Source organism: Nannobrachium achirus (assembly GCF_963921795.1).
Source record: "Nannobrachium achirus genome assembly, chromosome: 7".
NCBI lineage: Eukaryota > Metazoa > Chordata > Actinopteri > Myctophiformes > Myctophidae > Nannobrachium > Nannobrachium achirus.
The window spans coordinates 61,975,212-62,036,159 of NC_137816.1; the positions used below are offsets into that span (position 1 = coordinate 61,975,212).

The 60,948-nt window shown below is 43.2% G+C and overlaps 1 protein-coding gene across 1 annotated transcript; it reads left to right on the forward strand.

Moving 5' to 3' along the window:
* Nucleotides 1-23,941: 23,941 nt before the first annotated feature.
* Nucleotides 23,942-59,872, forward strand: LOC308288888 (uncharacterized protein; the record flags this gene model as incomplete). The annotated part of the gene is made up of 37 exons (XM_080730362.1): nucleotides 23,942-24,103; nucleotides 25,739-25,864; nucleotides 27,051-27,121; nucleotides 27,700-27,818; nucleotides 28,797-28,888; nucleotides 29,408-29,708; nucleotides 30,940-31,142; nucleotides 31,876-32,001; nucleotides 32,767-32,895; nucleotides 33,761-33,883; nucleotides 34,746-34,881; nucleotides 35,098-35,311; nucleotides 35,894-36,887; nucleotides 37,496-37,702; nucleotides 38,199-38,407; nucleotides 39,016-39,145; nucleotides 39,250-39,633; nucleotides 40,558-40,784; nucleotides 41,274-41,460; nucleotides 41,872-41,985; nucleotides 42,326-42,478; nucleotides 42,819-44,864; nucleotides 45,521-45,629; nucleotides 46,206-46,411; nucleotides 47,931-48,149; nucleotides 48,799-48,942; nucleotides 49,621-49,810; nucleotides 50,302-50,399; nucleotides 52,122-52,172; nucleotides 52,443-52,645; nucleotides 53,015-53,267; nucleotides 53,994-54,102; nucleotides 54,239-54,361; nucleotides 55,158-55,445; nucleotides 55,868-56,209; nucleotides 58,896-58,987; nucleotides 59,747-59,872. The coding sequence occupies 37 exons, from the start codon at nucleotides 23,942-23,944 to the stop codon at nucleotides 59,870-59,872; spliced, it is 9,006 nt and encodes a 3,001-aa protein (XP_080586488.1).
* Nucleotides 59,873-60,948: the final 1,076 nt, after the last annotated feature.

Consider the following 60,948-nt stretch of genomic DNA (forward strand, 5'->3'; position numbering starts at 1 on the left):
TGTTTTTGGAGCTGTGTGGAACACAAGCTCCCTATACGTGGCCGTGTGTGTGTCCGTCCGTGTCTGTCTGTCTGTCTGTCTGTCTGTCTGTCTGTCTGTCTGTCTGTAGCCTCAAAGTTTGGCACGCTACTCCTCCCACAGTTTTTGCACCACACACTCGCGCCATATGTCAAATCGACCGGCTTACTCGGGAATCGTCTGCTAGTAACTTGCTAAGAGAAAGGTTCTATAGTTTAATTGATATTAATTTATTGGTGAATTAATTTTCCCCATTGACTTATAATGGGAATTGCAAAAACTCACATTCAAGTATTTTTCTCTCGTAAACCATAGGAGCTACAGTTTCAAACCTCGGAGAGGAGATTCATAAGGATTTTAAGAATGAATCCAAAAAAAATTACATCACTCGGCCTCATGGTGGCGCTATAACGGCCCACTTTGCGTTTTGCCCCGTAACTCTTGAACCGTAGATCGGAAAATTAAAATTCTTTTTTCCCTGGATTCCTTGGGTCAAGACGCATCTCCCCATATAGGCCACGCCCATTTGCGCCAGGATAGATTTTCCGCCATCTTGAATTTTCTCCAAAACACACTTTTTGCACCTTTTCCTACATATTTTCTTCAAATGTCACAAAAATCGGTACACATGATCCTGGGTGACCAGAGAGGTGCTACACACACACACACACACACACACACACACACACACATACAGCTCCACTTCGAACAGAGGTTCGATTTTTATATTAACCACCACCATATTCTGAGAACTTTAGCCAAACATAGCAGAACAAGCTCACAACGAGGCGTTGTGAGCTTGTAGATCGGCTATTTTCGGCAAAGAGCTTTGGTGTAGAGGGGAAAAAGTGCAGACTAAGTACAGAGTGAAAGGTCAAGTTTATTAAGTATTGACGGTTCAAGTGGTTAAATATCTGAAAACACAAGTTGACATGAATCCAAAATACACTGATGATTGTGCCGTCAAACAATGAAACTATATGGTATCTATGGGTTGTGGGGGTCCCTGGCTCATCTCTCTCTCAATTAAGGGGTCCTTGGCCTGAAAACGTTGAAGACCCCTGGTATAATGAATAAAAACGACTGTAAACGTGTGAATTGTGTACTCATTTAAATGTAGGGCACTTGGCTACCGATAGAAGCATGATCTTACCATCAAACACAGCGTTGTCGCCTCATGGCACCTCCAGCCCTTCCAGTGACTCTTTGCCTATCATGCTGGCAATTCTCTCCTCCACCTCTGTCAGCTCCAACTCTGGATTAGACTGGTCATAGGATCACAATGGAAATAAGCTCCTGATCTGTATTGCATTTAATTAACTTGTTGTCTTTGGAAACCGAGGCGAGATACTGCCAAGAATGGGCGTAGCTTCATGCTGTACATTGGACAGGACACGCCCCTACAGACCTTGGCCGGAAAAATATTGCATTGTATTGCATTGTTTAAATTTTTTTTTTCATCATTCAAATTTTGTCTCTTGGTTAATAACACATTAGTCTGTTGTGTGACAAACTGTTAATACATTTTGTATAATTTATTTAGCTATAAAGCCACTTTAAAATGTATGAATTAGAGAAAAGCACAGTGAAGACATCTGTACTTTGAATTTTATTATACTGTTGGATAATAATACATCTTGATAATAATGATAATACATGCATTGCAGTGTGTCCATCCTGAGACAAATTCTTGGCAAGTGTCAACCTTGGTGGAGGTTGCAATAAACACTGTAAAACCCAATAGTTAACTAGACTAGATAAAATGAGTTAGCTTTACTAATTTGTTACAATACTTAGTTTAATCAAGTAATGTTTACAAAAAAAATGTAAAAAGAACACTTTACTTATTATTTTGAGTGAAGTTATCTTTGTTTACTAGCTCAGAGCAAGTAACATTTGTGGTTAGTATTGTTTACTTTTTATGTGTGTTAAGAACACTTGCCCAGAGCTAGTAACATTTAATCGCACTGCACTGTAGTGAAGATTACTAATTTGTTTTGTTTAGAACACTTGGCCAGAGTAACAATTTAGTATTTGTAATCTTTACTTTTTGTGTGTGTTTAGAACACTTGCCCAGTGCTAGTAACATTTCATTTCACTGTAATATGTAGAGTTTACTAATTCCTATTGTTTAGAACACTTGCCCAGAGCAAGTAACATTTTTTATTAGTAATCTTAGCTTGTTATGTGTGTTAAGAACACTAATAATATAGTATAGATTACTAAATTACACAAGTAACTTCTAACAGCTTCTGGGCGAAGTTCTATCTAGTGTGAATTTGTGTATCTGAGTCTGACTATTGCCATTTTTTTAGGGAGCATTTGCTAACATAGACAGTACAATGTGTTGTTGTGTTTTTGGCTTGTGGCTATTTTGGCGCTGTTTGCTTCTTTCTCCATTCTTCCCCGTTCCCCACATTAACGTGGCCTCTTTTAAACATATATTGGTTCCAGAACATAGTAACGTTGTATTAAATGGAAGTTTATTTTCGTCGAGTTGACACTATAGTGACATGTTTTAGTCGACTTGGTTTGAAGCAAAGATATGTTGCCTCTTAAAGTTCTTTAGACAATTATGTTTCGGAGTCAGAACGGTGCTGCCCGCCGACAAACATTAGACCTACAAGCTCACAACGCTTCACGGAGGCGACGCATTGTGAGCTTGTAGATCTGCCATTTTCGGCCCGCGACACGGCATTATGTCGATGTAGAAATATTGTTTTAAATACTACTACGTCTACAACCTCGGTTTAGTCCTCTTCATGTCAAGGACCCCCAAATTGACACTTATTAGCCCGCGGACCCCCATTTAAAAAGAGATGCCATGCACTAGCCAGGCCATAAGAGATTTTTACAGCTCTAGCAGTGATTCTCAACCATTTTAATTGCAAGGACCCCCAGTTTGGCATGCATTTGGCCAGTGGTTCTCAACCTGGGGGTCGGGACCCACAGGAGGGTCCCCAAATTATGTTGGGGGTCCCCAGATGTTTAGCTTAATGTTAACATTGTGTTCTCACAGCAGTAAACAAACCAACATACATTCTATTTTCACAATGGAACAGATGGAGTCAAACTAATGTAATGGGGGGAGGGGGGGTTATGAGACCCCCAAAGTAGCCTAATGATTAGGCTACGGACCACCATGTTAATGAGATTTCTATCTCTGAGACCCTAAATTATATTGTAAAACCAACATAAATTTTTACTCAAGAGTGGAAGCAAATGGACCTGTTGGGTCCATTTGGTTCCATTTCTACACCCTGAGTTACAGACCCATTAGGGTCCATTGGGCCCCCTGGAAGTCCCTCAAGGGGGGGGGGGTCCTCAGACTAACATAATTGGCATGATGTTACCATTGGCGTGTGTCAATTGTGTGGCAAAAAAGTCTTGTGTAGACAATAAATAGAACATTTTCATCTCAAGGCCCCCTAAATGTATATGTAATATTGCAGACCCTGAACCAGGGACCCATAAAGCTCTTAATTTTCTTCCAATCATTTTCAAAGTTCCTCATATATAGCAAATCTACAAGCTGACAAGCTTTAGCTATTTATATTTATTATTATTATTATATTTATATTATTTTGCTTGAGCCCTCTGAAATCACTTAAATGACCCTGGGGGTCCATGGGCCCCACTTTGAGAACCACTGACATAGCAGACATGTTTTTTTCCCCACTATTTCCCACAATCGCATTAGATTTTGTTGAATATCTGTGTTGAATGTTTTTCCCACCCCTATCATGCCATGGAGACATGGATGGAGTGCAATGATATTTTGATTCCAATGGAGGTACATTTATTGTAATCAATGTTGTCTTAGGAATGCAACACAAAACTAAAAATATGATTGTACTCAAGTCTCCACGGTGTTACATTTGGGGAAACGACTCCTTCAAGCCTGACAATTATAATAATATAAATCCCACAAAGTTGAAACTATTGTCACACAATGGTATCTTTTTTTCACCACATTCCTTGAATTATTCATATCATCTCATGTTCTCTTCTTTGTAGAGACCCAATCCTGAATCCTCCAATCAAGTCAACTCCTCAGCGGTGGTGAACTGAAATTGTTTTGCTCAGGTCAGTGCATATATAGTCCAGCTCATCTGTATGTGCTTGTCTGGGCACACACGCATATTCACGTGGGGACATTAGCAAGAAAGTATATTTCAACCAGGTGAAGTAATCAGGTATACAAACCCTTGTTTTTATTAGTCAGAGAGGATTACACTGGCACTGTCATTTGCCTTCTTGAATTTAGATGCACCATGTCTCTTACCCCAGTGGTTCTCAACCTTTTCAGGCTGCAACCCTTAAAATAATAATATTTTAACTGGGGACCCCCCACCCTGATGAGTAAATTTTGTATAACACGGTTATATTGTGAAAATAGCAGATCTACATGCTCACAACGCCTCGCAACAGATCAGCTATTTTCACAATTTCCACCTCTAATATTTTACAATTTGGCCAAGTTTAATTTGACATTTGAGGTATTTAAGTCCTTAAATTGTCACTTTAGAAATGTGCAGACACCCTCTATACACTTAAACCTTGTGTTGGATTGTTTACTGTTGATTGAGAAAACAATGTTGTACATTAAGTTAATCATCTGGGGACCCCTCAAAATACTGTGGGGACCCCCCCTGGGGTCCCGACCCACAGGTTGAGAACCACTATCCTACCCGAGGGCAGGACCTTGAAGCAGGGGCTGAGGTTATGAGTTGAACTTTCCTGCTTGTCCTCTGGTCATAAAGATGCTGAAGGGCAGAGCACTGCACCCCACAGAGCTTAGACCCCAAGGTGGTTAGTCCACTTAGCACTTTCTGTTTGGATAAAACTTGTATTCTCAAATTCCTCAACATGTGGCATTGGTGTAAAAGGCTGTTTTTCTGTGTTTTGTTTACTGTTCAGACACATTGGAAGCAGCCTGGGCCCTGACTAGGACGGGTGCTGTTCCCATCCTCAGCAGTCTATAAGGACATCCAAGAACACTGGTCAGGTTAGCAAGCACCTTTCTACCCACAAGTAACAGAGTAATCTAGGTTTAGTCAGGAATTACCAGTTAAATTATCTTGTAGTTATGGCTAGGTATGGTGGTTAAAACACACTCCATATTTAGATGTAGCTTAATGTTGATTTTATCACACATTTTTGAGCGGTGCTAACCGTTCCTAACCGCTCCTACATTTGACTTGGTGTGTAGGTCCCTATGTCCCCAGCTGATGTCACGGACATAATGGCCCATACAAGGAGATATGCATGTCTAGTCTAGTTTTCATCCTTTGAAAATGTGGAGTGAGCACCGGTATCAAACACGACACATGTGCATATCTCCTTATATGGGCCATTCTGTCTGTGACATCAGCTGTGGTGAGTGTTTATAAGAAAACAAAAAGAAAGCTACCTAACATACTGGAAAGAGACAACCCAAAACCAAAGCAAAATGGAATGCTATTTGGCACTAAAAAGAGAATATACATTAGCAGAATATCTGAGCACAGTAAAAGACCCAAAACTTAGGAAAGCCTTGACTAGGTACAGACTCAGCGAACACAGCCTTGCAATAGAGAAAGGCCGTCACAGACAGACCCCACTCCCAAGGGAAGATAGGCTATGTACCCACTGCACACAAAATGTGGTAGAAACAGAGCTACACTTTCTAACCACCTGCCCACTATACCAAGACATCAGAGACGCATACTTCCCACAGATTACACACACCCGAAGTGATTTTGAAAACTCGACCAATGATGAAAAACTCCCATACCTACTGGGAGAAATACAGCAATGCGCAAACACAGCAGCAAGATTTGTGAACTGTTGCGACAAAAGAAGGCTAGAAACACAACCATCCTAAGGACTACAAACCATGGACTGACATCTAGACCTACTGCACATACAGTATGAAACAGAGCTGATACAAAATACCTGTATTTTGAGGAAAATAATGCTGCTATTTGTACGCTGTATATAAAATGTCAAAATGCGACATAGCTCTGTTTACACAATGCTGTACCCCCCTCCAACTGTATATATGTTCCCCATTTTCAACTGTTTTTATTGTATTTGTGATACTTGCTTTGGAAATGTAAACGTATGTTTTCTCCTGCCAATAAAGCTCCTTTGAATTGAATTGAATTGAGTGCCGGTCTCTGCGTACTTCTTTTGACATTAATGTGACCACAGCTGTTGGTACTGCATACAGGGACATCTCTACATGGTGTTCCACACTTCAGGTGGGGGTTTCATTTAACACAATGGTTAAATGAATACACATTTAAAGTAAATATTAGATTATTAGATGTCTTTATTATCCACAAGGGGAAATAGTTTTGCTCAGGTCAGAGCATACATTCAAGACAATACATTCCACAATTAAAACGCCTGTTTCTGTGTTTTGTTAGGTACACAACACATTGGAGGCAGCCTGGACCCTGACCAGAATGTCCTCAGATACATTTCCATCAACAGATGCTGTGTCCAGTCCATCCTCATCAGTCTATAAGGACATCCAAGAACACAGCTCAGGTTAGCAAGCACCTCTGAGTTATGGTGGTTAAAACATGCTCCATATTTGGGTGTAGTTTAACGTTGATTTTATCAAACGCTTGACTTGGTGTGTAGGTCCCCATGTATGTGTCCCTGTACCATCAGCTGCAGCCACACAAGACTAACGTCATAGAAAGTTCTCAGAGACCGACATCACCACAGCTGATGCCACAGACAGAACAGCCCATACAAGGAAATACGCTTGGCTTTTCTAGTTTTCATCCTGTGCACCTGTGCAGAGAGAGCACTGGTATCAAATACATTGCATATCTTCTTATATGGGCTGTTCTGCCGGTCTCTGTGTATATTCACACAGCTGTTGGTACTTTAACATTAACCGTTTTCTGCACAATCACAATGTGGTGACGTGTTTCATGCTGTAACTTTTGAAAGTCAGATCTTGAACTTAATTTGTTCATTATCCACTTCTAGAAACCAGACGTGACAGTGCCTCCCTCTTCTGCTTGGAGATGACCCCAGCCAGTTCTTCAACACTGCTTTGGTCTCGTCTCGTCTTCTTCCGCTTTTCCGGTCAGGGTCCGGGTCGCGGGGGCAGTATCCTCAGCAGGGAAGCCCAGACAGTCCTCTCCCCAGCCACTTCCACCAGCTCCTCCGGGGGGATCCCGAGGCGTTCCCAGGCCAGCTGAGAGATATAATCTCTCCAGCGTGTTCTGGGTCGACCCCGAGGTCTCCTCCCGGTTGGACGTGCCCGAAACACTTCCCCAGGGAAGCGTCCGGGAGGCATCCTAACCAGATGCCCGACCCACCTCAACTGGCTCCTCTCGACGTGTAGGAGCAGCGGCTCTACTCCGAGTCCCTCCCGGATGTCTGAGTTCCTCACCCTATCTCTAAGGCTTAGCCTACAACAACATTTTCAAAGTTGCTCAAAACAGCTCAACATCAACTCACCAAAACTACAGGATACTAGACAAATGAACACATCTCTCAGTGAGGCAAACATACTTTTTTTTAACAGATGGCTGCTTTGGTAAGCTCTCATAATGAAATGACAAATTACATTTTAGATTTTTATTTTGAAGTTGCATTCTGAAATGGCCTCACAACCAATCAGAGGGTTCTATCCCTTCAGGCTATGGCACGGTGCAATGTCACTCATGAGGTGCAAAGTGTTTTTTTAGCCTACTCAAGGCCACAGAATGTTTGTTACCAAGTTGCTTATTTCTAACTTATGTTTTCAGATGTGCTGGTTAAGTTTACAATGAGTAATACACCGTCTGGACATAATCTTGAATGAGATTTAAAAAAATATATATAGTTCTGCTCAAGGCTGGTGTGTTTGGAGGAACGTGCAACTATGGGAATCACACAGCTGATTAGGGCTGTGGCGGTATGGATTTTTTGTATCGCTTTAAAAAGTAACTTTTCCGTCGATAAGCCCCCCCATCTCCCTCCAAAACGTTGTTTTGAATGAAAAATAATACATAATACAATTTGACAATCACGGTATAATCGCATATGTACGCTGACATTTTGCACCATATACGCTGCGCGCAGAACTGAACTGTTCCTTGATCTTACTCTCAGTTGACTTGACCTGGGCCTTGATGTGGTGTGCTCTTTGCACACATGCATTTTTTACTCGATTAAATGCCTTCACCTTCTCCTGTAAAGTCTCCAGCGATTTCTGGACTTCCTCCTTGAGGTCCAGCGCAGCTTCATCGATGGGTCTGAAACTGTGGCCGGTGTGTTCTTTAGAATCTCGACACACGACGCACGCTGGCTGTTGACACTCTAGACAGAAGAGCTGTTTCTCAGCGTGCAAACCGCAGAGGTCCTCCGGCCCAGATGAAGTTCTCTGGCGTTTCGAAGGTCTCTCATGTCTCTCCTGTGCGAAGGCCTCACACAGGTTCTTCAGAGCCAGGTTACAGGGTGGATCTTTTGTTCTGTTTATTTTCTTACAAACTGGTAGCCGGGGAGCCACAGGCCCAAAAGCTCAAAGAATAGGATGTTACCTGTGATGTAATGACATACTTTTAATTTTTGTTTTTTCTATTAATTTGGTCATCAAGGTCCACAGAATGAGAGGCCTGCTCTGCCGGAAATCCTGCGAAAAAAAGTTATGGCCATTTGTATATTCACTCCATCGACTTCAATATAAAGGAAAGAAACACACCAAAAAAAATATGCTTTAAGTAGCATGTGAGGGGTCAAACTAGGGATTCTTGATGATTCTGAATCCATTGCAAGCATTTGTTTTGCATGAAAAACATTCCTTGGGCTAGAAAACGGACCAAAATAACGGTGAAAAGTGATGACTCATCACTTTTCACAGGTTTGAGAGGCTGAAATCTAGCCCAAGGAATGTTTTTCATGCAAAACAAATGCTTGCAATGGATTCAGAATCATGAAGAACCCTTAGTTTGACCCCTCACATGCTACTTTTTTTGGTGTGTTTTTTCCAGTATAGTGAAGTCAATGGGAAACTTTTTTTCGCAGGATTTCCGGCAGAGCAGGCCTCTCATTCTGTGTACCTTATTGACCAAATTAATAGGACAAACAAAAATTTGGAGTATGTCATGACATCACAGGTCCTCTCTCATTTTGGCCCAGTGGCTCCCCGGCTATGGACACTCCCTGGTTCCCTTATGTGTCCACCATTCCTGCAGACAGGCCTTGCAGAAGCTGTGGCTGCATGCCAGGAAAACAGGATCTTTAAAGACGTCATGACACACGGAGCAGGAGAAATCTTTTTCTGAAAAAGACGACGTGGAAGCCATTTGGTCTCTGAGTGAAGTTCTCAGAACACTCCTCCAAGTAGAATGTTCCCTGAAGTGTCCTTTCACTGTGAGTCCTGGTTCTTGTTCAAGTCCTTTCAGCGGCAGATCCAAGTGCTCTGGTTCACTGTTCCCTCCTGTAGCTGTGGAAAGACCAGAAGAATACAATAGTTAACCCATTAAGCCCTGAATCCTAACGGTTTTATGAAAAACATAGGTTTCTTTATCTGTGGTGCTTCCCTGCAGAGCCCCAAATCAAAATATTTTGTTCCAGGGATCCCTGATCCCCCCAGAAGCAAAGATTTGAGTTACAAATGTGTGCTTTAAAAGAATATATTCAAAGATTTGCACAAAAGAAAAAGAAAAATAGCAGATCTACAAGCTCATGGTGCCACGCTATGAGCTTGCATATCTGCTATTTTTGAATAGCCAAACTATAAAAAATAATGAGTTTAAGTAACTCATAACATTATGAGCTGTTGCTACAGTCCTGTTTTGGCCCTCGCACAAAGATCCCCCTAGCTGTAAGCAGCTGATCGAGGAGGATGGTTATGAAAAGTTTATTCCAAAACTCACCTTAACACATGGGCGGCCAAGGTTTATAACATTTATAGCTGTTGCTGGTGCCACCATTGACTTACGTTATGTTTTGATGAGCCCCGCAAGCTTCGTGCGTGTGCACGTGCGTGTCCAGAGAAGATTGAGGAGGTACTCCATTTGTTTACAAACGCTCGCGAAACTCGCGGTAAAAAAATCGCGGTAAATTCGCGGTAAAGTGTCGCCGTGAAAACAATCAGCTCTCTGCCTCCATGGGGCTGTTTTTACCTCATTCTCAGATAAAGCCGTTCTTATGTTTCAAAGTAGAATCTAAAGCCATGTAAAATCCTTCCGTGTGGGGAGAGACAGGGGGCTTCCTGCCCTGGCTGGGTGACGTAATGGATTCAGGGCATGCAAAGGGAAGCTGCGGTCTCGAAAAGTTAACTATTTGTTGACTCGTCCCTCGACGATATAACTTCCTGTGGCAGGGTGACATCTAGTGGCCATAACTCGTCACTGAACGAGTTTGGCTCCCCAAGTGTTAAGGGTTAAACACGTTATTATATTACAAAAAATCGAACCTCGGTTCGAAGTGAAGCGGTGAATTTGAGCAGTTCCAGATCTGTTTTTTATTCTGTGTTCTAGATCTATGAATTTAGTGTTCTAGATCTATACATTCTATGTGTTCTAGATCTATAATTTCTGTGTTGTGATAGGCTGTTGTGATCACACAACAGCCTAAAGCAGTGCACAAACACCGGCTTCGACTGCTCTCTTCGCATTCAATCCGACTTTTTCACCATTTCTCAGACGTTTGAATGCAGAGAATATGCACTGGGTATCCACGGAGGAGTATCCACGGTATCCTGTTCACCGTGCACTTTGAAGTACGCATGCGCCGATATCTGTCGCCTGGAATATTATTCCCCTCAGGGGAATCGAACCCAAACCGTGGGATTGTTGCATCCGTGCTCTACTGACTGAGCTAATGAACGGATGAAGTGACTCCTTTTTTGTGCATTTATCTATGACGTGGATAGTGGGGTAGATGTTGATAGTGAGGGACTGAATATTTACTATTCTGTCCATAACGGCACATAACTCGGTAACGCGGCTGAGTGGGATTGGGCGCCGTTCCCACCGCTCGTCGCGGCAACTCGGCTCGCCAGCGCTCGCCTCGGTGGCGACTCACGGGGGTCATCGGCGCCCAATACCGCGCCGCTCCGTCGGGGTCTGTGGCGTGGGGCGTTACACCGGGGAACAGAGCATACTTGGCATCTTGGCATCTGGTTCGAGGCTGGGAATCACCTCAGGTTTTATTTTTGCGCTCCTCTGAGGTTGACCACTAGATGTCGACATTTTACTACTAATATCTCTGCATTGGCATACTGGATATCCAAGTATCCTGGATACTTTCTGCATTGAAGAGTCTGAAAGCACGTGAATATTTCGCATTAAGTGCGTTGATATCATTAGAAGCAGGTGGCACAAACACAGTGCATGCGTGGACTCTCTCTCTCTCTCTCTCTCTCTCTCTCTCTCCTCCATGCGGTTTGTAAAGTTTCACTTTCGGTTTAGAAATCAGCATCGCTCTCTCGCTCTCTCTCTCTCTCTCTCTCTCTCTCTCTCGCACATGCGCAGATCCTGTTCGCACTGGTGAGACGACGGCAACAGACAATGCTGTATATTGGAAGCGTCACCGCTTCAAAAAGAAAATGCTAATAAAGCTGTATAAGAAGAAATAAAATTACTAAAGTAATACATCAATAGGTACAATAATTACTCAAAATGAAATTGTTAAAACAATGGCAATCTCAAGTTAAATGGCAAAATGATAATGTGCCTTGCTAAAATGTGCACTCTTATTGTGTTTGTGTGACCAACAGTGGTGTTGTTGAGTAACTAAGCTCACAATGCGTCGATGCATTTAGAGCTTGTAGATCTGCTATTTTCAAAAGATTTTTATACATTTGAAAATGTGTGAAATGGGACATTCTTCAAAACGTCTACTTCCTACTTTTGGTACATTTTGAATTCTGGACTTTGGCTTGTAACAGAGTATTCGTTTTTTTACATTGCAGTATAGGGTGTGCCAAATGTAGTTCTAAGAGCGGCCATTTCTTGTGACAACACAGCCTTACACAGGTGTTCTGATTAGACTATAGCATTAGTTCTATGCAATCAAACAATTGAAACACCTGTGCTTTGTCACAAGAAATGGCCGCTAAGGACTACAATGACGTAGCCAAGGCACACACTATAGATACTTTTACTTAGTAAAACATTTGAATACCTTTTTCCAACAGTCTGAACCCATGTCCCATCAATTGGCCCCTCTCGAGACCCTGGTTTACTTTTTTTTGTATTTGGAAGACGGTGATCCAAATACAAAAAAAAGGTCCAAATACAAAAAAAGGTAAACAAAGGGTCCCGAGAGGGGCTGAGTCCCATCTGTGCGCACTGCTGAGGCTCCATGGTCAGTAAGACGATCAAAGTAGTAGCCTGCTACTATTAAGTTTGTGACTTCATTCACACCACACAATGAATTGAACACAATCACACAAAGTACAGTGAAATGGAAACGTACCTTATTGTGTTCTTAGCCAGGCGCTTGAACAATAAATACAAACTGTATGTAGACTACAGTACTGACTACTGAGTAAACTAGACCAGGTCACCTGGTCGTGCCAGACCCGCAATGAAAACTAGTATGGCACTGAACTAACACATGAACACACAGGATTTTATAGTCTCAGCAACAAAGCGTAGTGAGCTTGTAGATCGGCTGTTTTCACTAGTATGGCACTGAACTAACACATGAACACACAGGATTGTATAGGCTGAGCAGCTGGAAATGTTTGTGAGCTTGTAGATGGGCTGAGGAATTTATAGTGTCAGCAGCTCGTCAGCCAACTCAAATCAGCTGGTCCTGTACAGGTGACGGCACTCAAGGCAATCAGCCCAGCAAGGGAAGGGAGGGGCAGATGAGCAGGCACACTGAGGAAAAAAGGGACAGGCACACTGAGGAAAAGAGGGACCGACAGACCGACAGACCGACCGACAGACCGACAAAGCCTTATGTAGGCCGACCCCCTGGGTCTGGCAAAAAGTCAGTGAAATTGAATGAACGCGCTCTGCTGTTTGTCTACTGTTCCCAGTTCCGTATCCGTGTCCGTGAGCAGTTACTAGGACTTCCGGTGGCCGATCTCTTCAGAATAAGGGTACACAACACAAATTATGTTTCTGTGTGTATTTTCTTTTAAATACAATTACAAAATATATATAAATAAATAAATGCTGTCCCTTCCTGATTCTTGAGACTTGATTGTTTGCATAGAAAAAAGAGGTACAGTTTCACGACAGTACATAACAGTGACAGTCCACAGTACAAGGTCAACTAAAAGGAGATCCTAGAAAAGCACTTGGCTTAAGGAAACCATTGAAGTATCTCATATAACATTGAATGACAGACGAATAGAACACAGTAGCCTACTATGCAGTGGATAGGAAAATATTTCAGAATAAAATATTATAACAGAAGCACTTATTATGCAACTAACTAGAATAGAATGTATCCAAAACAATGTAAAAGTGACAGTTGAGGCATCAATAATTAATTAACATGACCTTATAAATGTCCACACACATACGGCTACTCGCTACTGTAGATACAATATGTAGCCTATAAGCCATTGGTTCTCAAACTTTCCCAAAATTTACACAAGACCCGCAGGCGGCAGGCCCCCATTTGAATAGATATGCCAGGGACCGGGCCCCCATAAGGCTAGCTTAAGAGAAGATATTTGTAGGCCTAGCCTACAGCTCTAGCAGTGATTCCCAACCATTTTAATTTCAAGGACCCCAGTTTGCCTTATATAGGCTAGGGATCCCCATTTAGCCTAATGACGTTTCTATCTCCGGGATTCTTCTATGTTTGTTTATTCAACTCTGAGAGTGTGCAAATTTAACCAAATGGACCCGTTGTACATTCTCTGAGTTACATAATAAGGGTCCATTTGGCTCCTAATTATCATTTAGCTGGGAACCCCCTGGAACTCCCTCAAGAGCCTGGAGGTCCCCAGACCCGAGAACCAATGGCCTAAGCTAAGGACATGTCTTATATTGCCATCTAGTGGGCTAAACTGATGATGAGGTGGTTGAGGAAGGTGACTGAATCACAAGGGATTTATTTTATCATAATTATTTCCACCAACAAGTCAAGTCAAACTATGTTTCAGGAACATTTTACACACAAGGAAACTCCATATTAAAATAAGCTTCAAGCAGGAAATAAACATGAATAAAATGACAGCTGAAGCTGACAAGCCATGCAGTCAAAGACACTGTGTAGGCCAGGGGTCTTCAACAGGGGGTCCAGGACCCCTAGGGGGGACATCAGAGTTAATATAGGGGGTCCGCCAAATCTTTGGATGATGGTGAACATTAGCTGAAAATAGCAGATCTACATGCTCACAACACATTACGCTGAGAAGCGTTGTAGAAGCTTGTAGATCTGCTATTTTCGGAAGGTTGGTGCAGGAAAAATAGCAGACCAAGTAGGCTAGGAGAGCCAATGCTCAAGTTGGTTAAATATTTGATGGTTTCAAAGGTTAAATGTCTGAAAATACACATTAATATGAATCCAATATTAAAAGAAAAGGTAATGTGTGTCAGACAAGTCTATAAAGCTATCTATGAAATCTATGAAAAAATGTATAGACCTACAATATGTAGTGGGCGTGCTTGCTTCATTTCTCTCTCAATAGGGGGTTCTTGACCTGAAAAGGGTTGAGGACCCCTGGTGTTTCAAACTTTTTGGTCACCCCTGTAAATAACCTTTTCATCCACGCATCCCTGAATTGCATTGTTATTTTTTGATTGATCGTATTATGCTACGTAAATATGCACATCTTTCCACCTGGGATACGATGTCACAGTGAAATATCCGTTTCCATCTGAACAGATTGAAAATATCGGTAACTTACTAGACGTTTAACCACTTGAACCCCAGCATCCCTATTCTGGGGGAAGGTTCACCAAAAATAGCCGATCTACAAGCTCACAACACGTCACGTTATGATGCGTTGTGAGCTTTGAGATCTGCTATTTTTGGTGAAGGGAGTTGGGGTAGATGTAAAAAGAACTCATCATGTACAGTGCAAATCAGGTCTGTTTTAGTAAGGCCTAACTAAGTAAAGGGCCTAAGTAAAAAGCCTGTAGATTTTGATTATTATTACAAAACATACATTAACCACTTCAGCCCTATACATTTTGTTTGAAAATAGCCGATCTACAAGCTCACAATGCTTGTAGATCTGCAATTTTCAAAAGAGTTTTATACATTTTATTCATTTGAAAACCTGTGAAACGGGCTATAATGAGTACCTTTAAGTTTAGGTAGGGCCTACTTCTTGTACATTTTGATACCAATAGGCTACCTTACTTTTATTCAAGTGCATTTTGAATTACGGACTTTTACAGTATTGACACAGTATATTGATACTTTCACCGAAGTAAAATAAATGTGAGTGCTTTTTACACCGCTGTCAACAGCCCACCCTGACAGATGAACGGTCTCATGTGGCAGCAGCAGTCATCCAGCCAAGTGTGGCTGAGCCCCTCCTTGATGATCTTCCCACAGTGATAGCTGTAGACGTCAGCAGGGAAGTGTCCGTGTGCGTGCTTGCGCAGGTTGTCCACGGGCTCTCCGCTGACCCAGTCCCACTCCCAGGGGTGTTCCCAGCCGAACATGTTCCTCTCCATGCCGATCCACGCTCCACCCTCCCACACGGGGTCTGCTGCTAGGCCTGTCAGGAGCTGCACCACCTCCCGCTGCACCGTGCCGCTGGTGATGTGCACCAGGCTGCCTCCACGCTCCATGCAGAACCTCAGAGCATCCATCCAGTCCTTCTTTTCTGCGTAGAAATGCAGGTCGCCTGGTGTTAGACAAGGAGAGATGAGAACACACACATCAGACATTATGAAAGAACAGTTACAAAGTGCATAGACAGCAAAACATTGTTACAGTATATTGACATATTTGTCAGACACAGTGGACAGAAATCATGTCTTCAAGTTTTCGCTTCGATTGCATGAAATTGGTATCCTGACCTGAAAATGGATTTTCTGTTTAGCCTACTTTACTATGAGCTGTTGAGACCCCCAGCTGTTACTGAAGAAACACTCTCTAGCAATGATCGGGCCCTACCATCAGACTATATAGAGCTAACACTCACTAACAAACAAATATCACTTAATTTATCCACTTCTACTGGTCCATGTGATCCCATTCAACACTCTCAGAGTTAAACAAAGACTGATGTCACAGTGTTGGTGGGCCTTTTACCTTTTGAAACGGGTGAGGATAACTGTTGAGTGTGGGAGGTGGAGGGTGGAGCAGGTGGAGTCAGGGTCTCAGTAGAGGTGGAGGGTGGAGCAGGTGGAGTCAGGGTCTCAGTAGAGGTGGAGGGTGTAGTAGCAGGTGGAGTCAGGGTCCCAGTAGAGGTGGAGGATGTAGTAGCAGGTGGAGTCAGGGTCTCAGGAGAGGTGGGTGGAGCAGGTGGAGTCAGGGTCTCAGTAGAGGAGGGTGGAGCAGGTGGAGTCAGGGTCTCAGTAGAGGAGGGTGGAGCAGGTGGAGTCAGGGTCTCAGTAGAGGTGGGGGGTGTAGTAGCAGGTGGAGTCAGGGTCCCAGTAGAGGTGGAGGATGTAGTAGCAGGTGGAGTCAGGGTCTCAGGAGAGGTGGAGGATGTAGTAGCAGGTGGAATCAGGGTCTCAGTGGTGGGTGGAGCAGGGGGAGTCAGGGTCTCAGTAGTGGGTGGAGCAGGGGGAGTCAGGGTCTCAGTAGTGGGTGGAGCAGGGGGAGTCAGGGTCTCAGTAGTGGGTGGAGCAGGTGGAGTCAGGGTCTCAGGAGAGGTGGAGGGTGGAGCAGGTGGAGTCAGGGTCTCAGTAGAGGTGGAGGGTGGAGCAGGTGGAGTCAGGGTCTCAGTGGAGGGTGGAGCTGGTGGAGTCAGGGTCTCAGTAGAGGAGGGTGGAGCAGGTGGAGTCAGGGTCTCAGTAGAGGTGAAGGGTGGAGCAGGTGGAGTCAGGGTCTCAGTAGAGGGTGGACCAGGTGGAGTCAGGGTCTCAGTGGAGGTGTAGGATGGAGCAGGTGGAGGCATGGTGTCAGAGGAGAGGACATTAGCAGTGACAGCAGTGTTCAGGTCATCTGTTGTGTTATCAGCAGTGCATCGTTCTGCATCAGAAGGGAGATCAGTTGGTTTCATGTCATATGTGTAACGATATAGTAACTGCATCCATGCCTTGATTCTAATTGCAACAATTCAACTACATCGTTATGCAAACAGCAAAATATCGTACCATTTGACTTGGTATCGTATCATAATGCAAATAATGGATTGTATTGATACTAATTACGTTGTGTTTAGCATTTTCTCTTTCTCCAGATATTTTTCCATTCAAAGTGGATGGCAGATACAGATACAAAAAATATCTACCACAGATATTTGCCACAGATACTTTTATCTGTGGCAAATATTTTTTTACCATCCACTTTGAATGGAAAAATATCTGGGGAAAGATATTTTTTTATCTGTTTATCTGGCCCAGTGGGAATGGGCCTTATCGCCCATGTATCGTATCGTCAACCATGTATCGTGATGCGTATTGTATCCCTGTTAACGTAAAATGTAACGTTACACACTATTTCATATAAAGACAATTGTGTCTCTGGGTCAGAACATTAATAATATGGAGGCTGACTGTTCACAGGAATGTTTCAGTGACACTCTCATACCGTGCTATTACAGCGAGTGCACTCACCTCCGTAGCACAGGAAGGCGTTCCGACTCATACAGCTTTCTGTTTTCAGTTCCCCATCAGCCTTCATGGTCATGCAGTTGCCTGGACCAACCCAGTTGATCTCCTCCGGAGGAGGAAAGGGTTCTCCACTGGACCACCTCAAGGGTCCACATTTCAGGCCAGTCCAGCGCGTCCAGCATCCCAGAATTGACCCACACACCTTGTCAAAGGCCTCCTGCTCCTTCTGGTTAGTGATGCTTGCTAGGTCTCCTCCCTGTTGTTTTTTACATTCTTCAGCGGCACTTTTGTGGTTCAAGAAGTTCTTGTAGTGTATAATGTTGTATTGCTTCACTGTTGCTCCCTTGTCATGCATAACTTAAAGTGAATGTGAGACAAATTGCTGTTAATTACTAGTAACGTTGTCAGTCTTACTTCACAGTAATTGATTTGACAGTGAAATGAAATGAATATTTTCTAGAGCCCCACCAAAGACATGAGCAAATACGCAACTGCCAGGTTAACCACTTTTAACCTGGCAAATCTATTTTGGGCATGTCATTAAGAGGAGAAGGTTTTCCAAAATGGAAAAAACAAAAAACAAACATGTATTTATGGTTTGCTGGTCGGCTGGTCTGTGACTCTCCACAATTGGACCCCCAAACCTGGCAACCATTTGGTTTATCTAATGCTAAACAACATTGACAACACACTACGCCACGGCTGTGATATACAGCACGGAGACTGCTCCGGTACAGATATTCAAATAGATTCAAACACATTAAGCAAATGCATGATAATGATCAGAGAGTATGTACAGAGAGAGGCTCACGCTTGCTTGTGCATGTATGCACGGATTGCACGCACGCACGCACACACGCACACACACACACACACACACACACACACACACACACACACACACACACACACACACGCACACACACACACACACACACACACACACACACACACACTAGAATAGTATAAGGAAGGTCATACCGTTTTGACACACATAGCCATACAGGAGCCATGCACATGGACGTACACGCCACTGAAGCCAATTCGATCCAACACATTGGTGAAACCTACACTTATCAACACCACCCTTAAAGTTCAAGTAAAAGTAGTCCTCTCCATTGGACCACTTCCAGTCCAAGTAGTTGAGCCACTGCGAGTTTGTTCTGTGGAGACCAATCCACACTGGCTCTGTGCCATGTTCCAGTGCTGCTTTGGTTCCAATCCAGTCTCTCTCAGTGTGGACGACACACAGACCAGAGTAGTGTGTTTCACACCAGGTTTTAGCCTCTTCCCAGGTTTTCATCTCCTCCACCAGGGTGTACTTCTTATCTGGATACCGTACTGTATTGTTGGTGTTTTATCAATTGAGATTGACAGAAAAACAAATAAGTGTGTGAGTACAGGTATTCATCATGGGAGGAGAATTTCATATAACCTTCTAGATCAGTGGATCTCAACCTTTTCAGGCCGCAACCTCCCAAAATAATCGTATTTGAAATGGAGACCCCCCCCCCCCATCCTGACTTGTCACATTTAAAAGAAAATAAGAAGAAAAGTGCAGAAAAGTGAGTGTAGTGTCATATAAATGTTGATAGGTTATGTTAATATGAATATTCAAGTAAATACCACAGTAGTATACTGTAACACCAAATTCACACCAGCAGCAGGCAGCAGGGCAGTGGGTCAATTTTTACACTCGTTCCAAAATCACTACCAGCTCAGTGGCCTCTGTGGGGATTAGAGTGTCCATCCTGAGACTGGGAGGTCGTGGTTCGATTTCCGCCTGGGAGTTGAACCCCAAAGACGCTGAAAGGGGCCCAGTGCTGTTTGGTACTCAGCATCAAGTGTTGGATGCGTGCACACACCCATGTGCACACGCTCATGTGCCCTTGACTAATAGACCTACATATTTAATAGGTTATTTCGATCGGCATTCGGCAATGTGGTGGAATTCAGATCAATCGATAATCAAACAGAGGAGACAAGACAATTATATTAGGTGGTGGTGTGGTCAAGTTTATATAGATATCATGGACAGAAGTACAAGTAACACTCTGGTCAGTGGTAAAAGATTTCTGCCAAGAAGAATGGTCAAACACTAGAGTTATACTGTGGCTTCAAGGCCTCTGGAACGAGCTGTACCATAACAAGATAGGCTTTACCAAAACAATAGTTTTGAAGGCCTCTCTACTCCTAACTATCAAGTATTAGTAGGCTATCATCATACATACAGACCTAGATATTAATATAATCAATGAATACATGATCTACTCTATAACATCATACATAATCAATCATGATAAACTCTAATCTACTGGAGCAACCATCGATTCTCCACAGAAATAATGGTTGTTGGTGCAAAACATGTTGGGGGGGCCCTGGTCTATCTCACTGGTAGGCAGTTCAGATATACTTACCTCCAGGTCTATCCTCCAGCACCTCTATAATATCATTCTCCACCATGATGGAAGGCTGGCATGCTAAAGGAAAGATACCAAGCCCTGGGTCAATGCACCAATTACAGAAAATAACAGTGTCACAAGTTTTTTTTTCTCCCATAGTCATTTCCCCTGTTGTTGTCCTATTTCGTGTGTGGAAATCTTGAGTGGAAATCTTGCTAACAGTTACTATTTTTTTTTAAAGAAGAAAAATAAATAAATAAAATAAATTGAGTCGCAAGCTCTTGTTAATGCTTTTCATTGGTTCAATATTTATGAAAACCCACAGATAAACCAGTTTAAGGTGTTGTTGACCCTAATTTGGGAATGTTGTTATAGGTGGAAGGTTTTTATGAAAATAGACAATCTACAAGTTCACAAGGCAAGATGTTGTGAGCTTGTATGAACCTTCTCAGTCCCATGCAAAACAACATGACAATGGCAACACACACTGTCACTTACCCAGCAGCAACAGTAATGGAGTCAACATCATCATGGCAGCTAAACACATGGAACAGAATAAGAACCGCTGTCACTCATATAGAGTCTGCATCTTAAGAGACATACACAGCATTATATATCATATTTATGATATGATTGATAAGATTGTATTATGGAAAGAACCAAAATGCAATGCCGGAAAGTAAGTAGGCTAAGTAAGTAAGTAAGTAAGTAAGTACTCTACATTGAATTGATGAATAAATGAATGCATTTCTAATTACAATCCAATAATTTGACTGTGAAATAATAGACCATTATGCCTAGTGAGTACTGAGTAGGCTACTTTTACTGGCACTGTAAGTATATTTCTGATGCCGATACTTTTGTGCATTTTCTGAAGTCACATTGTGAATTGTGAATGCTTTTACTTGCACTGAAACAAATTCCAATCAACTCTGTTGACATGGCAATAAAGTATTGAATCTTGAATCTTAACAGAGTATCTCTATGTTTTGGTATTGCCATACAGATCTGAGTGCTTCTTAAACCACTGGACCCATATTGGTCCATTAGGTTTCATTTTACACTCTCAATAGTTTGACTGTTAAACATCTGCATTACTTAATTTACAACTAAGAAGACAATTAGACAATTAGAGAATTGTTATTTTGATAGACGTTTTGATCTTTCTTATCAGTACCACATCGATACAGCATGGAATTGTGGACAAAATCCTTATCCAACAATAACAAAATATACTCAAAATACGTTTTGAGAGTCTGAGGGGCTAAATGTCATCAAATGGTGGTCCGTGGCTTAAATGCAGAATAAATAATGGACCTTGATATGAAAGGTTTGGAAAACAACTGATCTAGGCCTATCTACCAGATGATGATGTTTGACAAGAATAAATAGTGTAGGCTAACTACCAGATGATAGATGATTGATAAGAATAAATAATGTACCTACTACCAGATGACACATGATTGATAAGAATAAATAATGTACCTACCTGATGATAGTTGCTTCTTGTCCTTCCAGTCTGGACTGGGGACAGATGTAAACATCATACATTAATATGAAGATGTTGTCTCCTCCCAGAATGGCTGGATGTCACATTCAGCACTTGCAAAACACAGAGTTTTGCATGGAATATAATGGACATGTTTGCATACTCTTCCAGTCCACCTATACTGTACAAAACCACATCCAAATCTAGGTTCTAATAAGAGTCCTCATATAAACAGGCAATATATAGGGAAATTCAACAATAGCAACAAGGATTAAACACAGGAGTGTCAGGAGAGTTACCAGATGACATTCTGAACCCATATAGACCTGAGGTTCCAGATTCTACAAATAGACCTATTACATGTATTCAAAATCCAGTTTTCTGAAAATTGTAGAACCTATGTTTCTAGTGGTTCTCCAACTTTTTAAAATCAAGGACCCCCAGAATTATATGGATGCCCATGATCTCAACATATCTTGTTCCAGGGCCCCCAGAACTGTGTGTGTGTGTGTGTGTGTGTGTGTGTGTGTGTGTGTGTGTGTGTGTGTGTGTGTGTGTGTGTGTGTGTGTGTGTGTGTGTGTGTGTGTGTGTGTGTGTGTGTGTGTGTGTGTGTGTGTGTGTGTGAGTGAGTGAGAGTTTGTGTGTGTGTGTGTGTGTGTGTGTGTGTGTGTGTGTGTGTGTGTGTGTGTGTGTGTGTGTGTGTGTGTGTGTGTGTGTGTGTGTGTGTGTGTGTGTGTGAGAGAGAGAGAGAGAGAGAGAGAGAGAGAGAGAGAGAGAGAGAGAGAGTGTGACTGTGTGTGGCTATCAGTCCTTCCCCACCATTTTTGGGGAAAACTGGGCACTAGAGAAGAGTGGGCACCATAAAAAAGTACAAAAGTATTGGCGTCAAAAATGTACATAAAGGTACCAAAAGTAAAAGGATAGCCTACAAAAATCAAAATCTAGAAACTAGTATAAACTAAATACATTTAGTGGAGTAAAAGTAAAATATTTGGATCCGAGATGTAGTGGAGTAGAATTAAAAGTATTGGAAACTGGAAATACTCCATTAAAGTACAGTTAGTTACCTCTAAATTGTACTTAAGTACAGTACTTAAGTAAATGTACTCAGTTACAACGCCACTGATTGTACAGTTCGTCGTACGAGGTGTCGCACCCCTACCCTCTGACTGACGTTATCCAACCAGCGTGCGTTGTTGTACACACGTGACGAGAGCCAGCCAATGGGCTTGAACCTCCGTTTGTTTGGGTCGGATTTGAATTTTTTCAACTGGACTCACCCACAGTGGAGCAGAGATAAAGGAAGCACGCGCCCAAAGTAAGTAAATAACCATACTACTAAAGTTTACATGCTCTCTCTTATTGTTACTGGTCCAGAAATGCCATTATTAATCGGAGATCAGCGTTAATATTTTGAGTTTTGTCTTATTTCTATTTTTGATATCCATGATGGAGAAAACAAAAGCTCTCTGCATGGTTTCAACGTCCTTCATTTGCAACGAGTCAAGCTGGGAACACATTCCATTAATGCAGTTTTTTCTCAAAATGTTACATTTCAAGGTCTCCCCTGAACTCTGACAGTGTACAATTAGTTTCCAATAGGTTCTATTTGTACACTGTCAGAGTTACAGACTCAACAATGGAACAATTTAGACCCCCATAAAGTACTTACTGCAAGTTTTTGCTATTTTGCAAAAAGAAAGAGATTCTGTAATCTCTCACTGATTTAGACAAAAATGCCTCAAGGTGGTCTGATTGATCAGGAATACTTACTTTATTAAATGTAAACATCACGTGATAAAGTCTAAGGCTAAAAGGATAACACAATATAGTCCTTTCTACAGGACATGTCATTTACCTCCTCTTGTGGTCTCCTGGTAGGTGATTTTTTTCAGGCCAGTTTTGAAAGAAACCAGTGATTTACATCTTTATTCAGGGTCGCCACGGTAATGAAATTCCTGGAAATATTCTGAAATTAGAAAACCCTTTTTCCACTCTGACAAAAAGAACAGGCACAAGCTTACAACTGTAACATGCTGCAGTCAGTGTGATGTGTGTACCGGTAGTTAGCTAGCTTGTAGATCTCATCTGTCCCACACATGACACAAACCTTTGCTGTGCAACCTCTCTCATAGTTATATAATATCGTGTTGTGTGTGTATATGGGCTACTTTATATATAACTTATCGGCTGAATGCTTGTTATTTATAGGCCTGGAAATTTGGTTAAATAATTATATTCTGGAAAAGTTTTGGAAATTCATTGGTAAAATGTGTGGGAACCCTGTTTGTTAGACGATGTCAGGGTGTCACATTTTTAATGCTCCCATCTTGGCTTCTTCCTCTGTTGTCCACATACAGTAGGTTACTTGTAGGTATAGGTCAGGATGAGCTGGGCAGTGGAGGAGTGGAAGGATGGCCTTCCAGCCAAAGCCCTGCAGAAGATCCAGGAGATGGAAGGCCAGCTGGACAAGCTGAAGAGGGAGAGGAGCCAGAAGCAGTTCCAGCTAGACGCGCTGGAGGCTGCCCTGCAGAAGCAGAAACAGAAGGTTATAGGGAATGGGGATTTAAAGTTATACCATGTAACTTTTGTTTATAAAACAAATCTTAAAATTGTCCTAACTGTTAAATCGCTAAAGTTTTAGAACACCCACTCCGTTATTTTCAGCCTCAAAAGCCTTCTCTTTATATGTTTTCTATGAGCCTCAAAAGCCTTCTCTTTATATGTTTTCTATGAGCCGTGAGGGGGGGGGAGGATTTCGCGGCAAAATGACGTCATCATACACTACCGGCCAATCACAGCGAGGGTTATTATTCGCTAGGGCGGCCATATTTGTAGTCTCCCGTGTGTCTCTATACTCGGGTGAACGGTGAAGCATGGGTGAAGGAGTCTGTTTCTCCGGAATGCCTGAACGCACAGGAACCAGGGACCCCTCTAAAGATAGATCTCGGCGAGGTGGAGGCAGACGCGGGGGTGTCCGCGGCGAAAAACGGCCAAAAGACGCGGACGCGACCGAGGTTTGCTATAGAGCTACTGACCACTAGTTGAGCAACTTACACAGTATAGCTTTAAGCCCAGGGTTTACACTTGCAGACCTCTCTCCCTCCCCTCTACCTATCCCTCTCTCTCTTGCTGATCAAGCTCTGGTTGTACACACAAACAGAAACCAGTGCCAACAACTAGGCATGCAACGACTCACGATACGATTCGAATCACAATTCAAGGTTCATGATTTATTTCGATTTCACCTTTTCTTTTCTTACTTTCTTCTTTTTATTCTTTTTTATATGTTTTCAAATAATACAGTAGCAAATGACTGAAATTGTGAAAACTATCAATTTTCCTCTCTTACAAAGATTTTAAGAAAAAAAAATACAAGGCTGTGTTTGTTTTCTCTTATCCTCTTTATACTGTAGCAAATGACTAGTGAAAACTGTTCTCTTACACAAATCTCAAATCTTGTTTTTTAACAATACTGTATCAAAGAATGGCAGCAACAACAACAATGATAATGATTTGCGCTGATGTTGAGCATCTCCAAGTTTGAAATCTGGGCTTGGACTCGTAGAACAAGCACTTTAGATCAGTCGCTGTTTGTTTTGTTTTAATCAGGGGTGTTGTTGCCTGGATTATTCATGAAGCTTTCCCGGAAGATCCCATGATTGGCCGCTAGTTGTGCTGTTTTCCCCCCGCGAGCTACCAAAAAGATTTGTTCTCCACTAGACCCCATTCATTTTCCTCTTTGATTTTCTAACCTTAATAAACATCGTCATACATACTTTATGGTTCCTGTCGCTAGTGAAAAACTGCTTTTCAATTACCATGATATGCGTTTTGTGCAAATATGGTCCTGTTTATGTTAAAATTTATGATAAAGTTGCGGGGGGCGTGGCCAACTAAACTGATCCCAGCCGGCTGTGTTCTTCTTCGTGTGCTGTATTTCGGGAGGCTCCGACCACAACCACATTCTCCCATGTATCCCTGCAGTTGCACGTGACCGTTGGCAGCCAATAGCATTCCTTATGATTCCTGGGGTACCATTCAAACAATGATGGCGACACCCATACAAGGGACAAAAAAAGCGTAATTTTCGCCGCATGGCTTCGCATCGTCCATATTCTTTTTTTTTTTTTTTTACAGTCTATGGTTTTGATCTCTCCTACCGTTCTCCGATCCTTTCCAGGTGGACAGCGAGCGCAGCGAGGCGTCGTCTCTGAAGAGAGAGAACCAGTCGCTGGTGGAGTCATGTGACTCGCTGGAGAAGGCTCGCCAGAAGGTGGTCCACGAGCTGGGGGTCAAGGAGCAGCAGGTCAGAGTTCACCGTCTGGAAGTGGAAGACCTCCCATCAGATTACAGTTGTTGACTTTCATTTTGACCGAGCATGGATTAAAGTTCTCAGTCGCCATGTCTGATTTCAGTCATTTGGATTCCATAGTCAGCATCTATGGAACATGTCACTCAACCGAAAACAGGCCATCTCCAAGCTTACAAGCTGTAGATGGCCTGTTTTCCGTTTGTAGTTATTATAAGATATAAGATTAAGAAGTGGTCAAACGAGCGGTAGAATACGTTCCTTAATGGCCTCTGTTACTTCATAAAACCAAAGCTATAAACTAGGGATCGACCGATTATCGAAACGGGCGATAATCGAAGTCGATATTCATAACATTTATTAATATCGCAAAATATCGATATCGGGAAAAAAAATATATATATATATTTTTCATTTATTTATTTTTTGCATCTTGGTTACTGATTTTCACCGATTTCCTGCTGCGGAATACATTTTTAACGCTATTCTAGTATGTGGCGACTAGATGTGAGCCTCTAGACATTTAGGATGGGAAAAATATATAAATTAATTAACCACTATTTCAAATTGGGGGATACATTTTTTTCTTTTTTTAATTAAAATGCATATCGGTTCATAATAGCGGTTATCAGCCTCTTTGATCACGACTTATCGATATCAAAATCGAACATGAAAATCCCATATCGTTCGACCCCTACTATAAACCCTCAGTTTGCAATTTATTCAGGTGGCTGGCTGTATGGCTACCAAAACATCACAATTCTAAGTACATATTGTGTTAATTGATGCAATGCAGAAGTCTGTAATCGAGAGACTACCTTTCAATTCACACTGGCTGCTGTTACATGGACAATATTTATTCATTCAGAATGAACTAATTCCGAACAGAGATGCATACCCAACTGTTTACATGGAACCTGAATATAATAAAGTCTATTCTGATTCAAACGGTATACTGTATACCACCCCTCCAAACCCGTCCCGAATGAATGGAATATTCTATTCCATTCTGAGGTGTTCACATGAGCTTTTTTATTCTGAATGAGCAGTCATTCTGAATACAAGTGGAATATGTAAACGCTGCCAATGTTTCACAAATGACGACTGCTTTCACAAATCAGTCGTGAGATTTAATGTAGCTTTAATCCATGTGACTGACTGAGGTTCTGTCTCCTGATCCCAGGTCAGCCTCCTGGACGGACAGCTCAGCGCCAGCAAGAGGACCGTGGAGCGTCTGGAACAGGAGCTGAAGAAGTGAGTTAGAGAATCCACTGACGCCAAGGTTTCTGGGTCCACTGACATGTCAGAGAGTCCAAGGCCACCAATTAGTTATGTTTTGACACAGACTTTGATCGAATTATTAAAAACATAAATCTAATAAATAAAGTATTTAGCCTGATTAAAAAATATCCGGTTCACAAGCTCAACACATTATTCTTTAATTTATTTAGACTTTGGAATCTGTTCACATAACGAAAAGGCCAAATTAGGGACACCACAAGTTGAAAGTGGTTAAAAATCAGGACTCATTGGCTGCAGGTACCGATGTTGTTAAAAACTAATGCCCTGCTGTTTTTGTGTTGTGACACAGAGATTTTATTTTTATTTTTTTAACCAGTAAAAAAATAAATGTTACAGCTCTGCCAGTAACGACAAATACATGACAATATAACAATGACAGCCATATAATATCCGTTAAAGACAATACCCACTACCCAGGAAGCTCAAGGAAAAACAGAATCTACAAAGTGACTGATATAAAACTACTGCGTGTTGTTGCTCAACAAGCTTCTGCTGTGTGTTGACAGTGTGTCTCCTCCTTCCCTCCTCAGGAACAAGACTGAGTTGGATCGCACACAGCCGCCCTCTTCCTCTGAGCTGCAGCCCTACACCACGCCACAGAAGAGCTTCCCCACCCCCGCGGCCCCCCCACCCCACAGACAGCAGCACGGTATTTAACTCACTGAACCCTAGCGCGTTTTAAAGTGGAAATCTTTGAGCGGTGGTCACACCGTCTCCTATGCGTGACTGCGTGTGTGTGTGTGTTAGTAACTTTGTAGCATGAGCTGCAATACAGCTGGGTCACCTAGTGGTGTCTCACACACACACACACACACACAGGGCATAGCTTAACGAAATGAACTGCTCATATCCACCGCTCATTTCAAACTTGGTTTGATTTTTAACTCTCATCTTCGCTACTGGGGGTCCCTGGGGCTAAATAGAGAGATGGGGGGTCGGCAGCCAATGCATATCATTTTGGGGATACTTGACATGAAAAGGCTTGAGCACCACTAATATAGCAACGCACTTTTTCCGAATTTTTTTAACTTTAAGCTTAACTCTATGAATGAGCGGGCTTGTCCGTTTATTATATAAACGGACCACGGCCATGATCACAGCCATGATCGAATGGCCGTTTGTTCGTTCTTTACCCTGTCTGACTCTGGGCACTGTGAGCAGATGAGGGGTGTCTACAATAGAAATGGCTCCCGTAACGCTGGTCTCAAATCTCGACCACACATAAACAGAAATGGTGGCGGAATCACTTTTTTGGTTGTTTTTTATGCCTGGATCTAGTTTCTCCATTTCTATGCACTAAACTACTGGTGCGAGCGAGGGACATTTGCGAGCCTCGTTCATTGCAAATAACAGATACGCCTGTATTTGTGGCAGTAAGAGAGTTAGTTAATGGTTTAGAAGACATTTGTAGAATTGGCCCTGAGGTCTTAATAGGTCATCACTCACTGAACCCTGTGTACCTAGTACCTACCTACATACCTGTGGTGTGCGTGTGTGTGTAACGTGTGGTGTGTGTGTTTATGTGTGTGTGTAACGTTTGGTGTGTGTGTAACATGGTGTGCGTGTGTGTGTGTAATGTGTGGTGTGTGTGTTTATGTGTGTGTAACGTTTGGTGTGTGTGTGTTAGACAACAGAATGGAGGAGCTTCAGGACAAATACAACCAGGAAGTGGAAGAGAGGAAGAGACTGGAGTCTGAAGTCAAAGTCCTGCAGGTCAAAGTGAGTAGGGATGGGGCGATTATCATAAAAAAAAACACTCACGATAATCGTATAGTGGAGATTTAATGTATCGTGAAATTGTCCTTCGTCATGCACTGGGATCAATTCACCTTTTATTTGCCGAGCTGCATATCCGGTACCACTTAAACCCTCTATAATTGGTAAAAGGTACTAATAATATATTAAGTATTAAGTAATTTTTTCAAATGTCTTTGCCAAAAAAATAGCCGATCTACAAGCTCACAACGTGTCGCGTTGTGAGCTTGTAGATCTGCTATTTTTTGGCAAATGTTCCGCCCCGGGATCATTTTGGGGATTTGATCATCGCGATAATATCGTAAATCGCCATTTCTTTTGTCGCAATAATCGTGATATGAAATCGTTTATTATTAGTTATTAGTAAATAAAAAAAGATCTCATCCAATGGTGGTCAGTGGCCCAAATGTGAATAAATAATGAACCTTGATGTGAAAAAGCTTGAGAACCCCTGCTCTAACGTATTTGGCCCGTCTCTCCTAGCTGTTGAACCAGTCGTCGGTCAGTGTCAGTCACAGGGACATCGCTGCCCGGCAACAGGCCGGATCTGCCATATTTCCATGGCAACAGCCGGGCGACGCCCCCCAGGGCCGCCAGTCCCAGGCGGGCGTCGCCATGGAAACACCTGCCAAGAGGCGGGGCCAAGGGTCCTCCTCCCTCTGGAGCGCCCACGAGGAGACGCCAATCAAACAGCACGGCCAGCGAATGAGCTCGTCCGTGGTGACGCAGAGCCCCGGGGGTGGCTCCTCCCATCAGATGGATCAACTCCGGTCTCTGAATCAAGGTGAGTTTAATGAGCCAAAGAGTCCCACTGTCTGAACTGTGTGAGTAGTACACTGGTAGTGTACAGGCCAGTCCACAGCAATGCACTGTCTGAACTGTGTGAGTAGTACACTGGTAGTGTCTGAACTGTGTGAGTAGTACACTGGTAGTGTACAGGCCAGTCCACAGCAATGCAACTCCTTGCAACATGTAACTACTTGCAGGAGTAGTTCACCTCCAAAATGACTTATTTTCTATTGATTTCTCTCCCCAAAGGAGACTTGAGTTCAATAATACTTTTTAGTTTTTGTTGCATCGAGAAGCCAATCATTTGAGGACACTCTTTCTTTTGTAGGTCGATTGATTCCAGATCCATCCGGAATCAATGGGGGTACATTTATTACAATCAAATTATTGGCTTAGGAATGTGACAAAAAAACAAAAAAATATGTCTCCATGGCGTGAGTAATCGATTGAAAATAGTCATTTTGGGGGTGATCTAATCCTTTAAAGCTGTTTAGTTGCAAGGAGTTGCAGCTACTGTAGTTAGCCTTGGTGTGGTTTAGTCATTAGTCGGTGGTTCCCAGACTGGGGGTCCCCAAATTATTTTGGGGGATCCCCAGATGTTTAGCTTAATGTGCAACATTGTTTTCTCACCCAGCAGAACCAACATACTGTACGGTACAAGTGTGTATGGGGGGGGGGGGGGGGGCCCGATTTAAAATATGATTATTTTGGAGGGTCGCAGCCTGAAGTGTGGGAACCCTTGGTGTAAGTTATATCATTGTTTTGATTAACAACCCAATAAAATGTAACAATTTGTACATTCTGTAACGAAATTCCAAATGTTGAAAGCTGTGTTGTTTTCACCCGATGAAGGAATAGTGGATTCAGCAAAGCCCAGAAATACCCATATATGTGTCTCAAAGAATAGTGTTTTTTGGCAATCCACAGAAAATAGTAGATTGGCTGTTTTTGACTTGGGGTTAAAATAAAAGAGGAATACAAAAATGGCCTTCGAAAAAATGTCTGTCCTAAGATGTTTGTCCTAGTCTCAACTCATAGTAATGAAACGTGTGTGTGTGTGTGTGTGTGTGTGTGTGTGTGTGTGTGTGTGTGTGTGTGTGTGTGTGTGTGTGTGTGTGTGTGTGTGTGTGTGTGTGTGTGTGTGTGTGTGTGTGTGTGTGTGTGTGTGTGTGTGTGTGTGTGTGTGTGTGTGTGTGTGTGTGTGTGTGTGTGTGTGTGTGTGTCAGAGCTGCGAGGCCGTGTCTCAGAGCTGGAGAGCAGTGTGTCCAGCCAGGAGAAGGAGCTCCGTGGCCAGGCCTCCAGGCTGCAGGAGCTGCAGTCTCAGCTGGACCAGACCCGCAGGGAGCTGGCCGACCGGGACAGAGACCTGGGCAAGGCCTGGCAGGAGGTCAGCCAGCTCTCTGACAGACTGCAGCAGACTGAGGCCAAGGTACGCATGGATGGATGGATGTTAGTTCTCAGTCGCCACCGCTGATTTCAGTCATTTGGATTCCACAGAAGCCAGCATGGCTCAATATGTTTCCCAAGCAGTGGGTCACGGACCATGGCAATTTCTTTTTATTTTTTATTTTTTTATGATTTTTTGGGGGGCTTTTTATGCCTTTACCGACAGACAGTAGATCGACAGGAAATGGGGGAGAGAAGGGGAGGGACACGCAGCAAACCTGGGTCAGGCTCGGGAATCGAACCAGCGACCTGCTGCAGGCTACACACAGCCTATGTTTATGCGCTTGGACCAGTAGGCCATCGGGGGCGCAACCATGGCAATTTGTATGGGTCACAACTGGAGTAAAAATCCAATTTCCTTTTCCTACATTTGAAATAAATGAATACATTTAAATAAAATGTTTATACAACAGACAAATCTAAGAAATTCCATAAATAAAAAATAACTAAGAAGTAGAGACATCATCATTTTATATATTGTGTTTATTGTTTAGGAAACATTTCTAGTGGGGGGGGACTTGGCCATATACACTTCTTTCAGTTAAATTAGGTACACCTCTGCTATACCACTGCTTCTCAACCTTTTTGAATTTGAATGATGACATTTGATAAACCAATAAGCCTGTGGTTTTACCATTTTACAACGGCTTAAGAGGCGTAGGAAGGAAACTCGCAGGCCTCGTGTGGCTTATTCTAAAATGTTGTATTGCTTTTAGTGTTCCTCGGCAGAGCAGAAGCTGAAACAGGTGACGGAGGAGATGAGCTGCCAGAGACACAACGCTGAGAGCTGCAAGAGAGCCCTGGAGCAGAAGGTCAAAGACCAGGAGAGGAACAGCCAGAAGGTAAAGACAGCAGGACACTCTGGGTCTGATTCACTAAACTGGCCGTACTGTAAATTACATGTACATAATAGAGGTACATGTAAGGAGGGTCTATTTTCTCTAAGCAAAAACGAACGTGCAATGCAATTCATTAAGCGGCGTGTAAGTCCCTGAAATGTAATAAAATCAGAAGCGTGTTCCCGTACCATAGAAAGTGTAAATCCTGACTCAGAACTTTGTAGTCTGCCACAAGCATGGAAAACGGGCAATGGTAGACTGGGGGCTCCGTTCATTAAAGGACGTCTTGGTTGTTTTCACAACAAGGGTTCATATTTTAGATTGTAATTAAAGAATATAAAAGATGGGTGTTAAAATGTTTGTATTTACTTCTTTCTATTGTTTCAGACATTTTAATAATTTTGATTTCAGTGGCTGGGGGCATGCATACAAGTGGCTAAATATGTCTTTTTACACAGAATAAGCCCATTCCCAAGATACAACGCAACCTTTCATGGTTAGATGTGACTTATGGGGGCTAGTATTGTTACTGTAAATAGCAATAAAGAAATTGCTGGCTTATTGTGTCTAAAAAGACATATTTAGCCACTTGTACACATGCCCCCATGCGTATGTATGCCCCCACGTTTTAGCATGCTAAACGTGATAAACCGATAGAACAAAGTAAATGAAAACATTTTAACACTCACCTTTTCTTTTCTCTAATTACAAAAGCTGTCCTTTAAGCGTCGGTGCACCGGGTACAATGTATTTGTTGTTGTTGTGTAGGAGCTGGCCCAGCTGCAGAGCTCCCAGCAGGCTCTGGAGCAGCAGTGGAACCAGAGCAGAACCAAGCTGAGCCAGGAGCTCCAACAGGCCAAGACAGAGTCCAGTCGACTGAAGGCCGATCTGGAGAAGGTAAGAGACTTCTACTGCACCGGTCCTAAGCAGACATTCATTATGCCAACAAACAGAGACAGAAAAGTTTAAATGCACTTATGACCCAAGCTAGGTGTTACATGGACTCCCTCCTTCACACTCCCTAAACAGCCATGCCACACAGGTTTATAATCCTGATTTATTCTTATGTTTAAGATAAAAATCATGACGTGTATTACCTCAGGGTGGGATCATAAAAGCCTAAATACAAAACAAACATTTTATTAACTAACAAAGGAAACCAACAATACAAATATATAATCTAACAAAAACGGAGGACAAAACTAACCCTACACACACACACAGATCTTTAACCCATGGCAATTCTAAAAGCAAGACAGAATGCTGGTGTTTGAAGCCTGTCTAGGAGGAAGACATCTGTGTGCTGGTGACAGCCTTCTTTATAGTTGAGCCCATCGTCACAGGAGCTGAGCCAATCGTCAGCCTGGTTCCACCTAAGAGTTATTATCTGGTAGTCAATAATCAGCCACTCACACACACCAAGAAAGACAATAATACACAGCGCAAAACCACAGAGTGAAATATATACACACGACCCCAAGGGTCATAACGGCAGTATTACCAGTCAGTGAGTCGCCATGGATATGGTTGCTGACACATGCAGGAGTGTTTATTTTTGATCATGCAGCTGTTTTATTGTCTGTTATTTTCACCAGAGAACCATCAGAGATCAGCCTGTTTTTAATAAATCTCAAACTACTTAAATTCTTCCTTTCCTCTTTACCTCTCCTCGACTCCTCTCTCCATTTTCTCCTCTTTCTCCCCATCTTCTCTCCTCTCTGCTCCTGTTTCCTCCTTCCGTCCATCTGTCCTTGTGTCCCAGATGTCCGTCCAGAAGGTTCAGGTGGACAGGGAGTTGGAGGAGCACAGACAGAAGGTGTTGAGGACTGAGCAGAGCGTTCAGGCGGGCCAGGCCAGAGAGCAGGACCTCCGGCACAAGATGGAGGTACGTTTCAACAACAACTACCAGGACCTGGAGCAGTTAAACACTCCTTTAACCACTTAACCCATTTAGAGCTGGAGCAACTTTAACCATTATTTTATGCTTAAATAGCAGATATACAAGCTCACAGTGAATATAGCTTTTTTAGACATTTGTAACTCAAATATTTGCTTCTGGTGGGTCCCTGATACGTAATATTTCGAGATGGGGGTCCACGGCCAAATACATTTATCGGGGGTCGTTGACATGAAATGTTTTGAGAACCACTGACGATAGAAACATGAGTGTAAAAAAAAAGAATCGGGTCAATATATTCAAATACTTGAATGCGAGCTTGTAGATCTTCTGAGTTATTTTTGTTAAAATAAGTGTTAAAAATAGTGTTTTTTGTTCTGTAACAGGGTTCTTCCCATCTCTCATGATCTTTAGTAAACAATATTTGTTCAGGTCAGGATGTCAAGTTCATACATTTGGGAGAAAGAACAAGACAAGTGAAATTGGAAGTGATGAAACGAACAAACAAAAAAGCAGACAAAATTTAACCTGGAGCAATATGAAATTAAAACTGATACTTGGGGTTCTGTCTTGTGATTGGATGAAATTGGTATGCCGACATGAAAATGTATTTTACTAAAGCGATGGGGAGACCTGTTGCTGAACTAATACTTTAGCTGTCGGTCAAAATAAACGGTTTGGCTTGTGAGCTTTAAATCGGCAGTTTTGTTTTTAAAGAATGGCAAAGATCTTCAGACATTATTGCCTATGATGACCAGCCCAAAAACAGGGATGCAAGGGTGATGGTGGTTCATGTGACATCTTCTCTCTCTCTCTCTCTCTCCCTCTCCCTCTCCCTCTCCCTCTCCAGGACCTTCAGAAGCAGAAGAACAGTGTGAGTGTTCAGTTGGACCAGAGCAACAGTCAGCTGTCTCGCCTGGAGGATGAGAAGAAGACCTCAGAGCAGAGCCTCAAGCGCACCCAGGCCCTGATAGACGATCTCAAGGGTAAGCTATAGTTTAGTGCAATAGAGCCGTGGTTTTCACAACCCTTCTCATGTCAAGGTCCATTATTTATTTGGCATTTGAGCCACGGACCACCGTTTGACGATATTTCATGCTGTATTGATGTGGTACCATAGGAGAGATATTAATTAACAGGTAAAGCGTCTATCAAACAACAATTTTCTGATTCATTGCTTTGTGTTTCATTTTGTTCTCTAGCTAAATGTGAATCTCAGGCAGAGGAACTGAAGCTTCTCGCTTCTAAACTGGACCAGCAGTCTCGCTCCTCAAGCCAAGAGGTGGACAACCTGAAGAAGTCCTTGAGCTCCTCAAACCAGGAGGTGGACAACCTGAAGAAGTCCGTGAGCTCCTCAAACCAGGAGGTGGACAACCTGAAAAAGTCCCTGTGTGATGCAGAGGCTAAAGGCAGCAGGTTGGTACAGGAGGAGAAGCACAACCACACCTTCATCTTCTGTTGGTTGCTTGTTTCGGGCAGAGTTTAAATCTCAATTTGGGTTCCGTTTTCCTGATACGCCACCAAGTATCATAAAAGCTGCCGATACTGCCTAATAATATCCAATAAAAGTGGTACAATCTCAAACCTTTTAATTGCAAGGACCCCCATATCTCTGAGAGTGTACAAATGGAACCACATGGACCCTTACAGGTCCATGTGGTCTCATTTGTACACTGCTGGAGTTGCAGACCTGTAAGGGTAGATTTGGAACCCCCTCAAGGAACCCAGATTGTCCCTGGACTTAGAAAATTACACAATGGTATCAGTTCGGTACTCGGTATGGACGACACACAAGTCATGGGTATTGGTAGCGGGAAGGAAAAGATCGGTACATGTTCGCGAGTGGTTGGATGGGTTGTCTGAATAGATTCAATCAGTCTATATATAGACGGTAACCTTTCCTACCAAGTGTTCCCTGGAAATCAATAACATGGCAGGTCTTTTTCTTAAGCTGATTCTGCATCTCCTTTACATTATTTATCTATCCATCTACTCAAGGACTTTGAGTGAACTGCAGGACCAGAAGAACGAATCCCAACAGCTCTCCAACCAGAACCAGGAATTGCAGACCAGTCTGGCCTCCAGTCAGAAGAACAACCAGGAACTGCAGACCAGTCTCACCACCAGTCAGAACCAGTTCACTGAACTGGAGAAGAATCACCAGGAAGTCCAGACCAGTCTGGCCTCCAGTCAGAACCAGTTGACTGAACTGGAGAAGAACCACCAGGAAGTCCAGACCAGTCTTGCCTCCAGTCAGAACCAGTTGACTGAACTGGAAAAGAACCACCAGGAACTTCAGAACAAGTTGACCGAACTGGAGAAGAACCACCAGGAACTTCAGAACCAGGTGACCGAACTGGAGAAGAACAACCAGGAACTCCAGACCAGTCTCACCACCAGTCAGAACCAGGTGACCGAACTGGAGAAGAACAACCAGGAACTCCAGACCAGTCTCACCACCAGTCAGAACCAGGTGACCGAACTGGAGAAGAACAACCAGGAACTCCAGACCAGTCTCACCACCAGTCAGAACCAGGTGACCGAACTGGAGAAGAACAACCAGGAACTCCAGACCAGTCTTGCCTCCAGTGAGAAGAACAACCAGGAGCTGCAGACCAGTCTTGCCTCCAGTCAGAGCCAGTTGACCGAACTGGAGAAGAACAACCAGGACCTGAAGAACCAGTTCACTGAACTGGAGAAGAACCACCAGGACCTGAAGAACCAGTTCACTGAATTGGAGAAGAACAACCAGGAACTCCAGACCAGTCTCGCCTCAAGTGAGAAGAACAACCAGGAGCTGCAGACCAGTCTGGCCTCCAGCCAGAGCCAGTTGTCCGAGGTGGAGAAGGCCCACCAAGAGCTGCTGGAGTGGAGAACCCAGAAGGAGGGTGTGATCAACAACACAGAGGCCGTGCAGAGAGACCTGAACGAGAAGATCAGTGAGTTGGAGAAGAGCCTGGAGCTGCAGGACCAGGCCAGCCTTCAAATAAAGGTAATGTTTTGCAGCACCTTAAAAAAAAGTTCTCAATACATAATGAAGATCTGCTACTTTTGATGCTGTTGTGTGACGCTGTAGTGTGATCAAGTAGGACATTCATTTACGGAAAAAAAACACGACGTTTAAATACAGGGATAAGAGTTTTGTGTCCTACAGCAACGATATGTTGACAATAGTATAGGAAAACGAGTGCTAAACAGTGATGGGTCCTTCGTGAGTGATTTGTTCAAAATAACTAGTTCCTTACTGTGAACGTGAACACACTCTTTCACTTCCTGAAAACTGTTATGTTCACGCTTCTGTTCATACATCCCGTCCTCTCCCTTGGCACACAGGACGGGATGGTGGGCTGTACACATGATGTAATAAAAACGCTCCCGCGATAGTGTTTTCTGCGTTACTGAACGGAGAACGTGAACAAATCATTTGAACGGATCATTGTTGTGAACATGAACGAAATTGTTCATTCACTGAAATAAACTGTTTTGCCCACCACTACTAGACAGTGTGGAGAGCTCCTTTCATGCTGTTACTTGGAAAACATTCTTTATTTTTTTGCTTCTAACCCCTGGCATGTTCTGCTGTGTTCTCCTGGGGTGCAGGAGCATGTGTCCAGCCTGGAGGAGGAGAAGGCCGGTCTGCTGAGTACCGTGGACTCCCTGAAAGGAGAACTCCTCATCAAGTGCACCGATCTGGAGGAGAAGAGCCACCAATATGAGCAGCTCCATGTGGAACTGTCAGAGGCCCGACACAAACACTCCAAAGACCTGGAGAACGTGCGCTTGCAAGTCACACAGCTCGAGGCACAGGTAGGGACTGTCACCATCATGGCGTTTTACTTGACTATTTATTTTATCTCAAATAATTTGTGATTAACGATTCAATTGTGTGTCTGTCAACAAATAAGAACTAGACTAAAATGTTAGGGAGGGACTAGTGGAGAAGAGATCCAGTAAAACTAAAGACAAGTGATTTTATGTTTGGTTGCGCTCGGGTGTTGCACTCTGAAAATAGCAGATCTAGAAGCTCTGCGACACGTTGTGAGCTTGTAGATCGGCTATTTCCAGCATGCAACCAAGTGTAAAATCACCATCGAAGCCTGCCAAAAAATACCTATTTGTCGACAAAATCAACTGTAGATTTAATCAACTAAAATCTTATGATTTTAGACGACTAAAACTAGACTAAAAGTAAAACATTTCAAACTACAAAAATATTAAATCAAATTTGACTGAAAACAAAATAAAAAATGTACGTTAAAATCGAACCCCTGTATTTTTCTCTTCTTTCCATGTGAACAATCAGGTGAGGGATGTGGAGGCCCGTTTGGCCCAGGAGGTTGCCCGGGCAGAGCGGGCAGAGAAGTCCACCTCTGAGCTGCAGGAGCAGCACCAGACGGTGTGTGAGCTGGTCTGCTCCAAAGACCAGCTGATAGACATGAGCCAGGCAGAGGTGGCACAGCTCCGCGACACACTGACCCAACTCACTGCACAGCAAGAGGAGCAATACACCAGGTTAGTATTATCTTATATATAAAATTCTTGTAAAGGCCACGCCCACTCGCAGCCGGTCTCACTCATAGGCACTAGACAGACTGCAGAGTGCAGACACGACCTGTCCCTGTCCTGACTCATTTATTCACCATGGCGTCCTGACGTCGCCATGGTGAATAAACCTCCCAGCCTGTGTGTGTGTGCGTGCGTGCGTGCGTGCACGCAACAGCAAGACAACCCTTGCTGTCTGTGTGTCCTTTCCACGGCTCAACGCACCAAAACATTGCTCCACTCCATGAAAGAGTAGAACCAACGGCAGCTGAACTGCATTTGATATCAATGTTGTGTAACTGCTAACTGCGTCTTCTATAGTGAGTATAGTGCGAAGTCTGCGAACACTGGGATGAATTTCGAAATTCTAGTTATTATTACAACCTCTAGTCTAGACAGACTGACCCAAGCAGATTATTATCCCATTTAGACCTGAGGCCGATTCTAAAAATGTCTTCTAAATGTATTTCCATATCAGTGGTGCTCAAACTTTTTAATGTCAAGGACCCCTAGAATTATATGTATTTGAACGCGGACCCCCATCTCAAAATATTTTGTTCTCTGTTCTCGTCTCTCAGGCTGAACGAGGAGAAGGCTGCGGCCCTCAGACACTGTGAGGAGACGTTAACAGCCAAGAACCTGGAGGTGGAACAAGTCAAACTCGGTGTGGAGAAAGTTCAGCAGGAGTTCCTGTTTGCTAAGGATCAGGTCAGTGCAACAAGATCATGCCTTCCAGACTGTCTTTGAAATGAGCGAACCTTTCTCTCGAAGTGAGTGTGACGTTGAGTTTTAACATCATTTCCTTCATCCAGGTTACGTCGTTGGAGTCCCTCCTGAAGGTGCAGAGGGGTCTGACCGCAGAGCTCCAGGGCCAGGTCCAGACCCTCACCTCCAACTTGGAGGAGCAGAGGAGAGCCCTGGAGGCTTCCTCAGAAGAGGTCCATACCCTGACCTCCAGCCTGGAGGAGAATTCCAGGGCCCTGGAGGCCTCCTCAGAAGAGGTCCATACCCTGACCTCCAGCCTGGAGGAGCAGACTAAGGCCCTGGAGGCCTCCTCAGATGGCCTCAGGCGGGCTGAGGAGGAGCTGGGAGCGCTGCAGGTGCAGGTCCAGGAGAAGGAGGAGAACATCTCCACTTTGGAGAAACTCAAAGCTGAGCTGGAGCTCAAAGTTCAGCAGATGGAGGAAGAGGCGGAGGTAAAGTACCACTGCTTTGTTGTGTGGCATTAATGCTTTTTATTGTGTTCCATGATGTGGTTATTGTTAATTAATGTTTAGGGCTGCGACGGTCAATTATCTTCTCGGCAATTATTCTGTTGATTACTTTCTTTTGATCAATCGAATAACCAAGTAGCAAGTGTTTATTTTTTATTTTTATTATTGTTAAAAAGCAACACGCATTCTAATAGATTTTTTTGTTAATCGACGAAATTGATGAGTCTGATCCTATTCACTCTGAGCTAACGTGGACAGTTAGTGTAGGCAGATGGGCAGACGCGGCGAATCTCTCCGCGAGTCTCTGGCCAATAGCATGTGTTCTCCTCCCCCACCCCCCTCTGCTCCTCTGCTCAGTGCAGAGAACGCTGCTGCGTCATGACGTCAACACATTCGGTGCGACGCTCTCTGCACTCTGATTGGTTAGGGAAATTCTACACTTCCTACCACAGTGATCATAACGCGATCGCCCGCCCAGGCTTCTTTTTCTTACGATCGCCAAAAGAAGCCTGGGTTTCCGTCGAGGCTAGATCCTATTTTACTCTTCGTAAATAGCCGATCTCCAAGTTGAAACATGTCGCAAGTTTCAGAAGCGATGCGTCGTGACCTTGTTTAAAATCTTAACATTTACATTTTGCATTTTCATTTCTGCTAAGCAGCAAGTTATATTTGCTTAAACGATCTTGATTTATATTAGGATAAAATCGTGCGACTGTAAAGACGAAACCATAGTGTAGAGGAGACTTCACATCCGCTCAATATATTACTCATGATCAGAGCTGCCGTTGCTCCAGACTGTATGACGGAAGCATTTGAACATTTTTTGAGGCAACAGTCTGGCCACGAGAGAGACCACTACCTGACTAACAACTAAATCAACTGATTCAGAGTCTCCAGCGTTCCCAGGCAGAGGAGAAAGACAATCTCCTGGGACAGATCTCTTCTCTGCGAGAGGAACTCGTCGCCAGTAAGTCTGCAGCAGAGACGCTTCCTGCCTTGAGGAGTGAGCTGGACACGGTCAACCAGGCCTTCAATGACCTCCAGAAGTCTAAGGACGCTCTGGAGACGACCCTGGAGGAGAAACGTAGCCTGGTGTCCGCTCTGGAGAGAGACGTCCAAGAGATCAACGATAGGTAGGCCTGTGATAATATTATATAATAGCCTGATCGCAATTATTTGAGAAGATCAGCTATTTTTAGCGTTATCGTCAGAATCTTTCCCATTCATGCATAAATGAATTAAGATGTTAAAATGTGCAGAAATACTTGATCTGCAAGTGCACAACTTGTGTTGTGAGCTTGTAGAACAGCTATTTTGTCTGTTTCTGCACATTTTTATAATGGCTAGTTTTGATCTGTATTATTATTATTATTATATCATTATTATAATTATTTGATTATTGGTTCCACTCATTGTAAGTCATTTCTGTGTGTATTTATGTTTTTCGTTTTATCTACTGTGTGCAGTTTTTGTTTAAAAAGCCCTAAAAATCTAACCGAAAAGTCATTTTGATGGGTATTTTATGTTGTTTTATGCAAAAAACAACAACAATTAAATCATTAATCACAATGAATCGTCAACTAAAAATGTCTTGCCTCATGACACCCCTATCAAATCAACAGACTGAACAGAGAGGCAGAGAACCACGTGTTGGAGCTGAAGAACTCCCTCAACCAACTGAAGAACCTGGAGGACCAGCTGGAAGCCGCCAAGCTGGCAGAGAGCGCCGCCCAGCGAGAGCTGTTCTCTCGTCATAGCGAGGTCAAGACGCTGAAGAGCACGCTGTCTGCTGCCTCCAGCGGCCTGGAGGTAGGGATGGGACGATAATCATTACGATCGTTTATCGTGATAAAAAAAAAAACACACAATAATCGTATCGTGGAGGCTTACATTTATCGTGAAATTGTCCTCCGTGGTGCTCTGGAATCAATTACCTCTTATTTGCTGAGCTGGATATCCGGTACCATTTAAACCTTCTATACGGTAATTGGTCGAACAGACCTGGAAATGACGTACTCGATACAGTCTTTTTTCATTCTCTACAAAATCTTTTTGCCAACAAATAGCCGATCTACAAGCTCACAATTTGTAGATCTGCAAATTTTTTGGCAAATGTTCCGCACCAGATTATGTGCCGATAATATCATAAATCGCTATTTCTTTGGTCATCGTAATCGTGACATGAAATGTTCATAATTATGGTCCCATCCCTGCCTGCAGGACAGAGACTCCAAGATCAAGAGTCTGAAGGAGAAGCTGAACACGGCTGAGGCGGAGCAGAACAAGGCGTCAGACTCCCTCAAGGAGAAGAGCGTCTCCATGCACAAGATCAAGGTGTGCACAATGGTTTTGTAAAGCAGTGGTGCTCGAAGTCGGTTCCCGACGAGGACCACGCCTGGGGTTCTTGGGGTGGTTGCAACAGTTGAACCACTTGAACCCTATTTTATACTTTGGCTGTTCAAAAATGGCACATCTGAGCCTCTAGATATGCTATTGTTGAAATAATCTTGAATTGTGGAAACATATTGCGCAACATCGTTCAAATGGAGGTCCACATCGGCCAAACCATTATTTGGAGGTCCTTGACAATCTCTCTTTCTTTTCTTTTTGACTCTTGACTTTAGTATGTTTAGAAATAATGTCCAAATAATATGTCTGATGTGTTTCTATGCAGGTCCAGATGGAGATGTTACAGATGGATCTGGAGGACAACGAGACGGCTATGAACGCCCTGGAGAGTCAGCTGGAGGAGCTGAATGGAACCGTATGTTCTCTGGAGGCCCAGAGGGCTGCCATGGAGGCCCAGGTGGAGGACAGTCAGGCCCAGGTACAAACCTGTTGATATAGAGCACTGTTATTTAGTTTAACATTTAAAACAGGTTATTTTAAAAGATCCTAAGACAAATTATTGTCTTTAGGAATGTGACAAAATAATTAAAATATTATTGAACTCAAGTCTTAGAGGCGAGTAAATCAATAGAAAAAAAAAGTCATTTTTGGGGTGAACTATTCCTTTTAAGTCGATCAGATGAGTGGTTCTCCAGAACCAGCCTGTTCCGAACCGCACACTTTAAGATGTACAGATCAAAATTAACACATTGAAATATTTTTTATTTGAGAAGTTCACTTTCATCAAAGTTCTTCTAAATCCTGAATGCTTGTTTCAGGTTTCTGTCTTGGAGGCCCGGCTATTAGACGTCCAGTCCCAGAATTCCATCCTGGAGTCTCAGTTTGTCACTGCCAGAGAGGAGCTGATGGAGAGGACCATTGAAGAGTCCAACAAAGTGAATCTCCTTCAGGAGAACGTCGCTGTGCTGGAGTCTAAACTGAACAAGCTGACCGAAGAGAATCGGCAGGAAACCGAGGCGAGGATAGAGTTAACTGAGAAACAAGTCCAACTTGAGGCGAATCTAATCCTAGTCAATCATGAGAAAAATGAGTTGGCGACTAACCTTGGTCAAATAACAGAGGAGAAGGTTCAACTGGAGACTCGCTTGAATCGGCTAACCGAAGAGAAGATCCAACTGCAAGCTGGCATGGACCATGTCACTGCAGAGAAGGTCCAATTACAAGCTAGTGTTGACCGCGTCACTGAAGAGAACTCCCAACTTCAAGCTAGTATGGATCACGTCACTGAAAAGATGGTCCAACTGCAAGCTAGTGTCAACCACATCACTGAAGAAAAAGTCCAACTACAAGCTAACATGGATGACATCACAGAAGAAAGAGTGCATCTACAATCTAGTCTTGACCACTTGACCGAAGAGAAGGACCAACTACAAGCTAGCATGGACCATGTCACTGCAGAGAAGGTCCAATTACAAGCTAATCTTGACCGCGTCACTGAAGAAAAGGTCCAATTACAGGCAAGAATGGATCACATCACTGAAGAGAACTCTCAACTTCAAGCTAGTATGGATCACGTCACTGAAAAGATGGTCCAACTGCAAGCTAGTGTCAACGACATCACTGAAGAAAAAGTCCAACTACAAGCTAGCATGGATGACATCACAGAAGAGAGAGTACATCTACAAGCTAGTCTTGACCACTTGACCGAAGAGAAGGTCCAACTACAAGCTAGCATGGACCACGTCACTGCAGAGAAGGTCCAATTACAAGCTAATCTTGACCGCATCACTGAAGAAAAGGTCCAATTACAAGCTAGAATGGACCGTGTCACTGAAGAGAACTTGAAACTTCAAGCTAGCATGGATCACATCACTAAAGAGAAGGGCCAACTACAAGCTAGTCTCGACCACATCACTGAAGAGAAAGTCCATATACAAGCTAGTCTTGACCACTTGACTGAAGAGAAGGTCCAACTACAAGTTAGTCTCGACCACATCACTGAAGAGAACTTGAAACTTCAAGGTAGCATGGATAACATGACTAAAGAGAAGGTCCAACTGCAAGCTAGTCTCGACCACATCACTGAAGAGAAAGTCCATATACAAGCTAGTCTTGACCACTTGACTGAAGAGAAGGTCCAACTGCAAGCTAGTCTCAACCACATCACTGAAGAGAACGTCCAACTACAAGCTAGCATGGACCATGTCACTGCAGAGAAGGCCCAATTACAAGTTAATCTCGACCACATCACTGAAGAAAAAGTCCAACTACAAGCTAGCATGGATCACATCACTAAAGAGAAGGGCCAACTACAATCTAGTCTTGACCACATCACTGAAGAGAAGGTCCAGCTACGAGCTAGCCTTGACCACTTGACTGAAGAGAAGTTCCAATTACAAACTAGCATGGACCTCGTCACTGCAGAGAAGGTCCAATTACAAGTTAGTCTCAATCTCATCACTGAAGAAAATGTCAAACTACAAGCTAGCCCTCATGCAAGCCCAAGCCAGGAGTTCCTCCAGCAGCGCTGTGAGAAGTCTGAACACACAGAGACTAAAGTCATGGAACTTAGTGGTAAGTGCTCCCAGCTCCAGTGTGACCTGGACGAGAGCCAGATGGTCACCCAGTGTGACCTGGACGAGAGCAGACAGACGGTCAGCCAGCTGGAAGAGGAGCTGCGGACGCTGCGCTCCCAGCTGGATGCCCTGACCTCCGACCTCTCGCTGAGGAAGGAGCTCAGCGCTGAGCTGGACGCTAAAGTTCACCACCTGGAGGCCGAGGTCCGGGCAGCCCAGGGCAGGGGAGAGGAGATGACGGACAGGCTGAACGTCGCCCTGACACGGAAGGAACAACTCACCGACCAGGTAGAAATATTGGTTGGTAGTTGGCAGACATTTTATAAGAGATGTATTCTTTTATGTATTTTAAAGTGGATACTCTTCTGAAAATGTCATGTGGCTAAATGTGATTGGCGCCAGGAGGACCCATTAAGCATTTATTCAGATTGCTTTCAGATTTTGCACATTTGTTTTTCTTTTGATAAAGCATGGGTCAAAACATCGATTAATCAGGTTGTCTAGGTAGGATTCTACCGTGCAGACTGGGCTCCTTGAAATGACAAATGTTGAGAAACTCTCCAGTTGTTGGACCGGCTGTAGTAACGGAATGACTTAAACTCTACAACGTACAAGTGGCTTAATAAGTCTTTCTAGACACAATAAGCCGTCAATTTCTTTATTACTATTTTACAGTCAGTAGCATTACTAGCACCCATAAGTCACATCTGCGCATGAACGATTGTGGTGTATCTTGGGAATAGGCTTGTTGTGTCTAAAAATACATATTTAGCCACTTGTACACAATGCCCCCATCCACATTTTAACACTCTTCTTTTCTCTAATTACAATCTAAAATATGAACTCAAGTTGTCCATTAACGCAGCGCTGTGTGTTCATAACCTAGGTGTGTGAGCTGTCCTGTGTTCTCATAATGTGAGCTGTACTGTGTGTTCATAACGTAGGTGTGTGAGCTTTCCGAGGAGAAGGAGGATCTGACGCTACAGCTGCAGACGGCCACATCCCAGCTGTCTGATGCCATGGAGAGGCCAGAAGGTGTGGAGGGGGAAACGGGTAAATATGGAGCTGGAGGACACTTAACCTTCTGAACACTTTTAAGATTGTCTGGTTATTATTTTAAGATTGGAGCATTTGAAGTGGTCAAACCAGCATCTTCCATAAAACCCTAATGGTCTCTAATGGTATTTTATAAAAGCAAAGGTTACAGCCTAAATCTGTGATTTATTCACCTGGTTGGCAGTATGTTGGACAGCTGGAACAATATTCCTAAAACAGCATCACTTTTTACACGTTGTGTTAATTGTTTAGGAAACAGCGCTAGTGTGGGGCGGCTCCTTTCACACCGTTTCACCAATCGCACATAAGGTCTTGGCCGTACAACGTGTTTTTCAGTCGTGAGGTTTTATTTTTGCTTTGACCCATTAAGACCAGGGAAAAGCAAACATTTTTAACTTAAATCTTTGCTTCTGGCGGGGGTCCCTGGAAAAATATTTCGAGATGGGGTCTGCAGTCAAATACATATTTTATGACTTTTTTTTGTTACCACAGATAAAGAAACATTAGAAGAAATTAGAAGACTTTTTTTTAAGGTATTTTTCAGGTCTTAATGGGTTGATCCCTGTGTTGCAGGCGGCTGGGAGGAGCGCTTCCTCCAGCAGCAGAGCGAGCTGAGGAGGGTGCGCTCTGAGAAGGCCAACCTGGAGCGCCACATCCTGGGCATGGAGAGCGAGCTGGAGAGCCTGCAGGAGCAGAGGACCAGGCTGGAGACGGAGCTGGAGGCTCAGCGGAGGAGGTGCTCCGCCATGGAGCAGCAGATACAGGCCTTCCACACCGAGGTGAGGAGTTAAGACTCAACAGCTACTGAAAAGGGGAAAATATTGTCGCATTGATTGAAACTAAAATAAATGTTTTAAAGAAAGAAAGCTTAGTAGAAACTAAAATGATCAATGCAAAACTATACTAATACTAAATAGAATTGCATTTGTTTTGTTCCATTTAAATTGGCTATTTTATAACGTTTATTTATGACTTTTTTTTAAAGAACCAATTATGGCCTACAGTAAGTGATTAAAACCAAGAAAAGACACAGTAAGGGCGAGAAAAAGACAACACTGCTTTATCGTGACATTAAGATATTCAAAATCCCATACAACATCTAGACTTACAGTATATCACAATATCGGGATATTCATTGCTAAAGACTTGTTTGTGAAAGGGAAAATCTCGATAGCCAGAGGTCCCATTAGTCCGAGTAAGGTTAGGGTTAAGGTTAGGGTTAGCATTCACCAGCCTCTGCACAGCGCTACGCGCCCTTTGTGAAATAATCTACAAAAAGGTTGTGTGTGGCAGTCTTGCTGTGGTTCCAGCACTGAGCAGTGTGCAGGAACCAATATGACTCCACACAGAGTGACTGGTTCCTGCCGACAGGGCCTCTAGAGGCTTCGGGTTCCCTGTGCGATGGTACCATACAGTACATGATGTTTACACTCATCTTTATCACTGATATGATACTTTATAAAGAGATAAAGTAATGTTTAGATGTTTTTTTACCACTGGGGGGGCCGTCAAATCTTTGTGAGATAGGAACTTTTCTTTTTACATGAACCATTTGAACCCTAGCATCTCTATTCTGAGGAAAACCTTTGCCAAAAATGGCTGATCAAGCCCACAGGAGCTTGCAGATCGGCTATTTTCTCGGTTTGGTGTAATGAGCAGACCGAGTACAGAGTGAAAGGTCAAGTATTCAAACAATAAACATATCGTTTTGCGGGCGACTGTGGCTCAGGAGGTACAGCAGGTCATCTAATGATCCGTGGGTCGGCGGTTAGAATCCCGGCTCCTCCTGTCCACATGTCGAAGTGTCCTTTGGCAAGACACTGAACCCCACATTGCTTCCAATGAGTCGGTCGGTGTCAGCTTGCCACCACTGGTTTGTGAATGTGTGAAGTGAGCACACTGGTGTCAACTGTTCGCCGCTTCACCTCCACCATGTACGAACGAATGAACCATTGTAAAGCGTTTTGAGCACTTGGAAAGGCGCTATAAAAATGCAATTCATTATTTGTTTAAAAAAAAAGTGAAGAAGTAATTGACGGTTAAAGTAGTTAAATGTCTGAAAATGCTCATTAACATGAATCCAACACTGTTGATAGTGCTGTCAAACAAGTCTAGGAATCTATGAAATCTATGAAACAGTTTGATCTACAACACAATTTTATACATTATGTAGAGCAGGGGGGGGGGGTCCCTGCTTCATCTCTCAGGGGGTCATTGGGCTAAAAAACTTTGGGTATAGAGAATTGGTGGCATATCATTTGGATCTTGACCAGAAGGCTGTGTTAATGTGTGCTGCAGACGGGCGAGCTGCGCTCGGAGCTGGCCTCCTGCCAGGAGGAGCGCGAGGAGATGCAGGCGGCGGCGGTGCAGTGGAGGGAGCAGGTCCACGGCCTGGAGAGGAGCAACGCTCACACCAGACAGCTGCTCCTCAGCCTGGAGGAGGACCGCAGGCAAGAGAGGAGGTGCTACCAGACCTCCCAGAGCAGCCTGGACAAGCTGGAGCAGGAGAACCGGGAGGTGGGGCAGCTTGGACTAATAATACCGTAAATTAGGGCTGGGTATTTCTAATTAATTAGAGGCTTTGTAATGAATTAAATGCGATAAATATTTGACCTGAGAAGCAATTTTATTTCAATTAAAACACATTTTGGTATACGAGTGAGTCTAAATTTCCCATCCACTGGGCCGAGCAAATGAGCGGTCGAATCGGTTTCTTCTCCCTGCACCTGTATGATCGGTATGCCTGAAACTCCAAAAACGAGGCGTGGTTAAAATGCGTTTTATTTTTTTAAATCACGTTAATTTTCTGTAATGAATTTATCAAAATTAATCAGTTAAAGTCTCAGCCCTAATAATAATAATAATCTACTAAAATGTGTGGCAGTCTTGCTGTGGTTCCAGCACTGAGCAGTGTGCAGAAACCAATGTGACTCCACACAGAGTGACTGTGGTTCCTGCCGACAGGGCCTCTAGAGGCTTCGGGTTCCCTGTGCGATGGTACCATACAGTACACTCATCTTTATCACTGATATGATAAGCACTGTTTCCCAAACAGTGGGTCGCGGAGACACCGCTATATCTATGTATATATCTCATATCACAATAGAGATTAATAATGGATGCATTGCCCATAGATGACACATTGTGGTGTGGTGTTGTTGTGCAGCTGGGACAGCAGGTGGCGCTGTTGGAGCAGAGCATGTCCCAGCAGAGCAGAGAGATGGAGGAACTGGCCACACGACTGAACACCGTCAGAGAGGACGAAACCTCTGCCAGCTACACCTCTGAGAGCATGCTGACCAAAATACAGGTAAACATTAAATAAGAAACCCCTGCTCGTTATTCTAGTGTGGGATGGCTCAGGGTAGAGGACAGAGTACAGCAACTTGCAATGGGTTCTGGTCTTGAAGACACTCAAGGGACCAGTGCCCATGAACGTGTAAAAACCTAAGATTCATTAAAAATCACGATATTTGAGTGAACCTATTTTCAGTTTGCCGCACGGAAACGAAAGTCTTCAGAGACATCTCCAACATTATGAAAGTCGGAATTGTCGAGCGATACAAAAAAAGCGATTTAGCATTAAATCCCTCCCCTTGCGGTCAGAGCTGCCGAGGACGCGTTATTGGAAATGACACCCGAGCTCCAGGCGGAGCCGCTCGATTGTCCACGACACTGCAAGCGGCGCGAAGGCCAGCGGCGCTCGGGGGGGGGAAGAGCGGGCAAGGGCTGCGCGGCCGGCGGAGCGCCGCGCGAGTTACGAAGCCGTGGCGAATGCAATCGTTATATTTATAAGCCCACGATAAACGCCCTGTCCAAGCGACTACAATCGAGCGCTCCCTAGCTCCGCTTCAGCCAATCAAAAACTTCGGTGGGCGGGGTTTCCCTGGAGCTCGGGTGTCATTTCCAATAACGCGCAGAGGACTCTAGTCTGAAATTCCCCTTCAAGTGGTTTAAATCAAATGAGATGTTTGTTTTTGTTCTCCAGTCTCTGGAAGGCGAGGTTAGTCGTCTGTCTCAGTCTCTGGAGTCTTCTCTGCTGGAGAAAGGAGAGATCGCGTCTCGTCTCAACTCCACCCAGGAGGAGGTGCAGCAGATGAGGGACGGCATAGAGAAGCTCAAGGTCCGCATCGAGTCGGACGAGAGGAAGAAGAAGACCATGGGAGAGCTGCTGAAAGGTGCCATGTTCTACCAGCTTTATAGAAACCATCTCCATATTTTAGTGTTTTTTCATAATTTCTTTTTTAAGCGTAAGTTTTATTTGCAAATTGTTGTCACAGTCATACGATTTTTCATAATTTAACGCCCTACTGGATCATCCTACTGGGTCACACAAAAGCATCAAAAACAACGGCAGATCCGCAAGCTCGGAACGCTGTGCCAAGCCACGCAATTTGAACCTGTCATTCATATTTTGGGCAATGGGCATGTCATTTATTATAGGTGGAACATTTTAAAACGTTATGTAGATCTGGTATTTTCAGCATGCAACCAAGTGTAGAATCAGTCATTATGTTGCCTTCAAGGACTTCCAGATTACATTTTTGTCAACATAAACTGACTGTGTGTCTGTCTGTCTGTCTGTCTGTCTGTCTGTCTGTCTGTCTGTCTGTCTGTCTGTCTGTCTGTCTGTCTGTCTGTCTCTGTCTGTCTCTGTCTCTCTCTCTAGATGCCCAGAGGAAGTGTGACTCCCTGCAGGACAGAATTGATGCTCTGGAGAGGGAGAGAGAGGAGGCTGAAAACAGCCTGGAGGAGGCTGTCTTACAGGTATTCAGTCATAAATAATATACACTATTATCTACCGTCTTACAGGTATTCAATCATAAATAATATACACTATTACCTACTGTCTTACAGGTATTCAATCATAAATAATATACACTATTACCTACTGTCTTACAGGTATTCAATCATAAATAATATACACTATTACCTACTGTCTTACAGGTATTCAATCATAAATAATATACACTATTACCTACTGTCTTACAGGTATTCAGTCATAAATAATATACACTATTACCTACTGTCTTACAGGTATTCAGTCATAAATAATATACACTATTACCTACTGTCTTACAGGTATTCAGTCATAAATAATATACACTATTACCTACCGTCTTACAGGTATTCAGTCATAAATAATATACACTATTACCTACTGTCTTACAGGTATTCAGTCATAAATAATATACACTATTACCTACTGTCTTACAGGTATTCAGTCATAAATAATATACACTATTACCTACTGTCTTACAGGTATTCAATCATAAATAATATACACTATTACCTACTGTCTTACAGGTATTCAGTCATAAATAATATACACTATTACCTACTGTCTTACAGGTATTCAGTCATAAATAATATACACTATTACCTACTGTCTTACAGGTATTCAATCATAAATAATATACACTATTACCTACTGTCTTACAGGTATTCAATCATAAATAATATACACTATTACCTACTGTCTTACAGGTATTCAATCATAAATAATATACACTATTACCTACTGTCTTACAGGTATTCAGTCATAAATAATATACACTATTACCTACTGTCTTACAGGTATTCAATCATAAATAATATACACTATTACCTACTGTCTTACAGGTATTCAGTCATAAATAATATACACTATTACCTACTGTCTTACAGGTATTCAGTCATAAATAATATACACTATTACCTACTGTCTTACAGGTATTCAATCATAAATAATATACACTATTACCTACTGTCTTACAGGTATTCAATCATAAATAATATACACTATTACCTACTGTCTTACAGGTATTCAATCATAAATAATATACACTATTACCTACTGTCTTACAGGTATTCAGTCATAAATAATATACACTATTACCTACTGTCTTACAGGTATTCAATCATAAATAATATACACTATTACCTACTGTCTTACAGGTATTCAGTCATAAATAATATACACTATTACCTACTGTCTTACAGGTATTCAGTCATAAATAATATACACTATTACCTACTGTCTTACAGGTATTCAATCATAAATAATATACACTATTACCTACTGTCTTACAGGTATTCAATCATAAATAATATACACTATTACCTACTGTCTTACAGGTATTCAGTCATAAATAATATACACTATTACCTACTGTCTTACAGGCATGCAATCACACTATGGTTTAAATATACATCATTATAACTACAGACAGACTACTATATCTGTGTTTTCCGATTTAAACTGTATATATCGAACAAATTATAGCCTTTTTTTGACAACATCAACAATTAAAATATCTGGTTATTGATCACATTTTAATCGAAACAGCCATGATACTTTTCTACCAGAGGAGGGCGCTGTATGACATCCAGCAGGAATTGATCCCTGAGCTGATTTCAGGCTAAATAATCAGTTCTTGTGTTCACTCATAATGTGTAAACCTGCGTTCATTCATAAATAACGTGTAAACCTGTGTGTGTTTCTCTCAGGCTGAGATGGCCAAGGCGGAGCTAGAAGAGAATGAAGAGGAGAAGAAAAAGGTACAAGATCAATGTTCACAATATTATATAATGTCCTGTTATTTGATCTGTAATGCGTGAAGATCTATCATTTAGTGGTGTTGTTGGCACCTGTAGCTGTGATATAGCGTCTCTGAGTGGAAACCTCAAAACTGATCTACAAGCTAAAAACGTGTCGCTTCGTGCTGTGTTTCGAACTTTTGGATCTGAAGGTTTCTGGGGGTCCTTGAAAAGATCTATTTCTCCTTTCCCTTGTCCCCTCCTTCACTCTTCCTCCTCTCTTTTTTTCAGTTGGAGGAGGAGAAGCGAGTTCTCCTGGAGGAGAAGCAGAGCCTGGAGAGACGGATGGAGGAGGACGAGAGGAGGGTGGAGGAGATGGAGCGAGGGATGAGGGAAGACGAGGAGAGACGGAGCGCTCTTCAGGCTCGGCTGGAGGAGACGGAGAAAGAGAGAGAGAGACTCCTGGCCGAGCGGGAGCAGCGGGAGACGGAGAGGTAGACCTGTCAAAATGGTCTAATCGCAATTCTTTTTTATAGATTTTTACATAATCACAATAATTTTGTCTTAATCGTCATAATCGTTTCCATGTTGAAAAATGCTCATTTACTTTCAGACATTTTCAAAAATAGTGGAAATAGCAGATCTACAAGCTCACAACACGTCGCATTTTAAGTATAAAGTTGTCAGATATGTCAGTCATTTCTTTGTATATTTAGGTTATGTGTCATATCTGCCATGGGCAATTTCAAAGCCTAAAAGCCAAACGGAAATCTAATTGTCAACGACAAAAACACAATTAAATTGTTCGTCGCAATTATTTGTTCGACAACTAATCGTCATGTAAAATGTCATAATCGTGACAGCTCTACGGAGAGACGGCGAGCGGAGGAGGAGAGAGAGAGACTGCAGAGTCGCCTGGAGGAGCTGGAGAGAGAGATGGAGGGAAAGCAGGAGGAGAGGGAGAAGCTGCTCTCCGCTCTGTCCTCGGCAGAGCGAGAGAAGGAGAGAGCGGAGGAGGAGAGGCGGAGGACGGACCAGGAGAAAGAGCGTCTGCAGCTGACTCTGCAGGAGGAGAGAGAGGCACGAGACCTTGCCGTCTCTCAACTCACACAACAGGTACACACACACAGACACACAACCTGTCTGTCAACAGACGGACACACTTTCAACCAGTGGCCAGTGTTACGAAACCTACATAGATTGGGGATTATGCACGGATTTATCAGCTCGTATCCTAGCTTAATTTATGCAGGATCAGCCATGAATCGGTTTCATGAAAGCAGAGTTATCTGGTCAGATCAACTTAGCCAGTTAACCTGGATAATGTTTAGCCATGACTCATGAAAGCAATGCCACATTAGTTACCATGGAAATGCTGCGGGAAAAGGAGGGCATTTTGAGATGATGTGTTGTTCAATTCAGTTGTCTCAACTCTCAAGACACTATAAACATGAGCAGAGACACGATATTCGGTTTAGAGGGGAAAGAGATTGGACCAAGAACAGATGACCCTGGTCAAATTAGTTTACTAAATAAATGAGGGTTTAATTTGTTAATTTGGCTAGACTTTTATGCTGTGTGTGTGTGTGTGTGTGTGTGTGTTTGTGTGCGTGTGTGTGTGTGTGTGTGTGGACAGGTTTTTATTACTTTGTGGGGATCAAATGTCCCCACAAGTACTGAAGAATTGGAGAAATAGACATTGTGGGGACCAAATAGTAGGTCCCCACAACGGTTAGGGATAGAGGTTAGGGTAAGGCCACGGGAAATGAATGGAAGTCTATGTAATGTCCCCACAACCTATGTAAACCAAGAGTGTGTGTGTGTGTGTGTGTGTGTGTGTAGGTGAGCACTGTGGTTAAAGAGAGAGACACGGCCAGCAGTAAGATGTCTCTGTGGATGAACCGCTGTAAACAGGTGGAGGAAGAGAAGGATGCACTGTTACACAACGCAGGTATACACAACATACACAACATACACACCACACAGACAGCTACACACACAAAACATCACCCCCACACTCGTGACCATTGTACCAAAATAACAACACAAACTCTGCCTTTTAAAAGCGTCCTCTGTTGTTCCCCCAGCAGGCGGCAGCAGTGAGGCGGCGCTGGTTGAAGTGGAACAGTTGAAGAAAGAGAAAGAGGAGAAAAACCTGGAGAATGAAGTTCTGAAGACCTCCCTGGACGAGAAGGCCCAGGAGAATGAAGGCATGGATTAAAGTTATCAGTTGTCATGATTGATTTCAGTCATTTGGATTCCATAGAAGCCATGCAGGATGTCTTTTCTGTTCTGTGAAATGTTGTGCAGCGAACATAGCCATCAGATGGCGAACATAGCCATCTGAATTGAGAGCCAGCAGACAAGGATATTTTAGGTTATTATTCTAAGATTAGAGCATTTTGAAGTGGTCAAACTAGCAATATGTTCAGAAGCAGCTTACAAAAGCAAAGGTTAAAGCCTGTATCTGTGAGTTCTTCACCTCGTTGGCTGTATGTAGGACAGAAGGTACAATATTAACAAAAGATTTAAATATCCTAACGTTACATATTGTGTTCATTATCTAGGAATCAGTGCTAGTGTGGTGGGATGGGGGTTCCTTTCACACTGTTTTATAAATCACAGATTAACCCATTTAGACCAGGAACACATTATTATGCATTATTTAACCATTATTTTATGCTTTAAATAGTAAAAAAATAGCAGATATACAAGCTGCGAGCTTATAGATCTGCTATTTAATCGTGAAAATGTGTGCAAGTCTTATACCTCATTCACATATAGAAAAGCCAAGCTTTATATGTATTTGGCTGACGACCCCCATCTTGAAATATTAGGTTCCACTGGGGACCCCCCTTACCCCAGAAGCAAATATTTGATTTAGAAATGTTCGCTTTTAAAAAAAATATATTCAAATAAGATCTACAAGCTTGAAGCGCACGCTGTGAGCTTGGTCTTAGTTTTGTGAAATATATTATAATTTTTGTTGCTTTAATCCACGTGAAGGTCTAAAGAGCTCCCTGGAGGAGAAGGAGCGGCAGGCGGAGGAGCTGAGGTCCTCCCTGGTGGAGCGAGGCCAGGAGCTGGAGGAGGTGCGGGAGGAGCTGGAGGAGGCGCGCAGGGAGTCTGAGGAGAGCCTGGAGAAGTACTGCAGCCTGATGCTGCAGGTCCACAGCCTGGAGGAGAGCAACGAGAGCCTGGCTGCGCGGCTGGAGCACCTCACCGCCTCTAGCCTCACAGCCGCTAGCCAACAGCAGGCTAATGCTGCTAGCGCCCAGCCGGGCAACGCTACCGGTACGGCCCGTCACAAAGTATTACTTTATTACAGTTATAAATATTTATTATTATTATTAGGATTATTGCCTGATCACAATTGTTTTGTGTGATAATCGCAGTCGTGCATAATCGTCAGAATCGTTTCCATTCATCTGTGTAAATTCATCTGTTGAAAAAATGAATACATTTTCAAAAGAAAATAGATCTACCTGCTACCACACATTTAATTAAAGGTAGGAGAAGTGATTTTCTTTGGTTAAAATAAATGTTAAAATAGCTTTATATTCTGATATTACTGGTGGATCAGGATACCAATTTTATCCAATCAGGATCGAGAACACCGTCAGAATACAGCTTTTTTACATACATTTTCGTACATTGTTGATTATAATTATATATATTTTTTTTACGTCACCATTAATTGTCCTGTTTGTGAACAGGCAGCGCCAGCGGCGCCAAACGCCGGCGTTCCCAGAGGCTGTCGGCCTCCAGGCAGCAGGAGGCGCCGCAGGCGGAGGACGCCGTGGACAACACAGAGAACACGGCTCCTCTGCCGGCCGCGGGGGACCGCCACGCCCCTCCTCAGAGGTCGTCTCTAGGGAAACGGGGTCACGGCGGGGTCAGGAGCACCCCGGCCAAAGCCCACGAGGCCATGAGCGACCTGGCCAAGAGGATCAGAGACAACGTCTCCACGGCGACCACCGCCACGCCGCGGGGGACAGGAAGTGAGCGGGACGACGACGAGTTCAGGCCAGAGGGACTTCCTGAGCTGGTGCAGAGAGGTCAGTACTGAGCTGGTGCAGAGAGGTCAGTACTGAGCTGGTGCAGAGAGGTCAGTACTGAGCTGGTGCAGAGAGGTCAGTACTGAGCTGGTGCAGAGAGGTCAGTACTGAGCTGGTGCAGAGAGGTCAGTACTGAGCTGGTGCAGAGAGGTCAGTACTGAGCTGGTGCAGAGAGGTCAGTACTGAGCTGGTGCAGAGAGGTCAGTACTGAGCTGGTGCAGAGAGGTCAGTACTGAGCTGGTGCAGAGAGGTCAGTACTGAGCTGGTGCAGAGAGGTCAGTACTGAGCTGGTGCAGAGAGGTCAGTACTGAGCACCGCACGGTCCTCCCCAAAAAGACAATTACTGCATCAAAACTAACTACTCTAATATAAACTGGTCAAACTTTGTCCAAATTGTCAAATAATATTAAAAAAACAATTGTTGTGGCCAAGCTCGCAACACCTCGCGTTGTGTCCACAAGCATAGATCGTAGGTTTTCTATTTTTGGTTATGAGTTATTTTTATTAACACATTGGCCGCCATTTTAACATTGACTGTTTGGCTCCCCTGCCATTTTGTTTAATGAAAAAATTTATATATTTTTTTTATATTGACATTTTTCCTAAATTCTGTATTCTGTATTTTGTGTCATACAGTACCTGAAATGAAACAAGACCACCTCTAGTCTCACCAAAAAATAAAAAAATAAAATAAAAAGCTTTTTTTTCTATAGTTGCAGCCATCTCAAAATAGCCATTTTTGACCAAAATCCAGCTATAATTGAAAAAACTGGAGTTATTGACCTTTTTGTGAAAAATCTATTTTCAAGCGAATAACTCACTTGATATTTGTCTTTATGGCTTCAGGCATTATCAGATAAGTGTACTAATGTAATTATGTAATAGGATTTTTTTTTAGAATTTTCTGTTTAGAAAAATGCAGAGAAAAATATTTTTATTGGCTATGTCTGACCATAAAACTCAGCAATTTCACATACTGTTTTGCAGTATTTGTGTGAGTATTTGTGTGAGCCCCCACTTGGGGGCGCGTTCTCTCTGTCTCTGTATGTCTGCTTTGGTCTCAGCTGTTTTTGGGTCTGTACAGGTGCACACACACAAATAGACATCAAAGGGGGCATGAGTCTTTTTTCTAACATGTGCTAGAATGTGAAAATAGCAGATCTACAAGCTCTACAAGCTCAACACATCGCTCTGTGACACATTGAGAGCTTGTAGAGCTTGTAGATCTGCTATTTTCACATTCTGGGACATGTTAGAAAAATGTCTCCCCCTGCCCCAAAAAAATCCTCTGCACTGCCCTGCAAGAGCAGGGCAGACGCATTTTGCTAACGAGGCGAGGCTGTTGACGTTGATCGATCGCTTGTTGGCTGTAGTTGATCGCTTGTTTTGGTGGAGCGTGGGCCAGGGACCCCCAGTCCCCCACCTGGTTCCCTAAGTGTTGGCTGGAGACCAGGGACCCCTTTGTGAGACCCCATCGACAGGGACCACTTGTCCCTGCAACTGGATCATATGAACTTTATGTAACAAATGATAGGCTTATTGATTGATTTTACAATGTTATGTAACTCTGCACTGCTCTGCGGAGGTCGGTGAAGCGTTGGACCCGCGGACCCCTTATTGGTTGTTAGAAAGGCGACCAGGGACCCCCACCTTTGCAAAGGCGATCATGGCTTGTTTGTGGACTGAAGTTTGTGGACTAAATACCATTATAAAACTAATATTATAGCCTGGATATATGGGTGTGGATTCAAATCAACCATCATCATTATCAGGTACGTTTTAGAAGCATTTATATGGCAAATTGGCGATAATTGTGTGTTTTGTGTCTTGAGAGAGAGAGAGAGAGAGGCAGAGGCAGATCTCACTATAGCACTGTTTTTTATGGGACTGAACACCATCAGGGGGTCCAACAGGGACCACTGAAACAGAGATACAGTGGAGGGAAGCACACACACACACACACACACACACACACACACACACACACACACACACACACACACACACACACACACACACACACACACAGCTGTTCTCACACTTTTTTTTCTTCTCTTTTTTTTTCCGGCAGCCAGCCTTTTGAGCTCAAATGCGTCTTTTGCCAATTAACTGTGGTTGGGGAGATTTATACATTTGTATTGCAATTTATACATTATTACAGTCTTTTTTTCAAACACACTTACTTTGATGTGTGATATGTGTGAGACAGAAGGCTCAAATTTTGTCACGGGCTGGAGAAAAGTGTAATTAAACATTACATTATATAAAAGCAAATTCTCGGGACTATCGGGCCTGGCGGGGAACGACATTTAAAATTTCTCGGGACTATCGGGGGAGGCGGGGAATGAGTTAAAGAGTATTTGAACACATATTCTACTGATAGTTTGACCACTTAAAACTCCCACTGAAAACCATACTAATATTAGATATTTCCTAAAATCAAATCTGAAGGCTTTTTGTTTTAAAATATAATATCTTGTCTGGGCTGACTTTAGCATAGAAAATAGCTGATCTACAAGCTCAAGCTTGTGGATGGGCTCATTGGTAGACAGTAGACACTCATAGCAGATGTACAAGCTTGTGCATCGGATAGTTTTTGAACATTTTAGAAAAATCTTGAAACTAACTACCAGTTTGGAAGTATCTGCCACAGGTCTTAATGTGTAACTTGTGTGTGTGGCGTCAGGTTTCGCGGACATCCCTCTGGGCGAGGCCAGTCCGTTCATCATGAGGAGAACCACGGTGAAGAGACGTAGTCCTCGTTCCTCTGACACCAAGGTGAGACCTCCTTCCTCCCTGTGCTTCTCAAAGAGACGCCCGGGGCATTGCAAGCTTGCAGATCCAGATCGGGTTATTCGGAAATAATAATAGGAGTTGACAAAGATTGTTGAAAATATATTTGGATTGATTCTCAAAGAGTCCAGGGACCTCCAGGGGGTCCTCATGAGGAAAGATTATTTGATTGTTATTAACCAAATGGACCCTTACAGGTCTGTAACTCTGAGAGTGTACAAGCGGAACCAAATGAACCCTTACGGGTCCGTAACAAGCTAATCGGTTCCGTTTGTACGCTCTCAGTTATGGTGGAATATGGTCTAATACAGGGGTTCTCACTTCTCAAAGTGGTGTCCGGGGACCCCTAAGGGTCCTTCAAACCGGTTAATATATCATAATCAGCTTAACGGGCTATTTTCAACATTTATATTTGACATTTTTAACACCACAAATCTTGTATGGAGGACTTGAGGGGGTCCCTGGCACAACATGTTTTCAGATGGGGGTACATGGCCATGTTCGTTCGTTAAATCGTCCGAGGTCCACAGCGCCTATGACGAGTGCTCGTCAAAATTGTGTTTTCGGTGGTTAAGGATAGTGGCCGCTCCCCTGCACCCGCCAGTGCTCCCAGAACTGGAAATTGCGTCACTTGTTAATTGTTGTTTATGATTTGAGAACCACTGGTCTATACAGATTCGCGCAAAACGCGACTTTCTCTTTCTTAACAATCTTTTCTGTCCCTTGGTGTTGTCCTGTCTCCAGGTGCTGGGGTCCTTGTCCCTCCAGAGCCCCGCTGTCACCATGGCAACCTCTGCGATTGACGGCTGTGAGGATGGCGGGAATGCCGAGCAAGATGGCCACCAGGAGGAGAACTGCCACGTTCAGTGAACTCCCAAACGCATCTGGAATGTTACCTTTTAGTTCAGTAAACTCACAAACATATCTGTAATGTTTAAACCTGTGTCCGAACTCCAGAATGGATCCAATAGTTATTATTTAGTCACAGGCTCATGTTAACTCATCATAGTAAGTGATAGTTTGGGGTTCAAACAAAAAAGTATTGTGTAAAATGGAAGCTATTCTGATAGTAATCATTATAGAGTGCTTGTTTTAGTAAAAAAGGGGTCTCTCCGGCCCTTCATTAAACAGAAAATAAATGTTCAGGTCGGGATACCATATTCACCCAATCAGGGGAGAGAAGCCCACAAACATCACTTATCACTTGGTGTACCAGTACCATTTGTTCACTTGTTTTATTCTTCACCTCTAATTTCACTTTTTTATCCTGTGTAAATTCTCTCTCCTGTTTCTCCACCTGAAAATGTATTTTACTAAAGACCTGAAGAGACGGATAGGCCCTGTCAGTCACTGAACGAACACTCTAAAAAGGCCCTGTCACTGAACGAACACTCTAAAAACTATCTTTGGCACCACTTCGAATGTTGTGAAAGTAGCAGAAGATAGCAGATCTGCGAGCTCACGACTGAGTGTTGTAAGCTTGTAGATATAGGCTATTTCTGTTATTTTGCACTACTTTGGTTTCTCAGAAGGGTAGCTGGTATCTCCCTTAGAGATAGGGTGAGAAGTTCAATCACCCGAGAGAGACTTGGAGTAGAACCGCTGCTCCTTCACTTGGAAAGGAGTCAGCTTAGGTGGTTCGGGCATCTAGTACGGATGCCCCCCGAGCGCCTTCCTAGGAAGGTCCTCGATGCACGTCCCACTGGGAGGAGACCCTGTGGCAGACCTAAGACCAGATGGAAGGATTATATCTCCAAACTGGCCTGGGAACGCCTCGGTATACTCCCTGAGGGAGTGGAGGAAGTTGTGCAGGATAAGGAAATCTGGAAGTCTAAGTTGGAACTGTTACCCCCGCGACCCGATTCCAGATAATGCTTATGTGAAAGAGTGTGTGTAAATGGTATAAAATGTAAACACGTCTCTGCTAGGCTCTGTGTCTGTTTGCT